We start from the raw sequence: 72,089 nt of genomic DNA, 5'->3' as shown, positions 1-72,089 counted from the left end.
TTTTGTATGAAGGTTCATCAAGAAGCGTTTTTTGGCTCAAAAATAGGTACTACGGATCGATGAATAAGGTTAGATTTTTTGCCCTGGGTTATACCAAACAATGCCTTAGGTCATCCTTGTGTATCTCAATATTTACAAATTTAAGCAATCAAGCAATTGCAATTTTAACCATTTATCATACATACTAGCATGCTCATTTCTTTATATTTTCTATGTCATTTGGTATGTTCAATTACTTAATGTCTTTCTTACAGTGTAATATATACAATCAACCTATATACATGCTCCTAACCAATCACTTGTATTTCTACAAGCTCAAGTAGACTTTTGACAAGAAAAATAAAAGAAAAAACATAAAAAAATTCCCATGTTACCCCTAACACTTTAGATAGAACATTTTCCTTAATGTGGAAATCTAAAGTAAATAAGGAAAGAATGTTACCTGATTGATCATGGCAATGTCGTAGTCTTATGGTGGGTGTGTCCCTCCTTGTTCGTTGAAAGTTCATAAATGTCATGCTTCTTTGATGAGAGATTCCTTCATAGAAAACTGGAAAACAACAAAGATATATATAAATCTACTATTAAACCTACTCCTAAATCAATAAAATAAAAATCATTCTAATTAATTATTTACAACTCAATACTAGTCAATGTGTGGCAACACAAGGAGTTTGATGTCGCAACATAGGAAGCAGAGTACAAGAATTCTGAGACTACCTTCGGTGTTGCAACAAAGCAATAAATGTTATAACACACTCCTGAAACCACCCAAAGCCTGAGTATTCTACCTTCGATGCCAGGAAACGGGCACTAGGGTGTCATGATCAATAACTTGATCAATGACTGCCTCAAGACGTACTAACGTCTAAAGTGTGAATGCTGCAACAAAAGATATATTAGTGAGGTGATATACACAAGTATATGTGTGTAGTTATAATATAGTTACAATGGAATAGGTGAATACTCCAAGGATCGTACCCAAGAGAAGCGTGTGCTAGATCAATTTTAACCTAAACACTAAAAGATCTAATTAGTACTTGAAACCAATTATAATACAAAAGTAAAAATAAAAGGAGTTTTTAAGATTTTTGTTAATAATAAAATAAAATAACATAAAGAAATAAAATTCAAGAGGTCAAAGAATAGAATAAGTCAAATCTAATTATGGGTGATTAGCTTGCTTTGGTAATCCCCATCAACTATCGCTTCAGGTTCCTTATCAATGAACTAGCCGTTATCCTAGTAGGATCTTCCGATCTTACACTCAAATAACAATTTGACAAGGACTACTTATCTTTTGACCTCACAGTCCAACCGATCTGGGGTAGAGGTGTTCACAGATAGGCCATACCAATTTTGAGTTAATTTCCACCTTGATGACTTCCTAGAGTTGTCAGGCCTAGGTTTTTAAGCTCTTCCTTTCCCGAACAATTGAGCTGTTAAGTATCCCTACGAAACAGTTAATAGATTATACCTTCACTAACTAATCCCCCATAAGAGGATTAGTTCCTCATGGCTTTCATAAACAATATGGAAGTGATGTAAAGAGAGAGCATGAAAAATGAATTGAAGTTTAGAGTTTAAGAAAACATGATTTGTATTAAAGATGAAAATGGAATCCACGAAGTTTGACTGTCTCTACAAATAAGATCTCTTGAGATCAAACAAAGAACAAACTAAAAATAAACCTAAAACCTAAAAGGAAAGAAAAGCTAAATTGATATTAAGAGAAAAATTCTAGGCTAAGTAAATGGTGTCCATAACATGTGACAAAAGAGCCTATTTATAGATTTCAAGTTGTCGTCGTCCTTAACACTAGGTTAGTTGATGTTCTCAAGCTTTAAGTTTAATTGTGTAGACCAAAATGCCTCTTAGCTCGTGTTTAATCCCGTCCAAAGTCGATGTTGAGACACACCAGGATCTGTGCCGCGACATAGGAGTCAGTATACTCCTTTTAGGATATCTTTAGGGGTATGTTGTAACACGCTTAGTCTGTGTCACGACATCGAAGGCAGTTTTGTGATTTCTATATCTTGCTCCCTATGTTGCAACATCGAACATTCCATGTTGTGACATAGTGACTAGTATTGATTTAGTACACCATCTAATGGTGTCCTGTACACTTATAAATTTCATTAGCTCACTTTTAGGCCTCATTCAACCCTTAAGATCAAAAAAGACTCAATATGCACATTTTATTATCTTAAAGGAAACTGAAAAAAACATAATTAAACATTAATGAAAATGCCTGCTTTCAAGCTCCTAAAGTGTGTAAATTAGTTTAATCTGCTACACCAAATTACGGAAGATCAATCAAATCATTGTGAATCATGAATTTCATTCAATACGATTTAGGATTCTCTTAAACCTTTTCTCTTGATTTATTATTCATGTTTATCTTTCACATCAAGTTTGTTGTGTTTATGAAATCTATAAGGAACTAATCCTCTTATGGGAGATTACTGTTTGGAGGTATGACTAATAAATTGTTGTGTAAGGATTTCTTAGTATAGCAGCTGTTTGGAAGAAGAAGCACTTAAACCTTAAGCTTGACAACCTAGGAATTCATTTATGTGAGAATTAATGCAAAATTAGTATGGCCTATCCATGTATACCTTAGCCCTGAACTGGTTTGGACTGTGAGGTTAAGAGATAAGTAGTTCTTTCCAACTCATCAGTTTAGTGGAAGATCGAGAGAGCCTACTAGGGTGACGACTAGCTGATTGAATAGAAACCCGAAGTGACAGTTGGTTGTGATTACAAAAGCAAGCTAATCGCCCCTGCTTAGATCTAATTCAGGTTACATCTTTTTTTTCCCAAAGTTTTTTATTTATTTTGTTTTCTTTATTATTATTAAAACACTAAAAATCTCTCTTTAGATTAGGATTAATTTAGTACTTGCCTCCCTTGGGAACGGTCCTCAGAGTATTCACTTACTTCATTGTAACTATATTACAACCTAACCTGTATACTTGCAGATACTGCTTATTTCATATCTTTTGTACAGGTTTCTTACTTTGGACATTAGTACGTCCGAAGGTGGTCAAGTTGTTGGTGCTGTTGCCGGGGAGGAAATGTCATTAAATTAATTTTAATTTTTGCATTTAATATACTAATTAGGAAAATTTTGAATTATAGATATGATTTTATTTTTTTTGGTAATATCTCATATTTTCTTTTTAGGTGCAGTCTATAACTCATAGTAGAGGAACACCTATAGTGCCAACCGTAGATCCAGAAAGAACAATCTGAAGGAATCGTCGACAACAACAAAAACAATAGTAGATGCAAAACCCATCACCTACTGCAAGCAATTTACCGCTGCAAGGCAACCCACTGTTCCACTATATTAAGAACAATAACCAACAAGACTTACCACCACCACCACAACTACCCGTAAATATCCCTATGGCACACAATGAAAGAACTTTAAGGGACTGTGCTACCAAGTCTAGAGATGGTTCGAGGAAGTATAACAAAGCCAACCATCACGACTAACTATTTTGAGATTAAACCAACAATGATCTAGATTATCCATAATTTTTTTCAGTTTAGAGGCACAGTGACAGAGGACAAAAATTAGCATTTAAAACTATTCGTTCAACTTTTTGATACTTTTAAATATAACGAGGTCACTGAAGACGCTATTCGTCTCCGGTTGTTCCCCTTCTCCTTAATAGATAATGCTTTCTCTGGGTTAGATTCGTATGCATCAAAATCTATTACGACATGGTACGAACTCGCAGGAAAATTCTTACAAAAGTTTTTCCCTATAGCAAAACTGTCGAACTGAGGAGAGAGATTGCAATGTTTAAACAACTAGAAAGAGAAAATTTTCATGAAGATCGGGAATGCTTTATAATGTTGATTTAGAGATGCCCATACCATGGATTACCCAAGTGGCTAAGACTGCAAATGTTCTACAATGGGCTAGATGCACACACACGATCGAGACTAGATAGAGCCACAGGAGGAGTCTTAATGAATAAAACATATGATGATGCATATGAATTAATAGAGTATGGCAATGAATTCTTGTCAGTCGCCAACTAATAGCTACACATACGATCAGAAGCCATCTACGGTCAAAGTTTTCCAAGAGGATGATAGATATCAACAGATAGTGGTTAAGTTAAATCGTATGAAATCCTCATCTAGTGTTTCATCAATATATGGAGGAGATAAATCGCTCTCCTATTATATCAATAATCCTACTAAGGATGTGAACTATGTCAGGAATAGGGGTGGAAACCCGTATTCCAACACTTATAATCCCGGATAGAGGGACTACCAAAACTTGAGATGTGGTGGACACCAAGGAGCTGGTAATAACTCTAACCAAGTTAGAAACACTAACTATCATCCTCCTTATTTGCAAAAGCCTCAGAGAATGGTCAACCTAAATGACCGTACTAAATGTGGTCAATGCTGGATTGAATTGAGGGTGAGATGCCATCAATGAAGACAAAAGTGAAATAGGTACTGTCTTAATGTACCAGTACAACGAAAATATTGACTAAACCAGAAGATCAGACGAGCCAATTAATGAGCATGATGGGAGACATTAAAAGAAAAATTGGCACAAGAATCCCGAGTAATACAGAAAAAATCCTCGGAAAGAGAGGAAGGAGCACGTAAATGAAATAGCGCTCCATTCGTGTGAAGTATTAAGTAGCCTGAAAAAACTCTCTCAAGAAGAAAAAAAAGAGGATTTCGAAGATCTTCTAGAAAACTCTCAAAGAGCTGATGTTGAACCTTTAATAGCCCGGTTTTAGCTAAGTCAGAATAGTGGTTTCGGAACCACAAGTCCGATGTCAAAAAATTTATTTTATTATTATTTTAATATTTATAGCATGATATTAGAGTTGTGTGAAAATTTCGTGAAGAAATTTTACCGTTTAAATGCTTAATTTGGTAAAAAGAACTAAATCGCTTAAGTCATAAAATATGAGTCCTATTAGTTAAATGAACCAAATAGTTATATAACTTTAATTTGGAAGTCCTTATTTGGTAAATGGCCCACTAAGGAGATAGTGGATTTTGATGGCTTGACATTAGTATAATTATTAAATGTTTTAAAGGTTATTTTGGTATATAAGTGATAAAAGATAAAATAAATAAAACTAAAGTAATTTCTCATCATTATTTCTCCCTCCACTGAAATTTAAAACAAAAAGGGCAGCCATGGATGAAGCTTCATCCGGCCATGGTCTTTTTGTATGCATGTAGGTATTTTCTACTTGGTTTTTAATAATTTTTATGTTTTCGGTATCGTTGTTGCTTAATCTATCTAATGAGGGGACTAATTTGCAAAACTATTGAATAGTTTGAGATTTTCCATTGAAGACAATGCTAGGGTTTTAAAGTTTTATGGAATAAAATAAATCATTGTTCTTAAATAAACAACTTTTGTTAAAGGATTTTTAATGAGATTGTCAAATAGGGGCTAAATTGATAAATGTGAAAAAAGTGTGTTAAATATGTGAAATTATGAATTTTATGGGATGATATGAGCATGTATGATTTTTAGCTAGGCTTGGGTGTGATGAAATTTCATGAATTTTAAGTTTACGAGCTTAGGGACTAAATTGTAAAAAGGTCAAAAGTATAGGGGAAAAATGGTAATTTTTATAAGATGAAATTTGATTGAATTGAGTAGAATAATGATTAAATGAGTTGAAAATTATTATTTAGATCAAGTTAAGCCTCGTGCCGGTCTAGATTGAAGGAAAAGCAAAGATTAGGACTAGTCGATCCATTTCATCGTTTTAACGATTGAGGTAAGTTCGTATGCAATAAGCATTTTTATATTTATGCTTTTAATGCTTTGATATCATAAAATTGTATATACATGACTACTGTTATGTTTAACGACTTATCAGCTAAGAATGACACTTAGTGTGCGGTTTGAAACAGCTTGGGCTAAATGTGACACTCGGTGTGCGATTTGCGACTATATATATATGTGGCACTTAGTGTGCGAAATATTTAGAATGGCACTTGGTGTGCGAGATATTGAGTATGACACTTAGTGTTCGAGACATCGAAGATGCAACGGCATTACGTGCATGTATAAAATGGTAAGGATTGGTACAGGTATGTATGCAAAACTCATAAGAAATGATTTCGGTTTATGATGCATCTTTCTAACAAAGTAAATAAGTAAGTCATGCTTATGAGAATGATTTTGTGATCACCTTGTGATTATGGGTCCATACTTATATTGTATAAATATTTTTTTATACCATGATGGTTGAAATGATTTGTAAAGGTGTTATTAACTTAGTTATCATTATTTACACTAAAATAGTTTTGGACAGCAGCAGCAGTCTGAATTTGAAAATTCACCAAACATGGTGGAAACTTAATTAGTGGTTGAATAAGATATGAAATTAAATCTTATTGAGTTTAGTTTCTTATAAAAGAAACAGTTTAAGCAAAAGAATTTTATATTATGAGATATTTGAATTTTTGTGAGACAGAGTCAGAATGATTTCGGAATCCCCTGTTCTAATTTTTGAAAATCATTAAAAATTTTTAAAAAATAATTTTGGGTTATAATTTATATTTTTAAAATCCTAAATGAGTCTATTTTCATAAAAAAAACAAATGGGAACATCATATGAATCCCGTATGAGGAGATAATAATTTTTTAGTAAAGAAAGATCGAAGCTGTCAAACAGCAGAATAGGGGTAACTTTGAAGAATAAACTGTACTTTTTGGCTAATATATAAATTCTACAAATTTTATGGTAGAAAGATATATAATTCTAGTTTCAAGGAAAATTAACAGATCATAATTTAGAAATCTGTAGCTCAAGTTATAAATAATTTAGTGACTATTACTCGAGTAGATAGCTTGACTGAATTATGTGCAATTATGATTGTGCTACCTTGAAAACATGTTGTTAGAATTTGGCAAAAGCATGTTAATAAGTTGCTTATTATTGTCATACAGACTTAATAAGCTATATAGCTTACTCCCTGTCCTTTCCCATCTCTTATAGGTTTATTCAACTAGCTCAGGTTGGAGATTGCCGAAGATTCAATCACACTATCAAGCTACCATTTGGGGTATAAGTATTCAAGCAATTGAGTTTATGGCATGTATAGGGGCTTAGTCAATTGTGTATGTGTCATTTTATTTGGCCAAATGTATTGGCTTATGATGATATATTGATTCATTTTGTACATATAGCCATGAGATGTGGCTTATATTGACTATTTGAGTTGTAATGCCTAATTACATGTACTTGCAAGTGCAAAAGGTCATGTGGTGTGATAATGTCGTTTAATATGGATAAGTGTGTAGATATGGTTTAGGTGCTTGATAATTGGTTGATGACATAATTTGCATAAGTATGAAATAAGAGAATGGGTTAATGATAGTCATGGCGTGAAAGTTTGATAAGTTTAAACTAGGCAAAGTATGCTACCTTATGCATGAATAAGTTCATATGAAATCACCATGATCATGACTTGTTTGATGATGTTTAAATCCTCAATCATGCCACGAAAAGCTCCATTAAAATTATATTTAAGTATGTGCAAATGAGGGTGCCAAATAGCTTGGTAAATAGCCACTTTCTCGCCCACACAGGCAAAGACACGATCGTGTGTCTCAGCCGTATGGAGGGAACGGCCTAGCACCTAGGCGTGTGAGTTGGCCGTGTGACTCTATTTTGTTGCTGACATCATAAATAGAGAGTTACAAAGACTGAGGACACGGGCGTGTCCCGAGCCATACGGGCGTGTGTGACCAAACGGCCTACCCACACGGGCGTGTGACCCTATATCATGATGAAATTTTTTAAGTTTTCCCAAAAGTTTTCCAAGTTTTCCCAAAAGTTTTCCAAGTTTTGGATTTAATCCCTAATCATCTCCAATGCTTGTTTAAGGCCTCGTAAGCCCGTTTAAGGGACGTTATACATATGTATGAATGATTTTGATTGGAAAGAAATTTTATGGCTCGATTTTATGTGATTGTGTATGTTTAAGTCCGGTAATGCCTCATATCCTGTCCTGGCCTTGGGCACGGGTAAGGGGTGTTACATTTAATGGTATTGGAGCTATGGTTTAGTCGATTCTCGGACTAACCTAGCGTATGTGAGTCTAGGTATCATGCCATATTATTACTCGTGATAGTGTGATATCTCCCGACTCTAATGAAATTGTTTTGTTAAGACAGAGATGACTTCCAATCGAGCTATTTTTCGATAATGCTGAAAATGGTATTGAGTTGATTAAAATGTGTCTATGATGTGTCGAAATTTGGAAAGGTATGAATAGAAGTACATGATATGTATGTGTTATATATGAAATGAGATAACTATAAGTTGAGAAATGTGGAAATGTGGAATGAAATGAAAGTTTATGTTGTGATAAGCTTATCCATGTGTGTTGGTATTTGTATGATGTTATGTGCCCAACCTATCTGATTAAGTGAATATGATAAGCTAATTTACTCAAGTTAACAGAATGTGTGTTTATGTTCACTTATCGAGTAATGTATAATCAGTATGTTCATATGGTTGTCTCTTATGTTTAAATTGCTAAATTAAAGGTATTATAATGTTATGTTTTATGGTTTTGATATGGAATCATAAATAATATGATAATATGAATTTGAGTTGGAAAATTTAATTGAATAGAATGTAGGAAATGAGTACGAACGTTCGATGATGAATTGACGGATAAGACCATGGTTGGACCATGGCAATACATGTGAGTACGTGTAAGACCATAGCTGGGCTATGGCATCGTAATAGCGTGTAAGACCATAGCTGGGCCATGGCATCGTGATGACATGTAAGACCATAGCTGGGCTATGGCATTGTGATAGGTGTAAGACCATGTCTGGGACATGGCATCGATATGAGATCCCATGAAAGACCATATCTGGGATATAGTATTGGCATCGATATGAGATTACGTGTAAGACCATCTCTGGGATATGGCTTCGGTATGAGATTTCGTGTAAGACCGTGTCTGGGATGCAGCATCGATAAGTGATTTCGTATAAGACCATTTCTAGGAGATGGCATAGATGTGAGACTTTGTGTAAGACCATAGTTGGATTGTGGCATCAAGTAAACGACGTACTCAGACCCTTAAGACGCTTCTAATTTGAAAATTGTTAGTAAGTAAGATTAAAGTTAAATGTTGAAATTTAGTTAGATACTGACATTGAGTTCGATTAAGTAAATTCACTATTTGAAATTATGGATGGCAGAAAACACTTGTAAAACAAATAAGTAAATGAATTTGCTTGGAGCGAATTATGTGATTATGAAGATATTATGTTAATGATGAAATGCTAAGTCATACGTGTGTATCTATGAGAGTCAAGTGAGAGGCTTCACAACTCCCCATTACCAGTATTGCTTTATGATGAAAATTTACGAGAATTATGTTGAATAAGTTCACAAGTATGAGACTAAAGAGTTCAATGGTGGAATAATTAATAATGCAGACAGAGTTGAGTACAGTTTAACAAATGAACTCAGTTTTAGAAGAAATATCAGACTCTTTTAAAGATTGTGCAGATTATGTAATGTCATGGTTAAAGAATAAAATTAGTCTCGGTTATTCGACTTAATTGGGTATGAAGTCTAGAGATATGCTTACTGAAATTTCTTCCAAAACGGTTTTCGTTAATGATTGGAATACTATGGTGTTCATGATAATAGAATTAGTCAAAAAATGATGTTTGAGTTGTAAAGATGTCTGTGTATAACAATTATGATTGAATACATTATTATGACTTCTTCTGGGTGTTCCATATATTCAATTGTTCCTAGGGGTTTATATGATCGTTCTCATTCTGATGAAATTCTTATCGTGTGAGAACATTAGCTAACTATGATATTAGATGAAAGCACTGTTGGACTAGTTGGTTTATGATTGACATTTCTTTATTCTCTTTGGAATTCTATTCTATTAAGTTGGAATAAGGACGATGGTAAAAATTTATGTGAGGCTATTCTTCTGTTTCTACTGAACAATGTTTGTCTTATGTGTATATTCGGAAAATATGATATTTCTATTACAATGGAATTCCAGAATAAATAAGTATTGTTTTTCTTCTGGTTTCTCTGAGAAAATCATCCGAATCTTTATTATTATTTTCTTATGAGTTATGTTCTCGGACTTCCGGTATGGTATTGTAACTTGGGTTTCTTTACCTCGGTTTTCTTAACACTCTTATTTCATGAATTATCAATCATGGCTCATCTTTAAAGTATATTTCTTAGTCTATGATGGCTATATTTATCATGATTATATTTCTGGAATCGATATTAGAAATGTGGTGAGTCGGGTATCTGGGTTTATTTGATTTTCATGTAAGGAATTGTCATTGGCAAAGATATAAAGGTTAGAAACTCAATCTTAAATTGTTTAGTGGATCCTTTCCCTCGGGTAAGTTTGATTAAAGTTAATGAGTTAAATCGGATATTTGGTTTCCTTGAGTGAATATGGTTGTGAGATATTTGATTAGCATGTTAAAAGAATTTTGAAAGATTATGTGTTTGAGTTGTTTACTCAGCATGAAGAAAGAGTATTTTGATGTGGCATTATTCTATAGTTGAAATCAACTCAGTTGTTTTATTAGAGTAAACCGATTTGTTAAGATGTGATTTGAGGTATATGTATTTAAACATGTCTTCGATTAAGGGAATAAATTTGGTACATTCATGAGTATATATTTAGACGGATATTCTAAATGAAGAAATGATATTCTATAAATTATGATACAAAGATATGCCTATTAGATTATTGTAACCGAATGATGTTATTACGAGTTAAAGCGTTCTGATTGATAAAGTTATCATATTTGTGAAAGTTTGAATGGTTTGTTGCATATTAATAAAGTGGGAAACAGTGTTAATGATTTAAGATATTGAAAGATTCCGAGTAGTTATCGATTAATCTTTATTGTTAGCTAAATAAAAAGCTAAAGTGATGCTTTCTTTGCGAATTTGAAAAGCTCGGAAATGTGTTAGCGAATTGCAAGTAAACGAGTACAGTGTGAAATGACTTTCGATTCCGAATCTCAGAAGTTTTTTGTATGAGGCTCAGTAGTAGCTTGTTTGTTCATCTGAGAGTAATAAAATGTACAGTTATATGAAATAAATGTTTTGGTGTACGGGTATGAAACCCGATAATTTTGATTCTGTGTTCAGATGTTGATTTGTCAACAGGTTAAAAATCGAAAATCAAGTGTATTCATGTCTAATATAGTCAGTGATGGTACGACAGTGATAATGAGATAGAGTCATTACAGATTTTGAATTGAGATTTTCATTACCTCCAAAAAGGAAGATGTTAATTGTATTGCAGTTAATTGTTGGGAAAAAATCCGCATGATTGTTTCAGTACGTACAGCCTTCTTATTTGATAGATCCACTGAGCTAAGTGTTCCTGAGTGAGTAATTCAGAATTTTGACAGAATGCTCCAGCACCGTGTGTTAAAGTTCAAAGGTTATTGGAAAAAGATATATGAGGCTAATATCGATTGGTGATTCTGAGCAATTAGGGAAAGTGGTTCATAAGAGTTGGAAGCAACTTCTTCTGGTAAGATTTTCGGGGACGAAAATCCGTAACAGGGGGGTTGTAACAGCTTGGTTTTAGCTAAGTCGGAATAGTAGTTTTGAAACCACAAATCTGATGTAAAAAAATTTATTTTATTATTATTTTAATATTTATAGCATGCTATTAGAGTTGTGTGAAAATTTCGTGAAGAAATTTTATCGTTTAAATGCTTAATTCGGTAAAAAGGACTAAATCGCGTAAGGTGTAAAATATGAGTCCTATTAGTTAAATGAACCAAATAGTTATAGAAATTTAATGTGGAAGTCCTTATTTGGTAAATGGCCCATTAAAGAGATAGTGGATTTTGATGGCTTGGCATTAGTGTAATTATTAAATGTTTTAAAGGTTATTTTGGTAAATATGCGATAAAAGACAAAATAAATAAAACTAAAGTAATTTCTCATCTTTATTTCTCTCCTCCTCCGAAATTTCAAACAAAAAGGGCAGCCATGGATGACGCTTCATTCGGCCATGGTGTTTTTGTATGCATGTAGGTATTTTCTACTCGGTTTTTAATAATTTTTATGTTTTCGGAATCGTTGTTGCTTAATCTATCTAATGAGGGGACTAATTTGCAAAACTATTGAATAGTTTGAGATTTTCCATTGAAGATAATGCTAGGGTTTTAAAGTTTTATGGAAGAAAATAAATCCTTATTGTTAAATAAACAACTTTTGTTAAAGGATTTTTAATGAAATTGTCAATTAGGGGCTAAATTGATAAATGTGAAAATAGTGTGTTAAATATGTGAAATTATGAATTGTATGGGATGATATGAGCATGTATGATTTTCAGCTAGGCTTGGGTGTGATGAAATTTCATGAATTTTAAATTTACGAGCCTAGGGACTAAATTGTAAAAAGATCAAAAGTATAGGGGCAAAATGATAATTTTTCCATAAGATGAAATTTGATTGAATTTAGTATAATAATGATTAAATGAGTTGAATTTGATTAATTAGATCAAGTTAAGCCTCGTGCAGGTCTAGATCGAAGGAAAAGAAAAGATTTGGACTAGTCGGTCCGTTCCGTCGTTTTAATGATCGAGGTTAGTTCGTATGTAATAAGCATTGTTATATTTATGATTTTAATGCTTTGATATCATATAAATTGTATATATGTGACTATTGTTATGTTTAACGACATATCGGCAGTTTGAAATAGCTTCGGCTAAATGTGGCACTTGGTATGTGATTTGAGATAGTTTCGGCAATGTATATATGTGGCACTCAGTGTGTGAAATATTAAGAATGCCACTTGGTGTGCGAGATATTTGGTATGGAACTTAGTGTGCGAGACATCGAAGATGCAACGGCATTACGTGTATGTATGAAATGGTAAGGATCGGTACACGTGTATATGCAAAACTCATGAGAAATGATTTTTGTTTATAATGCATATTTGTAACGAAGTAAATAAGTAGGTCATGCCTATGAGAATGATTTTGTTATGACCTTGTGATTATGGGTCCATGCTTATGTTGAATAAATATGTATTTATACCATGATGGTTGAAATGATTTGTAAAGGTGCTATTAACTTAGTTATCATTATTTACACTAAAACAGTTTCGGACAGCAGCAGCAGTCCGACTTTGAAAATTCACTTGGCAGAATAAGATATGATATTAAATCTTATTGAGTCTATTTTCTTATAAAGGAAATGGTGTAAGCAAAAGAATTTTATATTATGAAATATTTTAATTTTTGTGAGACAGAGTAAAAATGATTTTGAAATCCCCTGTTCTAATTTTGGAAAATCATTAAACATTGTACAAAACTAATTGTGGGTTATAATTTATATTCTTAAAATCCTAAATGAGTCTATTTTCATAAAAAAACAAATGGGAACATCATATCAATCCCGTATGAGGAGATAATAATTTTTTAGTAAAGAAAGGTTGAAGCTGTCAAATAGCAGAATAGGGGTAACTTTGAAGAGTAAACTATACTTATTGGCTAATCCATAAATTCTAAAAATTTTATGGTAGAAAGTTATATGAGTCTAGTTTCAAGAAACATTAACGGATCATAATTTAGAAATCTTTATCTCAAGTTATAAATAATTTAGTGATCGTTAATCGAGTAGACAGCTTGACTGAATTATGTGCAATTATGATTGTGCTACCTTGAAAACATGTTGTTAGAATTTGAAAAAACCATGTTAATAATTTGCTTATTATTTTCATACAAACTTAATAATCTATATAACTTACTCCCCTTCCTTTCCCATCTCTTATAGGTTTATTCAGCTTGCTCGGGTTGGAGATCGTCGGAGATTCAATCACACTATCAAGCTACAATTTGGGGCATGTATAGGGGCTTAGTCAATTGTGTATGTGTCATTTGATTTGGCCAAATGTATTGGATTATGATGATATATTGATTCATTTTGTATACATAGCCATGAGATGTGGCTTATATTGACTATTTGGGTTGTAATGCCTAATTATATGTACTTGCATGTGCCAAAGGTCATGTGGTGTGATAATGTTGTTTAATACGGATGGGTGTGTGGAGGGCACGGCCTAGCACCTGGGCATGTGACTTGGCCATGTGACTCTATTTTTTTGCTGACATCATAAATAGAGAGTCACACGGGCTGAAGACACGGGCGTGTCCCGAGCCATACGGGCGTGTGTGACCATACGGCCTACCCACACGAGCATGTGACCCTATTTCATGATGAAATTTTCTAGGTTTTCCCAAAAGTTTTCAAAGTTTTCGGTTTAATCTCGAATCATCTCTGATGCGTGTTTAGGGCCTCGTAAGCCCGTTTAAGGGACGTTATACATATGTATGAGTGTTTTTTATTTGAATGAAATTTTATGGCTCGATTTTATGTGATTGTATATGTTTAAGTCCGGTAATGCCTCGTATCCTATCCCGGCCTTGGACACGGGTAAGGGGTGTTACAGAACCAGGACCTGAAGAAATAGTCAAATCGGTAATTGAGCTGAAAGCTAAGTCTATGGAAGAACCTGCAATGATGATAATACCATTCCCTTCACGGTTGATAGAAAAAAAAAGGGGATAAGGGTGAATTTGTAAGTTTTCTCAACTTATTTAAATCCCTTAATGTTAACTTGCCTTTAATTGATTTGATTAAAAAGGTTTCTAAGTATGCCAAGTATTTAAAAGAAATCATATCTAAGCGTAGGAAAGTAAAAATGGGAGAGCAAGTTAATATAAGCGCCTCATGTAATGTGATTATTTCAAAACACATTCCTACAAAACTAAAAGACCCTTCGAGTTTTACGATACCTATAGAAATAGGGGACATCCATTTTAGTAAAGCTCTATGTGATTTAGGATCCAACATTAATTTAATGCCCATATCTATTTATGAAAGGCTAAGATTAGGGGATCTTGAAAATACACAAATCACACTACAATTAGTCGATAGATCTTTAGTACAACCTAAGGGAGGACTTGAAAATGTATTAGTTCAAGTAAGGAGCTTTTTCCTCCCTTTATATTTTTTAATTTCAGTCTTTGAGGAAGATTGTCAAAAAACTATTTTGCTGGGTAGACCATTCTTAACTACATCAAGATCCGCCATTGATCTAGAAAATAATCAATTAACAATGAAGATCAGTGGTGGGACAGAAACTTTTAAATGTGGCCACCAGCAGAATGAGGAAAATAGGGGAAAGTTAGGAAACCCTATTACAAAATAAATATTCAAAAACCTAATACCTTGAACTAGGAAAAGTGTCGCAACATCGGTATCTTGCCAGGGATGTCGCGACATGGAACCATTGTGTCATGACATCGCTGCACTATTCTTCAGGGTTGACCCAACTTGATTGTGCAACCCAACGGCATAAACCATGTTTTAACTCATTTTTAACATTAATATGACCCTTATTTCAACCCTAAACATATTATCAACCTAATTTAAACTCTAAAACCCTTTCTAAACCTTTCGAAAAATTTAAATTTCTAAGCCCTAAAACCCCATTTCTCAAATTAAAACATAATCCTTCTTGATAGTGTAGGAACCAAGACAAAGCATTCACATGATAGCCATTCTACAATGGATCCAATGCATCTACACTCAAGGTTAAGGGTTCCTAATCTAATTTTTACTATTCCATTAGAAATATTGTTTGATATTTCACTGGTTTCTAGCATAAACTGGTATTGAATATGCCGCCAAGAAAAGTTAGAAAATTCAGTAAACTGGAGTCATCAACTGTTCCAAATCCCTCTAATTTTCCAAATGCAAATGTAGAAAAATATGTTTTAGAGATTCAGGGAGACATTTATTCAAGAACGGGAATTTGAACCGTCGACGACATTGTGTCAGGAAATTTGGCCCTTGGTTCGATACCACAGATGGGAACTCTTTTGTATGATCCCGAAAGACTATTGTTGTGGTCCTCGTAGTTCAGGAATTCTATCCATCTCTTCAAGGGACAAGAGTCTAAAATGGCTGAAGGTTCCACATAGGAAGCAGTACCGGTAAAAGGGAAAGTAGTGAGAATTACCCCTCGAGTTATTTCTGAATTTTATAACAAAATCTTGGTATCCCCACATAGTGATGGCCTTATGCAACAGAGCAAGGGTTCTGGTGGTGTCCACTAAGAAGTTCATAACAAAATCTTGGTATCCCCACATAGTGGTGGCCTTATGCAATAGAGCAAGGGTTCTGGTGGTGCCCACTAAGTAGTTCATAAAACAATCCTGAAGTATAATTGGAGATACATTATATAAACAATACACAAAACTCCAGGCAAAACAAATAAATGAGTGGAACAAATGCCAACAACAGAAGATGGCTACTAACCGCCTCTGGACGTACCAACGTCTAAAGTCTGAATACTACAACTAAAGATATAGATTCGAGGTATTACCGATAAATTACATCATACAACATATATTTCTCATACATGAATCCATTATCACTTAAACATTATTCAAACATAATCAAAATGTCCCTTATAAGGTTCTATGAGACCTAAAAACATGCTTGGAAGAGGTTCAAGACTAAACAAGTAACATTTAAAAACTTTGGGACACTTAGAAAATTTTCATGCATAAGGGATCACACGCCTGTATGAATAAGCCATGTGCCTCACACGGCCACTAGACACACCCGTGCCACAGGCCGTGTGAAAATAAGGCATACATACTGACTTGTACCATACGACCAGAGACACGCCCATGGCTGTGGGAAAACTGGAGGGTATACTGACTTGGGTCACACAGCCGACCATACGCCCGTGTGCCAGCCTGTATGCCACACACGGCCAGTAGACACGCCCGTGTGTCTAAGCTGTGTAACTCTCTGACTTGTTTTAACTAGGATTTAGGGGTCACATGGTCGATTCACACGCACGTGTGTGGCACGAAAATAGGCTTGTTTAAGCCATTATTCCCACCTATCATTCATGTACCTATAAGTATTCATTTGGCGTAATTTTCACATACAATAAGCAACAAAAAATGACCATTTAATACACATTTCATGCCATTTAAGTCCATCCATTACATTACTCAAATCCATAACCAAAATTATCCCAAAACAATATGCCATAAACTTAACTTCTATATGTATTTTCTCACCATCTTATCAACTAAATCATGCCACAAAATATACCAATTATCTTAAAACTAAGCCACGACATGCCATTTCTCAAGCATTATACACCATTGATAATTTGCTATTTGAGCGACCATATAACCATCACAACAATCATACCAAACATGCCAAAACACAAGGCAGTATATATACATCATATATCACTTATCAAACTTATGATTTAAGCCAACTTAAATGGTCAAATACACACCAACATTTACATCATAAACAAGCCAAATCTCATGGCTATATCATAACCCAAAATATATCATCATATCACTAGCCTGTACATTCCATATACCATAATTACAAAGAATTAAAAAATACCAACAAGTAGCCAATAGTGTGATGACGGTCCCTAATGATCCCCAATGTCCGGGCTAGGTTCGATAATCTATAAAATAGGGAAAGAATACACAAAGTAAGCTTTAAAAGCTTAGTAAGCCATATACAAATAAAACTACCACATAAGTTAACATCATGTCCATTATTAGGCAAACTATAAGTAAGCACATATAAGTTCACAAACCTTTCTCATTGTACACATATTCAATATCATGAGTGAATTTACCAAATACTTCCCTTTTCATTACTTTTATGAATCTCGTACGTACTCGAGTTACTTAACTCATTCACACATTCTTTCTCAACTTGACTTTCAGGTTGAACCGTTCGAAATCGTTAAGGATACTCGAAAATCATATATAGCTCATACAATGCCATATCCCAGATATGGTCTTACATGTTACAATGTTATATCCCAGATATGGTCTTACATGTTATCACATATCGATGCCACTGTCCCAGATAGGGTCTTATACGAAATCATATAACAATGCCAATGTCCCAGACATGGACTTAATCACAATACAATGCCAATGTCCCAGACATGGTCTTACATGTAATCACATCTCGGTAATCCTAGTGTCATGACATTTGTATCCTATACTATTCCTAAGGTTCGTACGGGACTTTCGGATATTGTAACTTCATTGATTTTTGCTCGTATTTGCTCATTCAACATTCATAGCAATTCAGTGACAAATAAACATTTATAAATCAATTTAAAAGTATTTATTTGCATATGAACTTACCCCCTATTAGGGATTGACGTATCCGGTTGACTATTCAATAACCTTCGATTTCCCCCGATCTAATTCTGATTTCTTTCTTTCAGGATCTATATGAATCCAAAATTAACTCATTTATTCATTGATTCATTCAATTCAGTCTAAAAACACATATTTGGGCATTTTTTACACTTTAGCCCATAAAGTTCCATATTTTTACAATTTAGTCCCTATTTCATAAAAACACAAAATTCACACAATTTAATCCAATTTGACCATATCCAAATTTCACATAGGCCCCTAGCGGCCCAAAACTTTCATTTATTTCACATTTCAGCCCCTCAATTTACAATTTTCACAAATTAATCCCTAATAGGCATTTTTACTCAAAATCACTTAACAAAACATGAAAATCTATCAACAAATATTCATATTTCATCATCAACTATCACAAAATTCATGGATTCGTCAATGGAATTTTACAAAATCACTAAAAAATTCAAAAATTAAGGCACGGGGTAGCTAGTACTCAAAGCAACGATCACAAAACCGTAAAAATCATCCAAAAATCGAGCTCAAAACACTTACTAATTAAGCTCCCAATTGACTGAACCCTAAAATGAACAAAATTTTTTCTTCTTCCACCATACTTGTCCAAAGAAAGATGAAATGAAGCTTAATTTTGGTTTTGTTTTAATTAATATACATTGTTTTATTTAATTACCAAATTAACCTTAGTTAAAAACCATTAAAAACATCTATTTAATGCCCATTTATGTCAAATTCCACTATCAATGGTCTAGTAACATCATAAGGACCTTTCATTTAATAAATCATAGGAATTAAGCACTTTAAACAAGTAGAATGCAACTTTTGCATTTTACGCGATTTAATACTTTTTCTCAAATTGAACTATTAAACGATAAAATTAGCTCATGAAATTTTCACACATATATAATCACATGTTTTGAACACATAAAATAATATTAAAATAATATTTTGACCTCAGATTTGTGGTTCCAAAACCACTGTTCTGATTTAGCTAAAATCAGGCTGTTACAACTCTCCCCCCTTACAGATTTTCGTCCCAAAAAATCTTACCAGTGAATGGGTTTGGATATTGCTTTCTCATAGCATCCTTGGGTTCCCACGTAGCTTCTTCAACCCCGTGTCGATGCCATAATACTTTCACTAATGCAGTTTTTTATTTCTCAACTCTTTGATCTCACGAGCCAAAATTCAGATCGGTTCTTCATTGTACGATAAATCTGGCTGAATTTCAACTTCAGTCGGAAAAATGACATGTGAAGGATCAAATATGTATCATCGTAGCATTGATACATGAAATACATTATGGATCTTTTCTAACTCAGACGGCAATGACAGCCGATAAGCCACTGGCCTAATTCGCTCAATAATTTCATACGGTCCAATGAATCTCGGACACAACTTTCCTTTTCTACCAAATCTGAGTATTTTCTTCCACGGTGAAACTTTCAGAAACACTCTGTCTCCAATCTGAAACTCAATATCTTTCTGTTTCAAATATGGGTTAGATTTCTGTCTATCCGAAGCTGCTTTCAAACTATCACGAATTGCTTTCACTTTCTCTTTTGTCTCTCTGATCAGATCAATTCCGTGAATCTTATTCTCACTTAGCTCAACCCAATACAATAGTGTTCTACATTTACGACCGTATAGAGCTTCGTAAGGTGTCATCTTTATACTTGATTGGAAGCTATTATTGTAAGTAAATTCAATCAGCAGTAGCTATTTTTCCCACGTACCTTCGAACTCAAGAATGCAACATTGTAACATATCCTTGATTATCTGAATAACTCGCTCGGATTGACCATCTGTCTGCGGGTGAAATGCGGTACTGAAATGTAGCTTTGTACCCAGTGTGCCTTGCAGTTTCTTCCAAACCCGCGATGTAAACCTCAAATCTCGGTTCGAAATAATGGAAATAGGTACCCCGTGCAATCTCACAACCTCAGAGATATATAACTCAACTAACTTATCAAGCGAGAAATCCGTACGTACCAGAATGAAATGAGCTAATTTCGTCAATCTATCTACAACGAATCAAATCAAATCTTTCTTTCTCGGAGATAAGGGTAAACCCGATATGAAATCCATAGTCACTCTATCCCATTCCTAATCAGAAATCATGATTGGCTGCAATAAACCTGAGGGCACTTGATTCTCAGCTTTGACTTGTTGACAAATCAAACATTCCGAAACAAATTCTAAGATATCCCGTTTCATGCCATGCCACCAATAAAACTGTTTCAAATCATTATACATTTTCGTGCTTCTCGGATGCACTGATAAACAACTACTATGTGCATCGTTCAAAATCATTTGAATAAACTCTAAATTTCTCGGAACACATATTCGATTCTTGAATCTCAAACAATCATCGAAATCAACTCGAAATTCTGAATTAGGATTTGACTCACACTGAACCCGTTTTGCTTGCAGTTCATTATCAAACTTTTGAGCCTCACTACTCTGCTGTATCAACAACAGTCTCGGTTTCAACTTGGCTACTAACGAACCATCATCAAACAAAGCCAAATGTGTATTCAAAGCACGTAAATCAAATAAGGACTTTTAGCTTAGAGCATTAGCAACTACGTTTGCTTTCCCCGGATGATAATCAATTATCAAGTCATAGTCCTTTAGCAATTCCAACCATCTCCGTTGTCGCAAATTCAAGTCTTTCTGAGTCATCAGATATTTCAAGCTTTTATGGTCAATGTAAATATGACATTTCTCACCAAACAAATAGTGATGCCAAATTTTCAATGCAAACATTATTGCAACCAATTCAAGATCGTGTGTCGGATAATTTTGTTCGTGCAGCTTCAATTGTCTCGAGGCATAAGCTACAACTTTGACTTCCTGCATCAAAACACAACCCAGACCATTCAATGATGCATCACTGAAAACTACGAATTCTTTACCTGATTCAAGCTGAACTAACACTAGAGCTTCAGTCAATAAAGCTTTTAACTACTCGAAACTTTTTTGACATTTATTTGACCATTCGAATTTGACATCTTTTTGAAGCAATCGTGTCATCGGAGTCGTAATCATCGAGAAATCTTTCACAAACTGTCTATAATATCCCGCTAGTCCTAAAAAACTACGGACATTAGAAATATTTCTCAAATGCTTCCAATCTATAATCGCAAATATCTTACTCGGATCAACCCGTATACTCGCGGCTGAAACTATATGTCCCAGAAAATAAACCTCTTGTAGCCAAAATTCACATTTGATGAATTTTGCATACAATTGTTTATCTCTCAAAGTTTGTAGCACAATTCTCAAATGTTCTTCATGCTTAGGTTCATCACGAGAGTAAATTAAGATATCATCAATAAACACAACTAAGAATTGATCTAAATACGGTCTGAAAATTCGGTTCATCAGATCTATAAAAATAGTAGGTGCATTCATTAGTCTGAAAGGCATAACCAAAAATTCGTAGTGCTCGTACCTTGTTCTAAATGCAGTCTTTGGCACATCAGAGTCTTTAACTCGCAACTGGTAATAGCCCGATCTCAAATCTATTTTCAAAAACATTGTAGCCACTTTCAATTGATCAAACAAATTATCAATCCATGGTAGAGGGTATTTATTCTTGATTCTCACTTTGTTCAGCTATCTGTTGTCAATACACATTCTCATCGTGCCATCTTTATTTTTCACAAACAATACTAGAGCACCCCAGGGTGAAAAACTCAGTTGTGAAAAACCTTTATCTGTTAACTCTTGCAATTGGGCTTTCAATTCTTTTAACTCTGTCCGAGCCATTCTGTACGGAGCTGTCAATATCGGCGTAGTTCCCGGCACTAACTCAATGCCAAACTCAACCTCTCAGATCGTTGGTAAACCCGGTAACTCTTCAGGAAACACATCCGGATATTCACACACAACCGGCACTGATTCAATCTTTTTTTCAATCGCTTTTGTATCAAGCACATAAGTAAAATATGCTTCGCAACCCTTTCTCACATATTTCTGAGCTAACATCGAAGAAATTACTGCTGGTAAACCATTCAAATCATCTAACTCAATCCCAATAATCTTATTTATAACACCCCAAACCCAGCCTAGATGTTATGGACGAATCTGGCGATGCCACATTGAACTGTTTTTCGCAAAATATGATATCATTGAAAAACCCTTTCCATATTTATTTACATTGTGTGATTTTAATGATGATTTTAGAAAACATGCTGTTCATTTTAAACTTGCGTCCTAATCAAAAGGTATTTACTTTAAAGACTTTTTGAATGTCAAAATATTATTTTACAGCGAAATTTTTTTAAAACAATTGTGTTCTTGCGTTTATTTTGTAAAAACGTTGTTTCTTTTTAAAACTTGAATTCCTAAGACTAGCAGTTATAACCAAAGCAAATTAAATCCCAAATTAAGAATAAAATCCAAAGAGGCCTTATTACAAATAAAATACCCAAAATAAAATTACTCATAATTTAAAAATCAAATACGGAAGCACCTACGATTATGTGGCCAACTTTGAGTTCCTCGCAGCATCGATCCACCTACGACTGGGGATTACCTATACAGATAAACAGATGGGTGAGTTATGAAAACTCAGTGTGTAACCCCATAACAATTAACCAAATAGTGAGCATATGCAGTCTGGGCCTAAGCCCCAATTTAGTGATGGTTTAGTATCAGTTTGGGCCTTAGCCCAATGCAGTATCAGTATCAGATGGGCCAGAGCCCATCTCAGTGATAGAACAGTACAAATATGAAATCAAGAGATCTTACCCAGCCAGCCTCTACACTCTATCTTTGTCCAACCTTGCACTCCAAGTGGGGATATAATCAACTCACCCATCCCTACACTCCAAGTAGTACCGGTTACGACACTAAACAGTATTTGCAGCTGAGCTGCCAGTACAGTACACTTCCTCCATTCATAATAAACCCATCCCCATGCGACATATCATGCATCATGTCATGCCGTGTCATAATATGATACGTGTATACAATATGTTTAAAGTGGCATGCTCATGTATAATCATACATCTCATAGGGGCATAATAGTCATTTCATCGATTAAGGGTCCAGTTACACTTACAGACCCAACAGTAGGTCTACAGTCGTCTCGGACGACTTGTACAACCTTAACAGTCAAACAGTGAAAATTGGCCCAAGGCCCATAATGCAGACCCATGTGGGCCCACATGCCCGTGTGGCCCATATAGCCCATAAATGGCATTGGCTGTGTGGATTACACAACCTGGCCGAATATTCTCCACACGTCCGTGTGTGGCTCATATGTCCGTGGGGCCCACACGGCTCAGTTTGGCCCAAAACAACCTATGCCTATGAAATCACTCATGGCCAGCCTCAATGATCATACGCCTATGTTTAGGCATACTGAATACCACACGAGTGAGCGCACGCCAGTGTAGCGTTGACAGTCGCTTATTTTGGCTTTTGCCGATCTACGATTAGGGGCAGTGTTTTTACACACCTGATCTGATCTTTGATATGTAACGCTCCTGAGATAAACCACACCTAAAACAAATGGCAATTCCATGCCTAACATTAGTCACACTTAGGACCTATACCAAAAACAACAAAAACAATTGAACTTCAGTTATGTTGCTTACCCCTATGGCTCCAAAAGATATAGCCTACGATTCCGCTAGCAAACCGAGTCTGATGCGATTTGATGCTGTCAAATCAAAATTCGACATAATAGAGGATTAGGAACCTTAACATAATTAATGAAAGACATATTCCAAAACAAAAGTAGGAGAGGGGAAAGGAAAAGTATTCGGTAACAGTACAAAGGGAGAGGAACTACTAAGATTTGATTGGGAGAGGGAAAAAGAATAAGAAGCAATTGACCAAGGGAAACCTATTGAGAAAGAGGGAAGAACACGAACTCAAAAAAGGAGAGAAAAGGTAACCCAATGTTGAGAGAACAAGAGCAAAAATCTAAAAATGTTGAGAGGGAGAGAAGATGAAGTAATCGGCCAAAGAGGAAAAACCGATTGGAAAAGGGGAATAATAGATATTCGGCCAAGAAATAAAAGTAAAGAAAGGAAAGAGGATGACTAATGGAAATGCACACTTAAAAAACAACAAAGAAAAGAATAAGAAAATACCCGAAAAGGTCTATAGCATATTCGGCCTCCAAGAACCACCGAAATAGAGAGCAATTGACAACCCAAAGCCAAATTCTGATTGTTGGGAGTCCAAAGTCGACACCAACACTCCCACCCCTTCAAAATCCCTTAATTTCATCCCTAAATCTCTCCTCAAATCACTGAAACTGATCACTCCACCCTCAACTGCTCAATTCAAATTCTACTTAAACACTTTAGTGTTTCGGTCAAACCATAATACCCCCACAGCACCAATAGCAAAATAAAACGCCTTCATGCGTCTACCAGCACTCGAACCTCAGACCTCATGGAACAACAACACGCCACCTATCCCCTAGACCAACAGGCCTTTTCTAACATAAAATACCCACATTTGTTTAAGAGCCTACTGCGTAGAGATAGTGTTTATTCACATAAAAACAAAACTTTTACATAAGCCAAGGCTTGAACCCAAGACTTCTCAGACACTTCCCAGGACACTTAACCACTGAAACAAATACACAATTGTGTAACACAAATGATTTTGGGGTGTTACACCATTATTCTGACATCTCAAATCAATCGTCTTTCGTTTATAGTTTACTATAGCATCATGTAGCATTAGCCAATCCATACCCAGAATTATAACAAATTCATCAAATGTTAACAACATCAGATCAACCGGAAAATAGAATTCCCGAATCATCAATGGACAGTTTTTATACACTTTATCAGCCAAGACACACTTGCCTAAGAGATTCGATACTCTAATCACAAATTCAGTAGACTCTATAGGCAAAGTCTTACTAGATAACTAAATTCACACATATAAACCAATGAGTTGATCTTGGATCTATCAATGCAATCACATTAGTATTATAGAGAGTGAAAGTACCGGTAATAACATCTAGAGATGATGCTTCTTCGCGAGTACGAATAGCATAGGCTCGTGTAGGTGCTCTGGCCCCTGACCTCATAGTAGAATCTTTAGTCACTTTCTAGCTACCACTCACATTTCCCGCGTTTCTAGATGGTCTACCTCTAACTGTAGTGTTACTCGACCTTGTGTTTTGTACTCTATCTTGCTCAGCCAACTTAGGACAATTACGAATGAAATGATCTAATGATTCACATTTAAAACAGACCTGATCATTCAACCTACAATCACCGATATGCCATTTTCCACACTGTCTATATTTAGGTCGATTTGGTTTCACACTCCCGACACTAACTATAGAAATAGCTGAAGCTTTATAGCTCAAATATTGTCTTTCACAATCTCTATTTGAATGTCCCACAGATGCATTAGAATGATTAAACAAGTCTCGAAATTTCTTCAATATAGACTGATAAGATTTACTAATTGTTCTCTTTCTCGAATCTCTTGCTTCAAAATTAATTTTTCTCTTTTCTTTGCTAAGATCTTCAGCTACTCGTTCAACTAAAATGACAAATTCTTTCAATTCAAGAATCCCAACTAATAGTTTTATATCTTCATTCAATTCATCAACGAACCGTTTACACATGATCTCCTCAATACACACATATTCTCGAGCATACTTGCTTAAATGTACGAATTCTCTTTCGTGCTCAGTGATAGTCATTCAGCCTTGTTTCAATTCTAGAAACTCTTTATGCTTCTGATCGAGAAATCATTGACTTATGTACTTCTTTCGAAACTCAGATTGAAAGAACTCCTAGGTAACCCGTTCTCTAGGAACCACAGATATCAATGTTTTCCACCAATGGTACGCATTATCTCTAAGTAAAGATACCACACATTTGATACACTCATCAAGAGTACAAGAAAATTCATCAAATACTCGGATCGTGTTCTTGAGCCAGCACTCAGCTCTCTTAGCATCATCATCAACGGTAGCCCGAAACTCCTCAGCCTTGTGTTTTCGAATCTTATCCACTAGCGGCTTGTTCAACCGTGTCAAAACTATAACTTGAGGAATAGTAGGGTTTTGTAGAGGAACAGGTGGGGGTGAAGGTTGTTAAGTAGCCGAATTCGTTCAAACGAACTCCGTAAACCACTCACTCATCATATGGAAAAAAGCTTGTTTAGCCTCTCCCTCTTGGCTACTCGAAATCGGCCTAGAATTAGTTGGCTCTGCCCATTGAGCGGGAGCGGGCACATTACTTTCCACATCATCAGCTAAAACCCGTTAAGGATCCATTTACTATATGAAAACACACTTTAAACTGTTAGAAATCATCACACTATTATAGTTTATTTATATGGCATGTATAGCTAGACTCTCACATGCTACGTTAGTCCTAGAATCGACTAAACCGTAGCTCTGATACCAAAGAAATGTAACAGTCGAATTAGGGCTACGAGGTATTATCAATCAATTACATCATACAAAATACATTTCTCATACATGAATCCACTATCACGTAAACATTAATCAAACATAATTAAAATGTCCCTTATAAGGTTCTATGTAACCTTAAAACATGCTTGGAAGAAGTTCAAGACTAAACCGATAACATTGGAAAACTTAAGGAAACTTAGAAAATTTTCATGCATAAGGGATCACACGCCTGTGTGAACAGGCCGTGTGCCTCACACGGCCACCAGACACACCCGTGTCACAGGCCATGTGAAAATAGGGCATACATACTGACTTGCACCACACGGCCAGAGACACGCCCGTATGCCATAGCCGTGGGAAAACTGGAGGGTATACTGACTTGGGTCACACGGCCGACCACAGGCCCATGTGCCAGCCTGTGTGCCACACACGGCCAGTAGACACGCCCATGTGTCTAAGCTGTGTAACTCTCTGACTTGTTTTAACTAGGATCCAGGGGTCACACGGTCAATTCACATGCCTATGTTGACAACCGTGTGGCACGTAAATAGGCTTGATTTAAGCCATTATTCCCACCTATCATTCATGTACATATAAGCTTTCATTTAGCATCATTTTCATATACAATAAGCAACCAAAAATGACCATTTCATACACATTTCATGCCATTTAAATCCATTCATTACTTTACTCAAATCCATATCCAAAATCATGCCAAAACAATATGCCATAAACTTAACTTCTATATGCATTTTCTCACCATCTTATCAACTAAATCATGCCACAAAATATACCGATTCACCATCTTAAAACTAAGCCACAACATGCCAATTCTCAACCATTATACACCATTAATAACTTGCTAATTGAGTTACCATATAACCATCACAACAATCATAGCAAACATGACAAAACACAAGGCAATATATATACATCATATATCACTTATCAAACTTATGATTTAAGCCAAATTAAATGGCCAAATACATGCCAACATTTACATCATAAACAAGCCAAATCTCATGGTTGCATTTTCATGATTTCCTCCTTCTTCTCAAATTGAGCAATTAAACGATAAAATTAGCTCACGAATTTTGCACACATATATAATCACATGCTGTAAATACATAAAATAATATTAAAATAATTTTTCGACATCGAATTTTTGGTTCCAAAACCACTGTTCTGATTTAGCTAAATTCAGGCTGTTACACGGTGTCCACAAGTATACGAGTTAGGTTGTAATATAGTTTGTTTACAACAAAACACTTGGTAAGTATTCCGAGGATCATACCCAAGGGATTGTAGTTTGGGGAAAAATATTATCAAGCTAATTACGAGAAATAATTGCTAATCTACCCGAGTCACGAATTAGTAGTGTTAATCAATAATGTCACACCCCTAACCTGTATCCGTCGTCAAAATAGGGTTACAGAGCATTACCAGAGTTTACATTTTAGAACTATCAAAAATTTTAAAACATTTAATTCATATCATCAATCAAAGCAAAACTAATCAATAGCATACATATTGTCCTTTATACGAGCCCTTGAGGCCCTAAAAACACATTAAAAGAAAATCGGGACTAAATCAGACACATATAGAAATTTTAGGGAAAAGATGAAAATTTACCAACTGCAGGGGTCACACGGTCATGTCCCAGCCCTTGTCCGTACCATTGTAACTCACTGACTTGGGTTACACGGCCAAACTGCACGCTCGTGTGCCAGGTCGTGTAAAACTTTACTTGCAACCCTTTAAAAACTATAGGGGACACACGGCCGTGCTACCTAGCTGTGTGTCACACATAGCTGAGACACATGCTCGTGTCTTTACCCGTGTGGACGTAAATAGGCTATTTTACAAGCCATTTTTCTCACCCTTTTTAACATGTACCTATAATACCTTTTGCACACATACATAAGCCCTCAAAAAGCACCAAAATCATGCGTAATCAAACCAAACACATATGGTATAATAACATCCAACCAATATGGGCAAAGGCACCTCAAATGACAACATTAAAACATGTATAACCATGTACTCAATTTGGCCAAAATAATAGATTAACTTTTAACTATGTTTGCATCAATACACAACATGTAAATCATTTACCAAAACATACCATTTGGTACCAACTGAACCAAATAATCATTAGCATCAAATACATATATGCTTTCTATGGAAAAACACCAATTCACAACCAGTTCTATGTCATATCTATTATACACATTCAACTACTTTTTTATCAATCATCATTCAACCATAACAAGTCATATATCAACCATTACAAGGCTACTTATATACACCTTATAATATATATCATTTTACCAACACAAGACTAAAATGCTAACTAACCAAATGGTCATTTCTACAACTAAAACACATACGTTAACATTAGCCAAAATACCTCTACATGTCATTATAACCTTAACCAAGACATCAACATCTACTGATATAATCGCTGGATAGTGTGATAAATCTCCGACGAGCTTCCAACCGATTGAGCTTTCGATAGTTTGAAAAGTAAAGAAAAAGAACTACGTAAGCAATGAATGCTTATAAGCTCGTATAAACTTTAATCATATCTAACCATATCAAATATGAAATTTATACAATTCAAGAATAATCATATACCGATACCACATGATTCTTGAAACCAAATTCAAAAATTCACAAATTGAATAATTCCACGGCATTACTTATACCTATCATCCCTAACAAAGTAGGATTTATGCAACAATTTCACATTAAATCCTTTTACTTTTATTAATTTAACAAATTAGTCCCTAATCAAAAAATTTATCAAAATCACTTAACAAAATACTTATAAATATAAATTAACATTCCAAATTCATCATATAACATCAAAAATCACAAGATTCATCAATGGTAACATTTAAAATCTTTAACAGTTTCAAAATCGAAGGTACGGGCTAGTTGAACCTAGTTGCAATAATCTTAAAAACATAAAAATTATTAGAAATGATAAAAAAAATAACCTACATGCAACATATGAACGTTGGCCAAATGCTCCTTGCTCCAAAAATGGAGTTCTCACGGTTGAAGAAGAAAGACATGAGCAAAATAAGGTCTTATTTTAATAATATAATAACATATAAAACTTTAAAATTAAAAGAAATTAAAGCATACACCATCCCACTATTTTAAGGATGGTTTATTTATCCATTAAGGCCATCCAATTATAATTCTTTAACCAATTTACCACCTTTAAACTAATAGCAATTGACTTTTTCAACTTTTACAATTTAGTCCTTTTTAATTAATTAACTATTGAAACAACAAAATTTTTCAACAAAACTTTAATACCACCTTAATTACACTCCGTAAATATTTATAAAAATATTTATGGCTTGGTTTATAGAAAATGAGGTCCCAATACCTCAATTTCTAAAACCACTTGACCTTAGGGTCATACCACTTAAACCTAATAAATCGCTTATAAAACAAAAATCACAATATCAAAAACCTTTTTAAAATTGAAATTAACTCGTAAATATTAAATATAATATTTACAAACTTACTTGTCGAATTTGATGGCCCTAAAACCACTGTTTCCACTGAAGTACAGGCTGTTACAAATAATCAAGATGATGATGATGATGATGATGATAATAATAATAATAATAAACTAAATAAATTTAACTAAACCTAAATCTACTCTTAGGTTCCTGTATCGGCTTTTCCTATTCCTTATTTTGACTACGCGAGTTCCTTTTAGCCCTAGATCAAATTGTTTTACCTAATTAATTATTGAAATAGAGTTCTAATCAATCAACTAGTCGATACCCTAGTAGGATCTTCCAATCTTCTACTAGAATAACGAGTCAGCAAGAACTACTTATCTTCTGACCTCATAGTCCAAACCGGTTCAAGGTTAAGGTGTTCACGGATAGGTCATACCAATTTTGGGTTAATTCCCATCTAAATAACTTCCTAGGGTTCTTAAGCCTAGGGTTTGCTTCACATTCCTTTCCCAAATAGCTGATCCACTAAGAAATTCTCTCATTCAAGCAGTTAATTAAGTTAAAGCAATTAAAACATACAAAATTTGTAGAAATCACAAATTGATTCTAATATTTACCCAAACATTCATCTAATAATGTTGAAGAAAGAAATATAAAGAAAAGAATAAGGAAAAGAGATGCTCATGGATTTATCTATGAAAGCGTGGTTTCAAAACAATCTCCCCTCAAGAAAGTCTCACTTCAATATAGGATCTTCCGATTATAAGAACATAAAATAAACTAAAGTAAAAATTAGGAATGAAATCAAAACCTAAGAATCAAAACCCTTAAATTGTGTATTTAAAATGATTACAATGGCCTTTATATAAGAATCAAAACCCTCTAAAATGTAATTAAAACGTAAATGATATTTTGTGTAATAGTCCAGTTTAGACCCTAGTCGGAATAGTAGTTTGGGCCATAAATCTGAGTCAAAAAAATATTTTAATATTATTTTCCATGCTTATTATATGTGAATTAAGATGTGTGAAAGTCTCGTATGAAAATTTGATCATTTGTGTGCCTAATTTGCAAAAATGACCTAATCGCTGAAAATGTAAAAGATGAGTTATATTTGCTAAAGTGCCTATTTGCTATGTCTTTATAATAGAGAGGTCCTTATGTTGTTATTAAACCATTGAAAGCATGAGTGGACAATTATGGCCTTATTATAATGGTTTATTAATGGTTTAATAAAAGGGCAAAATCGGTGTTTAGTATATTATGTTAATTAAATTAAAACAAAACATTAAAATTAGCCATTATGTTCATGAAATTGCAGAAAATTGATGAGCAAAAGAAAAGAAAAAGAACTCTAGGGTTCGGCTAAGGAAATCTATGATTAAGGTATGTCTTTTAATCCGTTTTTGATAATTTCTACATTTTTGTAATCGTTGCTTTGTATAATATCAAGCCCATGTCTCAATTTTTGATTTTGTTGATGATTTTGAGTTGAGCCATTGTAAGATATGTTTTGGGTTAACATATTTTGTATTTGAATTTTTGATGAATTTGAGTAATTTGGACTAAATTGTGAAATTTATAAATTGAGGGACTAAAATGTGAAATAAATGAAACATATGGGATTATATGAATACTATGAGAATTCGGCTTAACATGAATATATGGAAATTTTGTATATTTTGTGATTTTTGTGATTAGGGACTAAAGTGAAAAAATATGAAAATGTGAGGGTTAATTTGTAAAATTCCCTAAATATGTGTTTTTGGATTGATTTGAATGATTTTGTGAATAAAATAATTAAATTTTAATTTATATAGATCAAGAATTAAAGAAAACGAAATTAGATCGGGGAAAATTGAAAGTCATCGAGTAGTCGATTTCGTCTATCTGAATCCGTATGAGGTAAGTCTATATACAAATAATGTGTTTGTAATGGTTTATTTATGCTTATATGCTATTGGAAAATGATGAATAGCTCATTGAATTGAGTATGAGTTATCCGAGAAAGTATCGACAAAGTTTCGATGTCCAAAAATCCCCGTACAGACCATAGGAATAGCTAGGATACATATGTCATGACGTAGGATCCGATATGTGTTATCATGTAAGACCACGTCTGGGATGTTGGCATTGACTTATGATTTACATGTGAGACGATATCTGGGACATAGACATCGTATTTGATTTCGTGTAAAACCCTATCTGGGATAGTGGCATCGATATTTAATTACATGTAAGACCACGTCTAGGACGGTGGCATTGTACAAACTTTCTGAGATATCCGCGTATCTGTATGATTCTAAATGGTTCAACGAGCATTCTAAGAGAATGAATGACTATGTGATTGTGCATCCGATTCAGGTACGTTTGAATTGTATACCGTGTTTGAGAATGAAATGTAAGTACATGTACCTTGGTGAATATATGATATAAGTTACTATGAGAATGAGATATGAAATATATATGTGAATTATGATCAAATGAACTAATGGAGATATATGGCTATGAGAATGTATTTTGCCTTAAATTGTGTGAATAAATTGGTTTAAATTGATATTATAAGTTAAGTTTATTGTATATGGCTTACTAAGCTTTTGAAAGCTTACTTTATGTGTGTTTGCATTGTTTTATAGATATCAAATCTACCGAAAGCTTAGGGATCATCGAGGACCATCACCACACTAACGAACTCTATTTTGGTACATTTTGAAAATGTAAATATTGGAATATGACATGTATAGGCTAGAGGTTGTTGAATATGTTTTGTGAAGTGTATATTTAGCTATGTGAAATGGCTTAATTATGGTTGAATTTATGGTTTGATTTTGGTATATGTTATGTGATCCAAATTATGCTTATGTGATGTGATTATGAATGACCAAATGAAATGGTCAATTTTGGTAAGTTTTGGCATGTGCAAATTTGTGAAATTGGTAAGTTTATAGCATGTGATTGAATGAAATAAAATGAGGTTATGAAAAATGTTTAGATATGATTTTGTCTTATGTTTTGGCATAATTTGGTATGATTATTAAGCTGAATTGGTTGATAATGTTATGGTATGATTGGTGTATGTATTAGTTGTGAAATGGATGAACATTTGGTACGCAATTGATGCTTATTTGTTGCTTGTAGGGAGGACCCTTAATGGGTGGCATTTTGGCCTTGTAAATGACCTATTTTTGCTCACATGGGCAGGGACATGGGTGTGTGTCTCAGTCGTGTTGCTCGAGGGCCATTTAGACATGATCGCACACACTAGTGTGTGCTAGGCCGTATGGACAAGTCAATTTCGACCACGAGTTAGACATACAGGTGTGTGACTCAAGTCAGTAGCCTCTCTAATTTTCACACAGCCTAGCACACAGGTGTGTCTTGTGGCTGTGTGGACAAGTCAGTATGTATGCCCTGTTTTGACATGGCCTAGACACAAGGGCGTGTGACTTGTACAACTTTGAAAAAATGTTTAAGTTTTGAAAAATTTTGTATGAGCTTGGTTTAGTCCCGACCCCTTTATAATGCATGCTTAAGGTCTCAATGACCTATAAAAAGACTCTATGGTAATGTTTGATTATGATTGTGGATGATGTATATAAAATGTTCGTATAATGTTTGATTTGTCTGGTAACACCTTTAACCCTAGTCCGACGATGGATACGGGTTAAGGGTGTTACATTTGGTTGGTATCAGAGCTACGGTATAGTCAATTCTAGGACTAACGTAGCGTATATGAGTCTAGCTATACATGTCATATTTATGAACTGCGATAGTATGATGAATCCTGACAATGAAAATGCTTTTTTATATAGTAAATGGATTCCGAACGAGCCGTAACTGATGATGTCGAGAGCAATGCACCTGCTCCCGCGCAAAGGATAATGTCATCCGATTCTAGACCGGCTACGCGTAGCCATGATGGAGAGGCTAGACAAGCCTTCTATCAAATGATGAATGTTTGGTTCACCCAATACATTAGAACTAATCCAGCTGTTCAACAACCCCCAACCTCGGTCAAACCTTCGCAAGTTCTTGTTATGACACAAGTTAATTTTAATCAGTTGAATAAGCCACCAGTCGATAAAATTAGAAAATTTAGGGTCGAAGAGTTCTGAGCTACCACTAGTGATGATGCTGAGAGAGCCGAGTTCTGGTTAGAGAATACGATAAGAGTATTTGATGAATTGTCTTTGAATCTAGATGAATGCATAAAATGTGTTGTTTCACTTTTAAGAGATACGACGTATCACTGGTGGAAGACCTAGATATCAGTGGTTCCGAAAGAGAGCGAGTCACTTGGGATTTTTTTCAAGCTGATTCCGCAAGAAATACATCAGTTAGAGATTTATTGATTAGAAACGTAAAGAGTTTCGTGAGCTTAAACAAGGCCATAGTCTGTTACAGAATACGAGTGAGAATTTGTAAGACTGAGTCAGTATGCTCGAGATTGTGTATCTACTAAGGAAATAATGTGCAAAAGATTTGAAGATGGTCTGAATGAAGATATTCATTTATTAGTCGGGGTTCTAGAGATAAAAGAGTTTGCAGTACTTGTTTAACGAGCATGTAAAGATGAAGAGCTTGGGAAAGAGAAAAGAAAAGCTAATTCAGAAGCTAGAGATGTAAAACCTTGAATTTGGGCCTAGAAGTTTTGGGCGTTGAGCATGGGAGCTGTTGAAGGCAGCTTATAATATTCTGTTGTGCTTGAAAATTTCGTAGTTGAAGGCTTGTTTTAGTGGTTAAGTGTGCTGAGAAGTGTTGGAGAAGTCCTAGGTTCAAACCTAGACTCTAGAAAAAAATTTGGTTTAAGGTGAAGTAGTAGGTAGGCATTAAGAATATTGTTGGAGAAATTGTGACACAAAAAGCCTTGTGGCTTAGTGGCAAGTAGCGTGTGGAGCATTTAAGGGGAGGCATGGTTCGAATCCCATGGCAAGCAAGGAGCATTTATTTTGCTAACAGGGGGCGGCAAGAGTTGGTGTTGAATTTAAACTCTGATGTTGGAGGGATCCCACATCGGGAAGCTAACATAAGAGTGGATGCGAAGCTAGCTTTAAATAGAGAGAACCATGAGGAGAGTAAAGGTATATTTCTTGGCTGATCCCTTTCGCTTTATGGCGTGCTCGTTTGGGTTGGGCGTCGGCTAAGAGTGCTCGGAGCGCAGATTAACTCTAGTCTCCTATCAGGTGTTATTTCTCACTACTCTAACTGTAGGATGGCTACTTCGGGCCGCGATGGGCCGAAAGGGGCCATGTGGGCCCAATGGGCCTAGGGGCCCAATTGGATAAGTTGTTTGATTGTGTAGTAAATATTGGACTAGGCTAGGTGAATCTCATATCTGTGGCTAGATTTGGGCTAAAAGGGTCACACGAGCGTGTGGGCCCATTTGGGCCGAGAAGGGCTTTAGGCCCATTCGTATTGTTATCCCTGTTTAGAATACTTTAGTTTACCAAATTATTAAAATACCCTTGGTTTACAAAATTACCAAAATACCCCTGTTTTATAAAATTACCAAAATACCCTTGGTTTACAAAATTACCAAAATACCCTGGTTTGTAAAATTACTAAAATACCCATTGTTTATAAAATTATCAAAATACCTCCGATTTACAAAATTACTAAAATACCCTTATAGGGTAGAATTACCGAAATACCCTTGTAGGGTAAAAATACCGAAATACCCTTGTAGGGTAGAATTACTAGAATACCCCTATAGGGTAGAATTACCGAAATACCCCTATAGGGTAGAATTACCGAAATACCCCTGTAGGGTAGAATTACCGAAATACCCCTGTAGGGTAGAATTGCTGAAATACTCCTGTAGGGTAGAATTACTGAAATACCCCTATAGGGTAGAATTATTTATATACCCTTGTAGGGTAGAAATACCGAAATACCCTTGTAGGGTAGAATTACTGGAATACCCCAGTAGGATAGAATTACAGAAATACCCCTGTAGGGTAGAATTACCGAAATACACTTGTAGGGTAGAATTACTGAAAAACCCCTGTAGGGTAGAATTACCGAGATACCCTTGTGGGGTAAAATTACCATTTTACCCCTAGGGTGTTAAATGACTGTTTTGCCCTTGTGGGCAAGTGACTGACTTGGACTGTGTGGTTGACAGATTTGATTGTGAATATATGTTGGTGATATGAATGACTTGACTGTGATTGTTTGATTCAAATATGGACATGATATTCTGATTCTGTATGTTGTATGCCATGACATGTATATCTGTTGCATGGGATATGGGTTATATTGATGGAGGAAGCATTCTGGCAGCCTCGCTATAATCTGGTGGCCTCGCCACATATATCTATTCTGGTGACTTCGTCACAATATCTGGCAGCCTCGCTGCAATCTGGTGGCTTCGCCACATATATATCTGTTCTGGTGGCTTAGCCACAATATCTGTATTTGGTGACTTCGTTAAAATATCTGGCAGCCTCGCTGCAATTTCTGTGGTATGTAGCGGTTGGGTGGGTCAAGTAGTCTCCCCACATGGTGTAAGGTTGGTACGGGGGTGTATACAGCTGGATTGGGTTGGGATTGCATTCACATTCTGATTTTGATTCTGTTACCTGATACTGATTCTAATTCTGTTACTTGATTCTGATTCTGATTCTGATTCTAGTTCTGATAATGTTTCTTATTCTGCAACGGGCTAAGACTCATCTGGTACTGTCTGTTATAGTGGGCTAAAGCCCAATTGATACTGAAACTGTAAGTAAGGCTGGGGCCAGACTTTTAATTCTTTTATATGACTGATTGTTCCTTTTATAGTAGGGGATTTCATATTGAGTTTTCGTAAACTCACCCCGTTTATTAACCTTTCAGGTAATTTCCAGCCTTAGACGGATCGGAGCTGCGAGGGGCTCGGGGGAAGCCACACACACTGTTTATTTTATAGTTTTGATTATCACTTTTAAATGTTTTATGTGGGTTGTAGTAAAGCCGTTGTAATTTTCTGGATTTCAAATTTGAAATTTTACTTTTTGTTCTTATAATTGCTAGTATTAGAACACGATTTTCCAAAGCAACTACTGTTGTTCAAAACATCACGTAACCGCAATTGTTTTTAAATTAAGCTTCCGTAACTGCTAGGATTTTTACAAAATTGTTAAGAATGTTATTCAGCTGAGGTTTTCTAACAAGGTTTAAAAAGGGTATAAGTTTTTAATTATTAAGAAGGGTTTTTAATGGAAACATGGTTTTCGAAAAACACTTCAATGTGACACACCAGATTCGAGCCAAACTTCTAGGTCGGGTTTGGGGTGTTACAAGAGAAGTGAAAAAGAGATCATTGAGCAAGTCATTTCAATCTACAACAAATAAGTTTCGAGATGATTACAGTCGTTCAAAGACTAATGCGGGACATACGAGTAGAGATCATACGAGATTGCATTCGAGTTTCAGAGCTCCGCTACATCTGTTGCCAGTGCTGGAAATGTTCAATCTGATTGCCCTGAGTGCAAACACTATGGTAAAAGACATCCCGACAATTGTAGATTGTATGATTGGGCTTGTTTCAAAAGTGGATCATTAGACCATTTTATCCGTGATTGCCCCAAATCTGTCGAGCAAGAAATTGTACAAAATCCAAGACCTAGTAACACTTCAGCTCGAGGTAGACCTCCCAGAAATTCGAGAAATATGAGTGGTAGTCAAAGAGTGACTAAAGATACTGTTGTTCGATCTGAGGCTAGAGCACCTACCAGAGCCTATGTTATTCGAGCTCGTGAGCAAGCTTCATCTCTAGATGTTATAACTGGTATTTTCACACTTTAAGATACTTCTGTGATTGCTTTGATAGATCCTGGATTAACACATTCGTATATATGCATGAATTTAGTATCCAATAAGACTTTGTCTATAGAGTCTACTGAATGTGTGATTAGAGTATCGAACCCCTTAGGCAGATGTGTTTTGGTTGATAAAGCCTGTAAGAAATGTCCGTTAATGTTTTGAGTCATTTGTTTTCCGACCGATCTGGTGTTATTACCTTCTGATGAGTTTGATATAATCCTGGGTATGGATTGGTTAACTTTTCATGATGACATTGTGAATTGCAAATGGAAAACTATTGATTTGAGATGCAACAATGATGAAATAATTCGATTTGAATCCAGTGATTTAAATGGGTTATCAGCTGTGATTTCATCAATGAAAGCTTTAAGTATTGTGAGAAAAGGTTGTGAAGCTTACTTTTCCTATGTGATTGATTCGAAAGTGTCAGAAAAGAGAGTTGAATCAATGCCTATTGTCTATGAATTCCCTGATGTGTTTCCTGAAAAACTTCTGGGATTACATACGATACGAGAAGTGGAATTTGGCATTGAATTAGTACCGAGAACTACTCCGATTTCAATAGCTCTGTATCAAATGGCTCCGACCGAACTAAAAGAATTAAAGTCTCAATTACAAGAGTTGACCGATAGAGGATTTGGAAGACTGATTTTTTCACCTTGGGGTGCTCCTGTTCTATTTGTGAAAAGAAAGACGGTACGATAAGAGTGTGTATTGATTTTCCTCAATTGAGTAAAGTGACTATCAAGAATAAATATCCTCTGCCTCGAATTGATGATTTATTTGATTAGTTGAAAAGAGCTACTATGTTTTCAAAGATAGATTTGAGATCAGGCTATTATCAATTGCGAGTAAAAGACTCAGACATTCCGAAAACTGCATTCAGAACGAGTTATGGCGACTATGAGTTTTTAGTTATGCCTTTCAGATTAACTAATGCACCTACTATCTTTATGAATTTGATGAACAAAATTTTCAGACAGTATTTAGATCGATTTGTTGTCATATTTATTGATGACATATTGATTTATTCGCGTGATGAATCTGAGCATGCCGAGCATCTAAGAATAGTGCGACAGATTTTGCATGATAAGCAATTGTATGCGAAGTTTAGCAAATGTGAATTCTAGTTACAAGAAGTTGGTTTTCTAGGCCATATTGTATCAACATCAGGTATCCGAGTCGATCCGAGCAAAATTTCAGCTATTTTGGATTGGAAGTCTCAGAGAAATGTCTCCGCAGTTCACAGTTTCCTGGGACTTGCTGGTTATTATAGACAGTTCGTAAAAGGCTTTTCTATGATTGCAACTCTGTTAACGAAACTGATTCAGAAAGATGTGAAGTTTGACTGGTCCGAAAAGTGTCAGAAAAGCTTTAATCAATTGAAAGCCCTATTGACTGAAGCTCCAGTGTTAGTACAACCCGAATCAGGTAAAGAATATGTGATTTATAGTGATGCTTCGTTGAATGGTCTGGGATGTGTTTTGGTGCAGGAAGGCAAAGTCATTGCTTATTCTTCGAGACAGTTAAAGCCGCACAAAAAGAACTATCCAACGCACGATCTGAAATTAGCTGCGATTGTGTTTGCTTTGAAAATTTGGCGCCACTATCTATTTGGTGAGAAATGTCACGTATATTCTGATCATAAGAGTTTGAAATATCTAATGACTCAGACAGATCTGAATCTACTACAAAGAAGGTGGTTAGAATTGCTAAAAGACTATGAGCTTGTGATTAATTATCATCCGAGAAAAGCAAATGTTGTTGCTAATGCTTTGAGCAGAAAATCACTGTTTGCTCTGCGTCTAATGAATGCTCATTTGGTTGTGTTTGATGATGGTTCAGTTTTAGCCGAATTAAGAAGAAGATCGTTATTCATTGAATAGATTATTGAAGCTCAGAAGATTGATAATGAGATTTTAGCAAAATGAGCTTAGAGTAATTTAGATTCTGATTTAGAATTCAGGGTTGATAAAGATAATTGTCTGAGATTCTGAGATCGATTTTTTGTTCCAAGAAATCTAGAATTGATTCAAATGATTTTGGATGAAGCTTACAACAATTGTTTATCTGTAAATCCGAGTAGTACGAAAATGCATAATGATCTGAAACTGCATTACTAGTGGTCGGGAATGAAAAGAGATATCTCTGACTTTGTTTATAAATGTTTAATCTATCAGCAAGTTAAAGCTAAACATCAAGTGCCCTCTGGTTTGTTACAGCCGATTATGGTTCCGGAATGGAAATGTGATAGAGTGACAATGGACTTTGTTTCGAATCTACCCCTATCTCCGAGAAAGAAAGATGCAATCTAGGTTGTAGTTGATCGATTGACGAAATCAGCCCATTTTATTCCAGTATGATCCGATTACTCACTTGATAAGTTAGCTAAGTTATACATTTTCAATATTGTGAGATTGCATGGTGTGCCATTATCTATTGTGTCAGACAGAGATCCGAGATTCACATCGCAATTTTGGAAGAAATTGCAAGATGCTTTGGGTATGAAATTGCATTACAGTACTGCTTTTAACCCACAAACGGGTGGTCAACCCGAGCGGATTATTCAAATACTCGAGGATATGTTGATATGTTGCATTCTTAAGTTTGAAGGTACGTGGGAACAGTATTTACCTTTGATTGAATTCGCTTATAATAACGGTTTTCAATCGAGCATCAAAATGGCACCATACGAAGCCTTATATGGTCGCAAATGTCGTATGATAAATCATTATTTATACATATTTTTACCTCATGCTTAGCATATTTTGGGGATGAATTATCCTTAGATTGGTGAATTCGATGCTCCTAATCTTTTAATTTCATGTTTTATACTTAGGTGAGCATAGGAGAGTAAAAAGAGCGAGAAATGGGCCGAAAATGGAGAAAATGGACCAACATGGGAAATCAACACGGCCTGGACTTCCTCACAAGGGTAAGCCACACGGCCATGTCCATTTGGCATAATCGAAGCACGACTTACACATTAGACCACACGCCCGTGCCTATGTAACAACCTTGAACACAGATTGAAGAAATCGTACACAGGCGTGTCCCTTTGAGCCCAAGTTTAGTTCTATTCGAAAAAGGCCACTCTTGAGGGCTTTTCGGCATTCTAAAGCCTATTTAAACACCTAAGGAGGCACTTATAAGGAACACATAGAGTAGGAGGCAAGGAATTACTCAAGGAAAGCTGATTGATCCATCTCAGAAGTCGGATTCATCGTCAAGACTGAAGATCTCCCTTCAATTTCTTTCACGAGTTTTGGGTTTTGTTTATGTTTTGTTATCTTTATTCTTTTGAGATGTTTTCTTTCATAATTATGAACTAAACCCCATAAATACCTAAGGGGAATGAAATCTAAGACGGATCTTGTTATTATTATCTGAATTGCATGATAAATATTTGACTTGTTCTTAATTATGTGTTCTTAATTCTTGTTTTAATATTCCAGGATATTGATTCAAGTTAATGTGCTTATTCAGAGAAGTCCCTGTCTAATAGTAAATTTGTCGTAATTAAGCGGTGTTGATTGCACGCCTAGAGATAGGGTGACAAGATTTTGCCGGCTTAGGGTGAAACCTAATAAAGGAGTCCATAAATCGAGTTAATGCAAGACTAGGGAGTTAATTAGAAAGGGATTTCAATTAATCAACCTAGGTTTGGACGTTATTAGTCTCGAGAGAGATAATAATTGATACGTGATATTTGTGACAGGTTTGAAATATTTATAATGAATCGTTCTTGAAACTAACTATTATCATGATGAAGGCAAGTGTACCTATCGAACAGTAGTATAGCTTTAGCAAGACCGAATTATATAACCCAAAGGAACTAAAAGTACTAGTATCAACTTTCTTTTTATTATCTAGCCTAAAAAATAAAAGGGTTTTGTTTATCTAACTAATTAATTAAACTAAGAAATCACAGAAAAGAAATTTAGGGAAAATACTTTTCGGAAAACTCAATTGATTAAGACAATACCTAAGGAAAAATCCACCTAGACTTCACTTGTTATTTGACTCTGAATCGGAAGATTTATTCATTCAACTTGTTCCGTAGAGATTCTTAAGTTATATTATTATCTCTCTCGAGACTAACAACGTCTAACCCTAGATTGAATAATTAAAATCTCTTTCTAATTAATGCCATAGGGTTTCATTAACTCAATCTATGGATCCCCTTATTAGGTTTCACCCTAATCTGGCAAAATCTTGTCACCCTATCTCTAGGCGCGCAACCAACTCCGCTTAATTATGACAAATTTACTCTTAGGAAGGTTCTATTCCTCCTATGAATAAGAGCTTTAACTTGACTCAATATCCTGGAATATCAAAACAAGAATTAAGAACACATAACTAAGAACAAGTCAAATATTTATCATACAATTCAGATAATAATAACAAGATTCATCTTAGGTTTCATTCCCCTTAGGTATTTAGGGGTTTTAGTTCATACTAATGAAAGAACACATCTCAAAAGAATAAAAATAACAAAACATAAGAAAACCCAAAACTCCTGAGGGAATTTGAAGAGAGATCTTTAGTCTTGATGTTGAATCCGGCTTTTGAGATGGATCAATCGGCTTTCCTTGAGCAATTCCTTGCTTCCTTCTCTCCGTCCCCTGTCTAAGTGCCTTATCAGGTGTTTAAATAGGCTTTGGAATGCCTAAGAGCCCTCAAAATTGTCCGTTTCCGAATTGGACTAAACTTGGGCTTGGCAGGGACACGCCCGTGTGACACGGCCATGTACGATTGCTTAAGGCTGTGGTCAAGGCTGTTAAATGGGCACGGGCGTGTGATCTACCCGTGAAAATCGTGCTTTGACCTTGCCAAAGGGACACGGCCGTATAGTCTGCCCGTGTGAGGATGTCCAGGCCGTGTCCATTTCGTACGTTGGCCCACTTTCTCTGTTGTTGGCCCGTTTCTCGTTCCATTCACTCTCATATGCTCACCTAAGTATAAAACATGAAATTAAGGCATTAGGAGCGTCGAATTCACCAATTTTAAGGAAAAATCATCCATAAAATGTGCTAAGCATGGGATAGAAATATGTATAAATTATGGTTTATCAAATACCCCCACCCTTAAGCATTTGCTTGTCCTCAAGAAAAATCCTCAACTCATAATCAAAATAAATTCTTCTCAACTTATAATTTCTATCGATAATATGTCAAAATAATCCATAGGTAATCATACATTGAAAATTCAACTGAAAGAACATCAAAGTTTCAAACATTCTAAGTTGAGCATTTTATTATGAAAACATAGGTGTCTCCCCTTATCTAAGTAATTACCTTTTATTCAAAATATCATAGAGTTTCACGTCCTCACTAAAGATTCACTCAAATCACTCAAGGTGTTTAAGTACAATAAATGAAGCACTCAATAGTCAATAATGAAAAGTCATTACCATAGGCTTGCATGAAAATCAAATCTCCACCACTATAAATTGAGATGAAAAATCAATCAAAAGGTCTTTAGAGGGTTGTAACGTGGCTTTAGTTAGAAGGTGTGGTCACAAGCTGAAAGAAAGGGTTAGAATCGAGATTGAATTGAAAATTTGCCTAACTAGAAAAATGACTAGTCATCAATTGCGTACAACAGAGCTTTTTCTCAGAATATGGAATTTAAATTCTTTAGCTCAGAAGATCACTAATACTAATATGTATACATGTATTTTTTTTTAAGAACAACCCAATACAAAATAGAATAAAACATAGCTAAGCAACTATTCCAACTCAAATCTCGACAAAAATAGGGATCAAATTAATTTAGAGGACTTCAACAATAATGAGTTATGGGTTAATGTTGAGGGTAAATTAATGAATGAGTTGTTAAGCTCAAGGGGGTTCACAAAGGGTTAATTGTGAAGGTAGGCTTTTCTGGAGTGAGTGGGTTAAACCTAAGTGCCTTTATCATTTTGACATATCAAATCAAATGGTGTGGTCTTGACATGCATAATCAAGCAAGTTCTAGAATAACAATTCAATACTGATACACTCATAACGAAAGTGAGCATGAAAGAAATAATAGATGTTCTAAAAGCTCAAGATCTCACAAAAATTATGGCTTTTTGATGTTTAAACTTGTAAATTCCAACTCAAGATAATACCTAAACTTGGGGAAACAACCTAAAAGTCTTTAATTCTTCAAAAATCAACTTATCATGCTTGATTCCCTAATGTCTTAATGTTTAAACAATCAATGCATAAATGCCTATGTTTTAATTCAAGTTATATCAATTGTAACACCCCAAACCTGGCCCAGACGTTATGGCCGGATCCGACATGCCACATCAGAGCGTTCAAAACATTTCATGTTGTTGTTCTAGAAAAACTTACTTAGTGTTTTAAAAGATAATTTCATTGCAGGTTAAAGTGAATGGAAGCTGTGCACCAGGTAGGAAACCGGGAAAGAGGAGGTGAGTCCATCGGACTGCTTAAGTACCAAGCTCCCTTCGGATCCAATCCTAGACATGCACACCACCATTGCCACACCTTATCATCATGTATATTTCCAGGAAACCAATTTGATTAAGTCCTTTTTAGGAAAAGTGATTAATTTTGGAAAATATTTTCATTGCGGAAGTTTTGCTTGTTGTCGTGTTATTTTGAAATCAATTACTGTTTTTGGAAAACACGCCCTAAAGTTATCCAATTCCAACAGTTAAATATAAGTAATACCTACCTTAATAAAACATATTAAAACCATAAAAAAATAATTAAGCGGCCTTAGTACATTTCAAAAAAAAAAACCAAAACCTTAAACGTAAATAAGAGGATGTCCAGTTCACCAGAAGTAAATCAACTTGCAGAACGTGTGGCCACTCCGAATCCCTCACAGCTCCAAGCCCACTATGGTTGGGGATTACCTGCGTGGATGAAAATAAAAGGGTGAGTTTAGGGAAACTCAGTGTGCAAATTAACCCAACCATAGCCTATATCGGTTCAAACCACAGAGAACAGAATAAGTTGGCCTTAGCCCAGAACAGAATTCAAAATAAAGCCCATAGGGCCATAACAGAACAGAACAAATATTACATGTTTATGCAAAACCCAACCCATATCCAACCACATGCACCCCCATACCAACCTTTCACCATGTGGGGAGACTACTTGACCCACCCAACCGCTACACGCCACGGAAATATGCAGCATGGCTGCCAGAACAGATAATGTGACAGAGTCACCAGATACAGATAATCGTGGCAGAGCCACCAGAACAGATAATTGTAGCATAACCACCAGGACGCTTCCTCCATAATATAACCCATGTCCCCATGCAACAGATATACAATCATGGCATACATCATACAGAATTAATTCATCATGCTTTTCAGTCAAAAGTAACCCTAGGGGTATAATGGTAATTTTGCACCTAGGGGTATATCAGTAATTTTCATACATAGGGGTATTCAAGTAATTTCACTATTCTTAAGGTTTTCAAGCATAACATAGCCATCTACGTACGACCAGAAACACTTACCGCATTTTCTTACCGAATTAGGCCCATTGGCCCACTATCCCGATTTTAGCCCACTAAGCCCAAAAACATCGAAATGCACAGAATCGTGCACTTTGCAATCTTATCACTTTAATTTACCACATACATCAACTATTAATCTCACGAGCGTTCGCACACTCGCAAGTTCTCAAAATACCGGCTTTTTGGCATTTCGGCTTTTCAGCTTTTGCCGATCTAGTCTATAAGAGGGTGCCAGTTACACACCTGTTTACGATGATATGCTGACGAGATCCACACACGAACTGCCTACAATTCGATTACTAACACGTTAATCTAACTATCAAAAATGAACTACGTATTAACCCCTTACCACATTCGGCCAAAAGCACCTTAGGCACTAGCGATCCTACCTTTGCCGAAGTTAGCGATTATGTCTAGATCCAGTCGTTCCACTTGTCCAAGCCTTAGATCAGTAGCCTCTAGATCCCACTATTATCAAAATAAAATAGTTATAACAACCCTTAGAGCTACAAGCCCAAATCGACAGCCTCTCTAACCTTTAGGGGTTTTGGCTTTTCTAAACCCCGAAATAAAGATTAAGTTCAAAAACTTACCACCGGTTCCTTCAGTCAATGATTCCAATTAAATCCTACTCAATTCTGATGTAGATCTAACCCCTCAAATGATAACAAAAGTTGAGCCTTTAGTGATCTTAAAATTCGGCTATGTCCCTATGGCTATGCGTTTTCTGCTTTTTGTAACAGTGAAGAAAAGATGAGGGTTTTGTAGTGGCTTTGTCGACAGAAACTTGGGGTTCAGAGGACTAGAGAATCGGTCAAGAAGATGAAGGAAAATAAGAGGGTTTTTACTAGAAGAAAATGGCACAAAAGAATTCAGGCTTTCGGGATTTCGGCTTTTTGAGGTAATCGACTATAGGCTTAAAAACAACTGATAAAAATGGATATGAGCAGAATTGTAGAGAGATTCGGTAGACAAGAAGAAGAAAAGAAGTTGATGACGAGAGAAAAGAAAGAAAAGAAAAAAGAAAGAGGAAGAATGGTCAGGAAACAGCACAACTTACCCCTAATGCCGAACTTATACTTGGCATTTGACCTAGCCGAAACTTGCCCCCTAAAGAAAACCCTTGACCGGCCAACTCTTGCTCCTCAAGAGTCCACCATTCGGCCAACAATGCTCTCCCTAATCAGCTCCTAAATCCACTCTCTTATCCCCTCCTTACTCAATCCCCTGAGCAACTCAAACTCCTCCTGACAGTCTTTTACTTGAGTTCCATTACTTACCCTTTCTAAACATAAAAATAATTCCCTTAATATGCTCCCATTGTGACTTGAACCTTGGTTCTCCCTAGCATCCACATGCCACTTTTATAGCCTTCCCAGTGCCATCACATGCCACTTTGCCACCTACTTCCCTGTGTTTTATTTTACCCAATTAATACTTAAAAGCCCAGTTACCCAGAACCCCTTTTTCTTTCGGAACAAAAATTAACTAAAATTAACGAGTTTTAACTTAAGCTTGGGCCTTCTAGAGGCCCACTAACATAATTAAACCTACGCCAAACAGACAGAACATAGAAATTTAAATCTTTGCCAACATACACACAATTCCCAAAAATTGGGGCGTTACAACTCTACCCTCCTTAAAGAAATTTCATCCTCGAAATTTACCTGACCCAAACAGATGAGGGTATTGCTGTTGCATCGCCTCTTCTGACTCCCAAGTGGCTTCCTCTCTTCCATGATTACGCCAAAGCACTTCCACTAATGGGACAAATTTCCTTCTGAGAACCTTAACATCTCGAGCCAATATCTGCACAGGCTCCTCCTTAAAGGTCAAATCAGTCTGAACTTGAATTTCTGCAACTGGCACGACATGAACAGGGTCAGAATGATAACGCCTTAACATGGAGACATGAAATACATCATGAATCCTGTCTAACTCTGGAGGCAATTCCAATTGATAAGCTACTGGGCCTACTCGCTTCAAAACCCGATAAGGCCCAATGAACCGCGGACTCAACTTTCCCTTCACTACAGGAAAATAGGGCTTTAGCGGCGTTTTTAGCGGCGTTTTATCAAAAAATGCCACAAAAATTTTAAAATACAGAGCAATAGCGGCGTTTTACAAAAAACGCCGCTAAAAACAGAGCAACAGCGTCGTTTTAGTAAAAAACGCCGCTAAAGACCAGAGCATTAGCGGCGCCATTGGTAAAATGCCGCTAAAGACAAGAGCATTAGAGGCGCCTTTGGTAAAACGCCGCTAAAGACCAGAGCATTAGCGGCGCTTTAGGTAAAACGCCGCTAAAGACCAGAGCATTAGCGGCGCTTTTGGTAAAACGCCGCTAAAGACCAGAGCATTAGCGGTGCTTTTAGTAAAACGCCGCTAAAAGTTATATAACCCCTAAACCCCAAAAAAATCATAAACACTAATCTATAACCCCTAAAATAATAATTATTAAAATTTATAGTTATACAATATATTAAATATTTTCTTATATAATCGTAAAAGATATAGTATTGAATTTAAAATATTGAATTAATTATCATTATAGTTTAAGGTTTATGGTTTAAGATATATGGTTTAGAGTTTAAACAGGTTTATGAGTTAACTATGGTTTAAGATATACGGTTTAGGGTTTAAGGTTTAGGAGTTAGCTAGTATTTGAAGGTTTATGATGAATTATGGGTTTAGGGATTATGATTTAGGGTTTAAATTAAGGTTAGGGTTAAAGTTTACAATGAGACAATTATTAACTTCTTAAGAGATAATTTCCTTTCCAGATTCTTACCTGGGATGCTATTAAGAAAGGGTGATTTTGATTGTGGCAAGCTTAAATATTAATCAGCATTTGTTGAACTATGTATAATTTCCAAGTTTATATAACATAGAAATATCTTACAGAGTGGACATTATAACTAGAGTGTTCCAATAGAGAAATTGTTTTATTAAAGTTATGTAACTTTGTATAAATAATAGAGTGTATTTTATCTGTTTTTTTGTTTAAATATATTTAGATTAAATAGAATGTCTCAAATAAAATATGTTAAAAAGGCGATATAGTTATTTGTGTTTGCAATATATAAATATAAAATGATGCTATATCAGTAATTATATTAATAATATTAATATTAATTTTAAAATATTGAATTAATTATCATTATAGTTTAGGGTTTATAGTTTAGGGTGTATGGTTTAGGGTTTAATTTTTAGTGTTTAGGGATAAATATAGGGATCAGGGTGCAATTGTATATATGAATTTTAATTTGATCTAGTTCTTGTAAATTATTAACACAATTATTGATATAACACTACTTTATATTTATATTGCATACATAAATATTTATATTTATTAAATATAAAAATATATTGATGTATTTATTTTTTAAAATGTCTATGATTAAATCAAAAATAAAAACTTAAAAATTTAATATTTAAAGTTTTAGTCTATATTTCAATTAAAAAATTTAATATTCAAAATGAAAAAAATTCAAAAAAATGATAATCTCAACATAAAAATTTTGAAAGAAAAAAATAGAAAAAAATATGTTAAAAATAAAAAAAAATTAAATTAAAAAATAATAAAATTCATGAATTACCGGCATTTTTTTAAAAAACGCCGCAAAAGGCCATTATTTTTTTTATAAAAAAACGCAAAACACCACTGACTCCCAAAAGTTATTTTTTGGTTACCCGCTCGTTATCCAAATCCCCCAAATTTCTTTTTCCCTTCTACTCTCAAAATTTGCCCCCAAATTTCCTTTTTCTTTTTCATTTCACTGCACTAAATTCACCCACCATAGCTACTCCTTTTCTTCTTCTTTTTCTTTCTTAGTATTATTTCTTACATACTTTCTATGCATACTTCCATACTAAATCGATATTTATGTATACTTGGTATCTCGCTTACTACAAATCGATATTTCGGATCTCATGAAAATCGAGGTTTCTGAAATGGAAGAAAGAAAAGGAAAGGGAAAGATCATGTGCGGCACTCTCGACCTGAGTGCTCACCCACTAGATTGTATCACCCTCATTATTTCCTTTACCTCCCCTCGAGATGCCTGTAGATTGTCGCTTGTTTCAACTGCTTTTAATTCGGCTACTGAATCCGATGCTGTTTGGGAAAGCTTCTTGCCATCCCAATACCAGGCATTAATTCCCTCATCGCTCTCTTTCTCGTCCAAGAAACAACTTTATCTTAGCCTCTGTGAAAATCCCCTTCTCATTGAAGCTGGACGAAAGGTAATTTCATCCTTTCTCTTTCAAGTTGTAATAAAAATTTCCCTAGCATTGTTATATAATTTAATGTCCATTTAGGGTTTACAGGTTAAAAATCTGAAAATCTAATAGTCATATTTAGCTTTTGGATGCTTCATTTTCTGAAAGCAAAATCATTATAATCCTATTAATATCACCTGTTGTTTTGTCCAATCATATTATTATTGTGAATTTTAAGTTCTTGAAATATTATTTTCCTTTGATCTGAATATGGCTTGTTTCCCTTACATGGGAAAAAACAGCAAGGAAATTTATCTGGTTTTTCTTTTTCTTTTGATTTTTGAAGGCAAAAACTGTATTGGGATAAAACAAGGATAAATTTAAATAATTGAATTATTAAGATATATTATTTTAATTTATATGGAAATTTTGTCTAATATTTCCCTTATATGTTTGATTTTATCTAATGGTGTTTGTTGTTGGGGATTTACTTCGATTCACCAAAAAGAGAGAGAAAAAAAGGGCAACTAAGAGAAGTAAGAAGCTTAGAAAGTACTTTGGAGAAGCTTTTGACATATTAATTACGAACTATGTCATTGTTGCCTGAATCTTTTTCTTAACAATTCCTATGTTGTTTATATCTATTTTTAGTTCTTTTGTTCTTTACATATAATTTAGTTGATATTGATGAAACAGAGTTTTTGGCTGGAAAGAGGGAGTGGGAAGAAATGTTACATGCTGTCACCTAGGGACCTTACCATTATATGAGTGTCGACACCCCATGGTATTGGAGATGGGTGTCTATACCCGAGGCCAGGTTATTCTCTCCTCCTTGCCATGCTGGCTGGGTCTAAATCCATCTTTTAAATTCAAAATAATTGAAAATCTTTTAAGAGAAAATACTTGCATATTCATCTTTGATGGATACCTCTGTTTGAATAAGAGAACTTCTCTTTTAACTTCTAAGGTTGATAGGTTCATGTTGAGTTACTGGAGTTTTCATTTTATTTTTGTATATAGTTGTAGCCTTTTCTCATTAATGTTTAAGCTAAAAGAAACATAGCATTAAAGTATTCTTTTATTGGCCTTATGAATCAAAAATTTATACTATTATTTATATATGAAGTGATTTTCATTGGAAATGTATTTTATTGTAGATCTTACTAGTCGAAGTTGATCTTTCCTTTCTTAGAAGAATGTTTTTGTAAATTGTTTTTACTTTTTTGTCTCATAACGTATCTCATTAACTTAATGATTGTGACAGCCCTAATGTGACCCTAGTCGGAAAGTGGTTTCGGGACCACAAAACCGAGTCATAAAAATAATTAACCGTCATATTTGATACTTATTATATGTATATATGCATGTGTGAAAATTTCATGTTTGAATTTTGTTAATTGTAAGTGAATTTTATTAAATAGGACTTGTGTAAGAAAATTTAGAAATGTGCTAGGCAAATGTTAAAGTGGCCTATTAATGCATGTTATAAAAATTATGGGTTTGCATGTCAAATTAACCAAAAAATCAAGATGGTGGCCGGCCATGCTATGGGTTAAAGCATATTATAAACATTTTGTGTTAATGTTTTATGTTAGAAATAATAAAATAAAAGGTTAGTAATAAAGTAATGAAAAGGGAGGGGTGATGAAAACAAAGTTGTCTCATCCATGCTCCCCCATTGCCGTGACTTGAGGAAGGAAGAAGAAGAGGATTCTCTTGCTTCATGTTCGGTTGGTTGATGTTTAGGAAGAGCTCAAGAGCCTAGAGGATCAAAGTTGGATAAGGGGAAAAAAAAAGTGATCGAATAGCCGTCGAAATCGTTCGACAACATCCGAGGTAAGTCTTCGAGTAATGAAACTTAGTTTATGATTTGATTAAGTCATGACATATAAGCATAACAAATAAACGGTGATATTATGATTCTACTTGAATTATATATTGAGGTGATTAGTTTATACCTATGACGGGTAGCCGAATGTGTATAGAGATCATGTTATAAAGCCAATCAAAATCATTCTCTTTGTATGTGGCTATTGAGCCGAAATTGGTAAGGTGTGATAAGTGTCTTGTGTTTGAGCTTTAGTAATGAAAATGAAATATGGATGTGTCATGATTTATTGATATTTGTGCATGATTATCTGAATGATATCCGGGCTAAGTCCCGAAGGCATTTGTGCTAGTGACTATATCCGGGCTAAGTCCCGAAGGCATTTGTGCTAGTGACTATATCCGGGCTAAGTCCCGAAGGCATTCATGCTAGTGACTATATCGGGGCTAAGACCCGAAGGCATTTGTGCGAGTTGCTTTATCCGGCTAAATCCCGAAGATACTTGGGCTTGGAAGCGAGCGATCTTGCTGTAATAATTTCGATTAATACGCTCATAAAATACAAACGATAAGGTATGTTTCGTATATGCATCGGAAAGGTTGATTCCTTTCAAATAGTACTCGCTCAATTGATTAACGAGCTTCCGGCCTCTAGTTAGGTTTGATACCCTGTGTATGAATATATTGGTTGAAGCGTGAAGAAATTATGATTTTGAGAATGTGCATATATGAAACTATTCATTTAGTCATATGAACACTATACTTTAGTCGTAAATAATTTCGTTACTCAAAACTTACTAAGCATTAAATGCTTATTCCGTTTCTTTAATTCTCTGTTTTATAGATTTTTGTTCGTCAGCTATCGGACTCGGGATTGTCGAAGTCAAAGTCGTCCACACTATCTAAGCCCTTTTGGTACTCTTTTAGTTAAACGTTGATAATGGCATGTATAGGACTAACCTTTGTTGTTAATCAAGTACCTTTGGTAATGTGTATATATTCGGATAGCCATGCGAAAATGGCTTAAATATTTTGAGCATAGTATTAAAATCATTTTGTATATATATGGTTATTGAGAGGTGTGGAAATGCTTGGCAATGATTAGCCATTGGAATGGTTAATCACGATCATATTTGGTGCTATGTATGTCCAATGGCTAGTTGAGTCATGGAAACTATGAAATAGGTGAAATTTACCTTAAAATAGATGGTGACAGCAGTAGTAATGTGAGTTTGAAAATTTACTAAAAATAGTATGAATGTAATTAAATAATGAATAAATTATGTAATCGAACCTTGATGAGTCTATTTTCATATGGAAGAAGAAAAACAACCATATGAGCCGTATTTTATGAGATGTTTAAGTTTTCGTGAAACAGGACAAGAGCGATTACTGGATCCCCTATTCTGACTTTGAAAATTTACCATAAATTAACCAGAGACAGTTAGAATTCATGCTTTATATTTATAGATTCCGTTTTGAGTCTAGTTTCATTATAAAGAAACGGCATAATTATTAAAGCTCTGTAGAGGGAGATATCTAAGTCGTAATGCATGAAGGTCAGAGTAGTCAAACCCTGAAACAGGATAGACTTTAACTAATAAACTGTACTAATTGGCTTGACCAAAAATTCTAGAAAAAACTTTGTAGATGGAAATATGAGTCTAGTTTCAGGAAAAATTTACGGAATCGGTTTTCGAGTTTTGGAACTCGAGATATGATTTTTAAGGTGACAGTGACGCAGTTAGCCAGCTTATCTGGAAATTTTAAAATGAACTGTGTAAATGAATGAATTAAGTCTGTTAACACCTCGTGTTCGACTCCGGCAACGGTCTCGAGTACGGGGCGTTACAATTTTATTGGTATCAGAGCTACGGTTTAGTCGATTCTAGGACTACCGTAATACGTTCGGGTCTAGCTATACATGCCATTGTGTGTCTATTTGATAGTGTGGTGATTTCTGACAGTTAAAAATGTATTTGTTTATAGTAATGGATCCCGATCCCAACCGACCGGTAGCTGATGATCTTGAGAGTGTAGCGCCTACTCCCGCACAAGGGACAGTGCCGGTGGACTCTCAACCTATTGCTAGTAATCAGAATGACGAAGCTAGACAGGCTTTTTATAGCGTAATGAATGATTGGTTCAACCAATACATTCGAACTAATACGACTGTTCCACAACCCCCATTTCCGACTAATACAACCCCTGCACCTGCGATACCTCCGGTAACTGACCAGATAAGGTTAAATAAGCCCCAGTTGATAGAATCCGAAAACATGGGGCTACTGAATTTAAAGTTACAGACAGCGACGATGCCGAGCAAGCTGAATTTTGGTTGGACAACACTATTCGGGTACTTGATGAACTATCTTGCACACCCGATGAATGCCTAAAGTGTACGATCTCCTTGCTACGTGATTCTGCCTACTATTGGTGGAATACGTTGATTTCTGTTGTGCCCAGAGAGCAAGTAACTTGGGAGTTTTTCCAAACCGAGTTTCGAAAAAAGTATATCAGCCAGAGATTCATTGATCAAAAATGAAAAGAATTTCTTGAACTTAAACAAGGTTCCATGTCGGTTACTGATTATGAACGAAAGTTTGTAAGGCTTAGCCGGTACGCTCGAGAATGCATTTCTTCAGAAGCTGTGATGTGTAAACGTTTTGAAGATGGACTGAACGATGATATAAAGCTGTATGTTGGCATTTTAGAAATCAGAGAATTTGTGGTACTTGTCGAGCGAGCTTGCAAAGCCGAAGAGCTCAGTAAGGAGAAAAGAAAAGCTGATATGGGAGCAAAGGAGTTTCGTAAGAGATCTTCGGAAAAGCCCTTTCAACAGTCATCGAAGAAATTTAGAGATGATTTAGGCCGACCTAGAGACACGTCGGGCTTTTCTAGACGAGACCGAGATCGACCCCCTGTGAGGACACGAGTTACTTCGGTCGCCAGTGTTGGAAATGATCGTCGAGGCAGAACAGTTGACCACTTTATTAAAGATTGCCCGAGATTGTCTGAACATAATGTAAATCAGAGTGGGAAACCGGGTGCTACTACTGCTCGAGGTAGACCATTTAAAAATGCGGGGAATGCTAGTGGCGGTCAGAGAGGATCTAGAGATGTTACCACCAGATCTGAGGCTCGTGCTCCTGCCAGAGCTTATGCTATACGTGCACGCGAGGATGCTTCTTCGCCTGATGTTATTACCGGTACATTCACTCTCTTTGATACTAATGTGATTGCATTGATTGACCCGTGTTCTACTCATTCTTATATATGTGAGACTTTAGCATCCAGTAAGACTTTACCTATTGAGTCTACTGAGTTCGTTATTAGAGTGTCGAATCCCTTGGGTCATTGTGTGCTTGTTGATAAGGTGTGTAAGAAATGTCCCCTAGTAATTCGAGGTTCCTGTTTTCCGGCGGACTTGATGCTTTTACCGTTTGATGAATTTGATGTTATTCTCGGTTTGGATTGGTTGACCGTGCATGATGCGGTTGTGAATTGTAAAAGCAAGACTATTGATTTGAGGTGTGCAAATAATGAGATAATCCGAGTTGAGTCTACTGTCTTGAATGGATTGCCAACAATAATATCCTCGATGTTAGCTCAAAAATATGTGAGAAAGGGGTGTGAAGTGTATCTTGCATACGTGCTTGATAATGAAAAATCAGGAAAGAAACTTGAATCGGTACCAGTGGTTTGTGAATATCCGGATGTTTTTCCCGAAGAATTACCGGGGTTACCACCTGTTCGGGAAGTAGAGTTTGGCATCGAACTTGTACCTGGGACTACATCGATTTCGATAGCTCCGTATCATATGGCACCAACGGAATTGAAAGAATTAAAAACTCAGTTGCAAGAGTTGATGGATAGAGGTTTTGCTCGACCGAGTTTCTCGCCTTGGGGTGCATCAGTATTGTTTGTGAAAAAGAAGGACGGAACCATGAGGTTGTGCATCGACTATCGTCAGCTAAATAAAGTGACAATAAAGAATAAATATCCGTTACCGCGTATTGATGATTTGTTTGATCAACTAAAGGGAGCCTCAGTGTTTTCAAAGATAGATTTGAGATCGGGTTATTATCAGTTGCGAATTCGAGGTTCGGATATACCCAAAACTGCTTTCAGAACGAGATACGGTCACTACGAGTTTTTAGTGATGCCGTTTGGGCTCACTAAAACCCCGGCGGTATTTATGGATTTGATGAATCGAATCTTCAGACCGTATTTGGATCGGTTTGTAGTTGTGTTTATCGATGATATTTTGGTCTATTCAGAAAATGAAACCAAACATGCTGAACACTTGAGATTAGTGTTGCAGATTTTACGGGATAAGCAGTTATATGCTAAGTTCGGTAAATGTGAGTTCTGGTCTAGAGAAGTTAGCTTTTTGGGACATGTGGTATCTGCATCGGGTATTCGAGTTGATCTGAGCAAAATTTCAGCCATACTTAACTGGAAGCCTCCGAGAAACATTACTGAGGTTCGGAGCTTTTTGGGACTTGCCGGTTACTACAGACGCTTTGTAAAGGGTTTCTCGATGATAGCCACACCAATAACGAAACTACTTCAGAAAGATGTTAAGTTTGAATGGACAGAAAAATGTCAGAAAAGTTTCGATCAATTGAAAACTTATTTGACTGAAGCTCCAGTACTAGTGCAGCCCGAATCAGGCAAGGAGTTTGTCATCTACAGTGATGCATCCTTACTTGGGCTGGGTTGTGTATTGATGCAAGAAGGTCGAGTTGTAGCTTATGCATCGAGACAATTGAAGTCACATGAGAAAAATTATCCAACCCATGATCTCGAATTAGCTGCCATCGTATTCGCTTTGAAAATATGGCGACATTACTTATTTGGTGAGAAGTGCCATGTATATTCGGATCACAAAAGTCTCAAATATTTGATGACTCAAAGAGACTTGAATCTGCGACAAAGGCGTTGGCTTGAGTTGTTGAAAGATTATGAACTTGTCATTGATTATCACCCGGGAAAGGCTAATGTGGTTGCGGATGCCTTAAGTCGTAAATCACTGTTTTCTTTACGAGCGATGAATGTACACTTGTCTGTTCTATCCGACAATGTGTTAGTAGCAGACTTAAAGGCCAAACCATTGTTGATTCATCAAATTCGTGAAGCTCAGAAAGTCGATGATGAATTGGTTGCAAAACGGGCTGAATGTGTTTCGGATAGGGAATTAGAGTTTCAAATTGGCGATGACGATTGTTTGAGGTTCAGAAGTCGTTGGTGTGTTCCAAGAAATTCAGAACTTATTTCGATGATTCTGAACGAAGCTCATTGTAGCCGAATATCAATTCACCCCGGGAGTACGAAAATGTACAACGATCTGAGACGTCAGTTTTGGTGGCATGGTATGAAACGAGACATTTCCTATTTTGTTTCGAAGTGTTTAATATGTCAACAAGTGAAAGCAGAACATCAAGTGCCTACAGGTTTACTTCAGCCGATCATGATACCTGAATGGAAATGGGATCGAGTCACCATGGATTTTGTATCTGGGTTGCCATTGTCGGCAACTAAGAAAGATGCGATTTGGGTTGTTGTTGATAGACTGACTAAGTCGGCTCATTTTATTCCCGTACGTACGGATTACTCATTGGATAAACTAGCTGAATTGTATGTTTCTCAGATTGTAAAATTACACGGGGTACCTATTTCTATTGTGTCAGATAGAGATCCGAGATTCACATCTCGATTTTGGAAGAAATTGCAAGAAGCTTTGGGTACCAAGTTGCATTTTAGCACCGCTTTTCATCCCCAGACCGATGGTCAATCCGAGCGGATAATTCAGATACTCGAGGATATGTTGAGATGTTGCATCCTTGAGTTTAGTGGTTCATGGGAGCGGTATTTACCTTTGATTGAATTCGCTTACAACAATAATTTTCAATCAAGTATTAAGATGGCGCCTTACGAGGCTTTGTACGGTCGTAAATGCCGTACACCATTGTTTTGGACCGAGCTCAGTGAAAGTAAAATTTTCGGAGTTGATTTGATTAAAGATGCTGAGCAGAAAGTAAAAATAATTCGTGAAAGTCTGAAGGCAGCATCAGATCGTCAGAAGTCGTACGCGGATTTCAAACGAAGAGATATTGAGTATCAGGTGGGAGACAAAGTGTTTCTTAAAGTTTCACCTTGGAAAAAGATACTCAGATTTGGCCGTAAGGGCAAACTGAGTCCGAGGTTCATAGGGCCGTATGAAATATCCGAACGAGTTGGCCCAGTGGCATATAGATTGATTTTACCCCCTGACCTCGAGAAGATTCACAACGTTTTTCATGTCTCAATGCTTCGACGTTACAGATCTGATCCTTCGCACATAATAAATCCCTCCGAGGTTGAAATTCAAGCCGATATGAGTTATGAAGAAGAACCGATTCGCATCCTAGCTCGTGAAGTGAAAGAGTTGCGAAACAAGAGGGTTCCGTTAGTAAAGGTGTTATGGCTCAAACACGGGATCGAAGAAGCTACTTGGGAAACCGAGAACTCTATGAAAGAACGATACCCAAACCTATTTCCCGGTAAGATTTTCGGGGACGAAAATTTCTTAAGTGGGGGAGAGTTGTGACAGCCCTAATGTGACCTTAGTCGGAAAGTGGTTTAGGGACCACAAAACCGAGTCATAAAAATAATTACCCGTCATATTTGATGCTTATTATATGTATATATGCATGTGTGAAAATTTCATGTTTGAATTTTGTTAATTGTAAGTGAATTTTATTAAATAGGACTTGTGTAAGAAAATTTAGAAATGTGCTAGGCAAATGTTAAAGTGGCCTATTGATGCATGTTATAAAAATGATGGGTTTGCATGTCAAATTAACCAAAAAATCAAGATGGTGGCCGGCCATGCTATGGGTTAAAGCATATTATAAACATTTTGTGTTAATGTTTTATGTTAGAAATAATAAAATAAAAGGTTAGTAATAAAGTAATGAAAAGGGAGGGGTGATGAAAACAAAGTTGTCTCATCCATACTCCCCCATTGCCGTGACTTGAGGAAGGAAGAAGAAGAGGATTCTCTTGCTTCATGTTCGGTTGGTTGATGTTTAGGAAGAGCTCAAGAGCCTAGAGGATCAAAGTTGGATAAGGGAAAGGAAAAAGTGATCGAATAGCCGTCGAAATCGTTCGACAACATCCGAGGTAAGTCTTCGAGTAATGAAACTTAGTTTATGATTTGATTAAGTCATGACATATAAGCATAACAAATAAATGGTGATATTATGATTCTACTTGAATTATATATTGAGGTGATTGGTTTATACCTATGACGGGTAGCCGAATGTGTATAGAGATCATGTTATAAAGCCAATCAAAATCATGCTCTTTGTATGTGGCTATTGAGCCGAAATTGGTAAGGTTTGATAAGTGTCTTGTGTTTGAGCTTTAGTAATAAAAATGAAATATGGATGTGTCATGATTTATTGATATTTGTGCATGATTATTCGAATGATATCCGGGCTAAGTCCCGAAGACATTTGTGCTAGTGACTATATCCGGGCTAAGTCCCGATGGCATTTGTGCTAGTGACTATATCCGGGCTAAGTCCCGAAGGCATTCATGCTAGTGACTATATCCGGGCTAAGACCCGAAGGCATTTGTGCGAGTTGCTATATCCGGCTAAATCCCGAAGATACTTGGGTTTGGAAGCGAGCGATCTTGCTGTAATAATTTCGATTAATACGCTCATAAAATACAAACGATAAGGTATGTTTCGTATATGCATCGGAAAGGTTGATTCCTTTCAAATAGTACTCGCTCAATTGATTAACGAGCTTCCGGCCTCTAGTTAGGTTTGATACCCTGTGTATGAATATATTGGTTGAAGCGTGAATAAATTATGATTTTGAGAATGTGCATATATGAAATTATTCATTTAGTCATATGAACGCTATACTTTAGTAGTAAATAATTTCGTTACTCAAAACTTACTAAGCATTAAATGCTTATTCTGTTTCTTTAATTCTCTGTTTTATAGATTTTTGTTCGTCAGCTATCGGACTCGGGATTGTCGAAGTCGAAGTCGTCCACACTATCTAAGCCCTTTTGGTACTCTTTTAGTTAAACGTTGATAATGGCATGTATAGGACTAACCTTTGTTGTTAATCAAGTACCTTTGGTAATGTGTATATATTTGGATAGCCATGCGAAAATGGCTTAAATATTTTGAGCATAGTATTAAAATAATTTTGTATATATATGGTTGTTGAGAGGTGTGGAAATGCTTGGCAATGATTAGCCATTGGAATGGTTAATCACAATCATATTTGGTGCTATGTATGTCCAATGGCTAGTTGAATCATGGAAACTATGAAATAGGTGAAATTTACCTTAAAATAGATGCTGACAGCAGCAGTGATGTGAGTTTGAAAATTCACTAAAAATAGTAGGAATGTAATTAAATAATGAATAAATTATGTAATCGAACCTTGATGAGTCTATTTTCATATGGAAGAAGCGAAACGATCATATGAGCCGTATTTTATGAGATGTTTAAGTTTTCGTGAAACAAGACCAGAGCGATTACTGGATCCCCTGTTCTTACTTTGAAAATTTACCATAAATTAACCAGAGACAATTAGAAGTCATGCTTTATATGTATAGATTCATTTTTGAGTCTAGTTTCATTAGAAATAAACGGCGTAAGTATTGAAGCTCTGTACAGGGAGATATCTAAGTTGTAATGCATGAAGGTCAGAGTAGTCGAACCCTGAATCAGGGGAGACTTTAACTAATAAACTGTACTAACTGGCTTGACCAAAAATTCTAGAAAAAAATTTGTATATGGAAATATGAGTCTAGTTTCAGGAAAAATTTACAGAATCGGTTTTCGAGTTTTGGAACTTGAGATATGATTTTTAAGGTGACAGTGACGCAGTTAGCCAGCTTATCTGGAAATTTTAAAATGAACTGTGTAAATGAATGAATTAAGTCCGTTAACACCTCGTGTTCGACTCCGGAAACGGTCTCGAGTACGGGGCGTTACAATGATTATGTTAAAAATTATGCACCTTTAGTTTACTCGTATAACTGCTCATAGGTGCGGTGTGCTTTGTAGAAAAGGTGAAAATTTTGATGTAGAAGACAAGCTTCCAGCTTTTATGTTGATTTCATATGCTTTGGGCTTGCTATTTCTGAAATAGTAATAGGATTAATAAGCAATGGCTGGTTCAATTGGAGGTTATTTTTTGTCTAAGCCTAAGATATTGTTTGATATTTGTGAAGTTGGAATTTAAGAGTTGAGACATAAGGAAGAGTAAAATAAATGTTGTCAGCATGTTAGCACCACAGTTCAATGGTTATATACTTAAAAAGAAGATTCATAATAATTAATTAATTTACATCATCAAGTGGATTTTTGTTTTTAAGTTTTTTATTACAATAACTATTAATGTCTTGGTGTTATCTAAACCATTAGGGTTGCTCTCAAAGAATCTTCTTACATTCACACTTTGAATTTTTATGATATTTATCTTCAAAAGTTGGCAAATTACATCATTTGCTATTTTTTAATTAATGGAAGTTTCAAAATTCGAATGAGTTTTGAGCCATTTTTCGAGTTTGGTTACTTTTTTTAATTTCTAATCTAAATTGATTTCAAATTAAATTTGGATGGTTAATTATGTATTATTTGTACTGCAATTTATAGTTGTAATATATATATTTTTTAATTTGAAAAACATTTTGTCCTGATTAATAGTCAGAATTTGTCTCCTCAAATAATAGCACCGTATATCATTTTAAATTAGTTTTCATTCTTGCAGATTTTAAAATGGAGTAACCTATAACATTTTGTCCTGAGTAACTATGGTGGATACGTTTATTGGTTTTTTTTTCTTTGCTAAACTAAGTCATGAAGGTTCTTCTTGGATAGCAATTTATTGAGGGGGTGGAATATTTTTCTTAAACTAACAAAATGGGTGCAAAGTAGTATTTAAGCATTTCAAGCTGGCAAGGTGTTTATTTATCATCATTATTGTTGTGCTTGTGCAGTTCTCCTAACTGTTAAGTTTGATATGCCTTTGATGCACCAACTACTTTAGACTATGATTTTCCCAACCCTTGATGGAATAGATGATAATCTGCATAATTTAATTGTTTCTAATATTAACCTTCTGGTTCTAAGTGCTGATATTCACTCATTTACACAGGCTTCAAATGCTCCGGGTGTGCAGGAATAGGTAAACATCCCAACTTTTACAGCTATGGATTTTCTTGAAATCACTATGGATGTTGATTATCTTCTACTCATCAGGTCCTTATAAGGAAAATAATCAAGCTGCACGACAAGTATATGGCATATGTGACCGACTGTTTTCAAAACCATACTCTCTTCCACAAGGTTTGTGTTCTAATATCTAAAATTTTAATAAGGATCGTGTTCAATGATTTCATCTAAAACATCCTGGTGATTTGACAGTGACTGTTCTAATATCTAAACTCAGCTGCACATCCTGGGATTGATTTGACAGTGACTGTTCTCACAACAGGATTCTGGCCAAGTTATAAATCATTTGACCTCAATCTCCCTGCCAAGATGGTAATAATTGAAGATGATATTCCTTGATGACGGGACTTACTTTATTTCTCCACTGTGTGTTTAGAACTGTTATTTATATTTAACATCATTGTTTCAGGTCAAGTGTGTAGAAGTTTTCAAAGGGTTCTATGAAACAAAAACAAAACACAGAAAGCTTACATGCATATACTCACAGCGGTATCGTTTTGTATTTTTGCATTCTCATAATTTAACTGTATATTGTTTTTCTGGATATTGTTTTTATGATTACTTTTGTGTGGCAATAGCTCTTTTATGTTTTGACTGGTGGCAAATGGAATAGGAAAAACCAACTACACTTTGCGGTCCAAGAACAATTTGCAGGAGGCACATAATGACTAGCTCCTACCTCTACGAATGCTTGTGGGAGGCATTGCAGCAGCGAATAAGGATGATAACATGCAGTTGACACCGTATGTGCTATGAATCCGAATTCAGGTGTGACTTTTAGATATTTTATTTGTAAAAAAGTATTAGAGTGTCTTATGTTTGTATGTTAGTTAAGCAGATTATAGATAGAACCTGCAGGAGGATCAACTAATTAGTTGATCAAAAGCTACACCCTATTTTGTAATCATCTACTTGCATATTTGCATATACTTAATAATAATCTCGTGTCAACTAATTATTCTAATTTTTTATTTAATTGTTTTGTTTCAACATTTTATTTTTATTTGAGTTGAAAGAAGAAAATTTATTATTAATTAATTTTATTTTGCATATACTTTTGGATTTCAATTGTGTTATTAATTTATTATTTTAAATTCTAAATTTAAATTCATTAATTTTTGTATTTAGTTTTAAAGTTAAAATTTTAATAGAAAATTTAATTTGATAATGAATTTTAAATTTTTTATATTTTTCATGACTTTTATAATATTTTGTAATATATTTTTTTTGAATTTCATGACTTTTAGCGGCGTTTTTGAGAAAAGCGCCGCTAAAGGTCGTGATCTTTAGCGGCGTTTGTGGGAAAAGCGCCGCTAAAGGTCGTGATCTTTAACGGCGTTTGTGGGAAAGCGCCACTAAAGGTCGTGATCTTTAGCGGTGTTTGTGGGAAAGCGCCGCTAAAGACCTTAAAAAACTCCACTAAAAGTCAATTTTGCTGCAGTGCTTCTTACCAAACCTTAATATCTTCTTCCAAGGAGAAACCTTTAAGAAAACCATATCACCTACTGAGTACTCAATCTCCTTACGCTTTAAATCTACATACGACTTTTGCCTATCAGATGCTTCTTTTAACCGATCCCTGATTATTCTGACCTTATTCTCAATATCAGCTGCCAAATCTAGTCCAAGAACTTGTCGCTCTCCTAGCTCCGTCCAACAACTAGGTGTATGACACCTTCGTCCATACAGTGCTTCATACGGTGCCATTCGAATACTCGCCTGGTAACTGTTATTGTACGCAAATTCTGACAACAGCAAGTACTCCTCCCAACTACCTCGAAAGTCCATTACGCATCCCCTCAACATGTCCTCCAGAATCTGAATAACCCTTTCCGACTGACCATCAGTTTAGGGATGGAAAGCTGTATTAAAGTTCAATCGCGTCCCCAACGCCTCATGCAACTTTTGCCAAAACCGAGATGTGAATCTGGGATCCCTGTCAGAGATAATCGAAACTGGGACTCCATGAAGTCGGACAATCTCCGCCACATACAACTTGGCTAACTTTTGAAGTGAAAAGTCAGTACGTACAGGTATGAAATGGGCTGATTTGGTCAACCTATCCATAATCACCCACACCGAGTCTTTCTTCGATGGTGTTAAGGGTAGCCCACTCACAAAGTCCATGGTTACCCTCTCCCACTTCCAAAGTGGTATCTTCACTGGCTGCAACAGACCAGAAGGTAATTGATGCTCAGCTTTCACTTGCTGGCATGTCAGACATTTCCCTACAAACTCCGTTACTTCTCGTTTAAGTCCAGGCTACCAGAACAATTCTTGTAAGTCGTGATACAACTTGTTCCCTCCAGGATGCATGGCACAAAGTCCCCAATAAGCTTCCTTCAAAATTGTCTGCCTTAAATCAGAGTCCTTCGAAACACAAATTCTTCCTCGGAAGCACAGAACTCCATCGTCATTTAACCCAAACTCAAAAGTTTCCCTTTCCTTAACTTGTTGAAAACGAGCGACCAAAGACTCATCGTTCAACTGCTTTTCCTTAATCTAATCCACCCAGGTTGGTCTCACTTGCAACTCAGCCAACAAACTTCCATCATCATATCGACTCAGACGAGCAAACATTGCTCTCAAATCAGATACAGTTCTACGACTTAGAGCATCGGCTACCACATTAGCCTTGCCCGGGTGATACTCGATCAAACAGTCATAATCCTTAAGCAACTCAATCCATCTCCTTTGCCTAAGGTTCATCTCCTTCTGAGTCAACAAATACTTAAGACTCTTATGGTCTGTGAATATAATACACCTTTCTCCGTACAAGTAATGTCTCCAAATCTTAAGTGCAAATATCACTGCTGCCAACTCCAAATCATGAGTAGGATAGTTCTCCTCGTGAGGCTTAAGCTGTCGTGATGCATATGCGACCACCTTACCCTCTTGCATTAACACGCAGCCCAAACCTACATGTGATGCGTCACTGTACATAGTAAAATCCTTCCTAGACTCCGGCTAAATTAACACATGTGCTTCAGTCAGAACTTTCTTCAACTTCTCAAAAGCTTCCTGCTGCTTCTCAGTCCATACAAACGGTACTCATTTCCTTATGAGTTTTGTTAGAGGTGCTGCCATCACAGAAAAACCTTCCACAAACCTTCTGTAGTATCCTGCCAATCCTAGAAAACTCTGTATTTCCGACACTAACCTAGGTAGTTTCCACTCAAAAATTGCTTCAATTTTTCGAGGGTTCACCCTAATCCCCTCAGCAGAGACCACATGGCCTAAGAAGGTTACTTCCCTCAACCAAAATTCACACTTGCTGAACTTCGCATAAAGTTCATTCTCCTTTAACACTTGCAACACTATACGAAGATGCTCATCATGCTTCGCTTCCGTTTCAGAATATACCAGGATATCGTCAATAAAGACGACTACAAACAGATCCAAAAATGGTTGGAACACACGATTCATCAGATCCATAAACGCTGCAGGAGCGTTCGTCAGTCCAAACGACATAACCAGAAACTCGTAATGACCATACCGAGTCCTGAATGTCGTCTTATGTATATCTACCTATTTGACCCTTAACTGATGATATCCAGATCGAAGGTCGATCTTGGAAAATACAGAAGCTCCTCTAAGCTGGTCGAACAGATCGTCAGTTTGTTCAACTGGCGATAATCAATGCACATCCGCATCGTACCATCTTTCTTTTTCACGAATTGCACCGATACTCCCCATGGAGACACGCTTGGCCTAATAAAGCCTCTATCCAACAACTCTTGAATTTGTGCCTTTAACTCCACTAACTCCTTCGGTGCCATCCTATATGGTGCGATGGACACGGGCGCCATTCCAGGCAACAAGTCGATTCCAAACTCAACTTCTCAATTCGGAGGCAATCCCAGAAGTTCCTCCGGAAAAACATGTTGGAACTCCTTTACGGTCTTAACCTTATCCACTGTCAGACCCTCCTCTTCCGACTGACTTACAAATGCCAAGTAGGCCTCACAACCTTTCCGAATCCACTTTTCGGCTCTTAATGCCGACACCACATTGGACAAATAATCCCTTCGCTCACCTATCACCATAACCTCCTCATCCTCTGTGGTCCTTAACACCATTCGTTTAGCGGCATATCCAAAGTCGCTTTATGCTTAACAAGCTAGTCCATTCCCAGAATGAAATCAAACTCTCTGAACGGTAACTCTATCAGATCTCCAGGGAAAATCCTACCTTGAGTTTCTAAGGGTACATCCCTATACAGTTTGTCTACCCTAACCGAGTGACCCAAAGGACTTAGCACAGATACCCCACTCACAATCTTCTCAGAGTGCACACCCAATGACCCAGATATGGCACATGCAACATAGGAATGAGTAGATCCAATATCCACCAAAGCAGTATACGGCATGCTAGAAACCAAAAACGTACCAATTATGACGTCAGGTGCGTCACCCTCCTCTCAGCGACAAGCTGCATACACCAACGCTAGCTGTCGACCTTCAGCATTTCCGACAGTCTTGCCAGGTGCCCCTCGACCTCGACCATTTCTATTTCCGCCCCTACCTTGTCCACGTCCTCTCGGTGGTTGTGGTCCACCTCCATGGGTTGAGCAACCCTCTGCATAGCAACCTGAGCCTGATCAGCTCTCTAAGGACAGTCCTTAACTCTATACTCCATAGATCCGCATCGGAAATAAGCACCGGAATGTTTCCTACACTCGCCCAAATGTACCTTACCACAGTCTCCACAGATTGGTGGTCTAACCATATTCATCGGCACTACTCGAACTGGTTCCTCCACTCTTGCTCTCTTAACATTTCTATTAGCACCACCCGAGGGTCCTGAATCCCTCCACAAATGGTTCCGATCGTTCTCTCAATTCTTCTTTTCAGCACGTTTAACCTCCTCAGCTCTCTTTGCCTTCTTCACCAAGACCGCAAAGTCACGCTCCCTCTGTGGAGCAATGAACATCGTAAGGTCATCTCTAAGACCATACTCGAAGCGCACACTTCGTTCATATTCCGTAGCGACTATGCCCACTGCATACCGGCTCAGCCTTAGAAACTCGGCCTCGTACTCAGCAACTATTTTACCTCCTTGCACCAGATTCAAGAATTCCTTTCTGCGGGCGTCCACATAACTCGCCCCAACATACTTCCCTTTAAAGGCCGTCTTAAATAGTTCCCAAGTTACCCTATCAACTGGGGTCCCTTCTCTCACAGTGAGCCACCACTGATAGGCCTCATCCCGTAGCAACGATACGGCTCCCTTCAACTTCTGCTCCACAGAGCAGTCCAAGTCGTCCATAATCCGTTCTGTGGCCTCCAACCAATATTTCGCCACATTCGGGGCTACACCAGACACACCCTTAAAGATCTCCGTTCCATTAGCCCGAAGTCGTTCAGAAATAGATCTCCGAATTTCGTTGCCAGTACTTGCCCCAGTAACCCTTTCCAGAACACGAAGCATTGCCTGTGGCAGGGCATCATCCCCGACACTGCGGTCATGAGACTCCACCTCCGTTGCTGGTGGTACCGGTGTATCCGCCGCTGGCATAAGTCCCGAAGACGAAGATCTCGCTCGAGCACTTCCTCGGCCCTGTCCACGGCCTCTTCCACGAGTGGCTCTTGTACTCATATCGTATTATCTGATTACGAAATTTTATGCATTAATTCAATATCCCAGTGTTTATTACAGATGTTTTATGAATTAGACAGTAATTCAAAGTTTGTTTTCGCAGAATCGAAGTCTAGCTACAGTTTCAGTCTCTTATCAAATTTTCCTATGGTTTCAGTATTATCCTATCTAGTGTATCCTAAAAGGGTTTCAGTACAGACAGATAATTCTAGAAAATATTCAGAGAAGTTCAGAGTAATACTTACAGGCTTGGGCCGGAGATTCAGAATGCCACCTTTTAAATATCTAAATTTTGAAAATCGAGTTTTTTTCAATCTTTATAAAATTTTTATTTTCGAAAATCTTTGTTTTTGTAAACCCATTCCACAGCCAAGTTATTGCAACTTGGCTCTGATACCACTAAATGTAACACCCCAAACTCGGCCCAGACGTTATAGCTGGATCCGACATGCCACATCGAAGCATTCAAAACATTTCATGTTGTTGTAAGTTTAAAAACTTACCATCGGTTCCTTCAGTCAATGATTCCAATTAACTTCTACTCGATTCTGATACAGATCTAACCCCTCAAACGATAACAAAAGTCGAGCCTTTAGTGATCTTAAAATTCGGCTATGTCCCTATGGCTATGCGTTTTCGGCTTTTGTAACAGTGAAGAAAAGATGAGGGTTTTGTAGAGGCTTTGTCGATAGAAACTTGGGGTTCAGAGGACTAGAGAATCGGTCAAGAAGATGAGGGAAAATAAGAGGGTTTTGACTAGAAGAAAATGGCACAAAAGAAATCAGGCTTTCGGGATTTCAACTTTTTGAGGTAATCGACTATAGGCTTAAAAACAACTGATAAAAATGGAGATAAGCAAAATGGTAGAGGGATTCTGCAAACAAGAAGAAGAAAAGAATTTGATGAAGAGAGAAAAATAAGAAAAGAAAAAAGAAAGAGGAAGAATGGTCAGGAAACGGCACAACTTACCCCTAATGCCGAACTTATACTTGGCATTTGACCTATCCGAAACTTACCCCCTAAAGAAAAACCTTGACCGGCCAACTCTTGCTCCTCAAGAGTCCACCATTTGCCCAACGCTGCTCTCCTTAATCAGCTCCTAAATCCTCTCCCTTATCCCCTCCTTACTCAATCACCTGAGCAACTCAAACTCCTCCTGACAGTCTTTTACTTGAGTTCCATTACTTACCCTTTCTAAACATAAAAATAATTCCCTTAATATGCACCCATTGTGACCTGAACCTTGGTTCTCCCTAGCATCCACACGCCACTTTTTTAGCCTTCCCAGTGGCGTCACATGCCGCATTGCCACCTGCTTCCCTGTGTTTTATTTTGCCCATTAATACTTAAAAGCCCAGTTACCCAGAACTTCTTTCTCTTTCGGAACAAAAATTAACTAAAATTACCGAGTTTTAACTTAAGCTTGGGCCTTCTAGAGGCCCACTAACATAATCAAACCTACGCCAAACAGACAACACAAAAATTAAAAAATATTTGCCAACATACACAGAATTCCCGAAAATTAGGGCTTTACATCAATAAACATTATAAACTAATTGAAATTCATTCTAATAATGATATAAGAAGGTCGCATGAGAATAAAACAAAATTCGGGGTTTTTCTGATTTAAAAGACCCCCTACACTTAAGATCTACATTGTCCTCAATGTACAAAGGTAGATATATTGAAAAAGATAAATTTATAATCATAAGATAGGGAGAGAAGTGAAAGTTCCTGAATGATGAATGAATTCCTTGAACTAGAGTTTTGGATAATAATCGGTATGAGAGTGGAGGAGGATACTCCGATGGTGTTAGAGGTTCATTAGTCGATAAGTCCTATGCCAAAAGAATAGTATATCTGGTGGTAGCTATGGTCGTGGTCGAGCAGGACATGGCAGTCGTAGAGAACCTTTCCCGGTGGAGTTTTTAGTTCCTATATGATGATGAGCTGAGGAGCTCTTTATAACTATGACAGAATCAGGAGCTTTTTAGGAAATATAAGGAAGCATAATTACTTGTAATGGAATAGCCGAAATTGATAATTGTAAAATAAAAATTATAAAATCTAATAGAAATATGCTTAAAGAAAAAATAAAAAGTAGTCTTAAAATAGAATAAAAATAAAAACATAAAATAATAAATAAAAGTTTTTAAACATCTTCATCACTAAGTGGTTCGCGAGGTGGGGGAGGCGTTGAGATGTAGAATTGCTGACAAATCTGCTGTAAAGTAGCATCAATGTTATCGAAGCACTGAAAACACTGTTGCTTGAATCGGGTAAGGCACTCAGAGATGTCAGCGTATGAAGCCACCGCATGAATTGGACGAGAGGGTGGTGGTGGCTGAGACGGTGTGTCCTCATGACATGGAGGGACATCATCAGTAATGTCCTCAGGGGCTCCCTTCTCAGCTGACTGGGCGAGGCGATACTAAGGAGGGTGGGTTCCTCGGTGCTTTCCGATCATCCTCATACTAAGCATGCTCGAGATGCCTTGTGGGGACATCTGGCCAATAAGAGTAAGGGAGGATGATTGGGCTGTTGTGTTTAGGAGCCTGAAGTGCTGTGCCAGTCGAGTCACGTTGGGGCCAATGGAGATGACCCCCCTCCGATGCCGCTCCGTCTGGTGGCAAATGGCGAGGCCAATAAAGTAGGTAAGATCGAGTACATGCCCATTCGCCATGCTCCATAAAAATTAGGTATCGTGAGTGTTGACGACGTCGGTGCTCTCTCGACGTCTCATCAAAGTGTGTGCCAAGATAGCGTGTAGATACCTGAAGGAGGGAGAGAGAGTCGATGCCTTGGAATAGTTCAGGTCGTTGGTGGCTGAATCGGGGACCAAAGCATACCAGCACTTCGAGGGAGAGTAGTGGATATGGCGACGAAGAGTGTCGAGGTTGTTCTCATCAATGAAATCCTCTGTGTACAAGTCCAAAGCTATACCGAACTTGGGCACAGTGAACTGGCGGACTAAACCGCTTAGACGGAACTAGACTGTTCCAAGATCATAAAAGTTGGTCATGACGCCTTGAACATGGAATGTCGAGCAAACTTCAAGTGTGAGCTCAAGGTATGTCGGCTCGATGATCACAAAGAAGAGGTCCCATGGATCAGTTGTCAGGAGTGCTCGTACATCGTCAGCCAACTGGACTTGTTCAGCACTGTCCAGTCAATGCAATGGCCCACACCTAAAGGTTGGGCCCGTAGGATTTGGAATAGTTCCTCCTTATTTTCGGGTGGAAATTGGAGGTATGGGTGGCAAATTTTCGCGGTAGGGCCAAAGAAGGCGCCCCTTTTCGCCTTTTCAAAGCGAGAACGGCAGTTTTCTTGCCGCGTGAACTTGACATGGTATACCTGGAAGAAGAACAAAGAATATAACATAACTAACTAACTCAAGAAGTAATCATGAATATAATAATGAATATAGTTAAACTAACCAGTCCAACCAACAATACTCAGCAGTTTAATCTAAATGATAGAAGTATATATAGCAATTGACATAACAAAAGCATGATTATTTTCAACATAAAATGACTGAACTAGACTCTTATGGGAACACAGGAAAAGAATGTATGTATCATAAAGCATTGACTAAAATGGCAAAGAATAAACGTATAAGCATGATTATAGTGAGAACTATGAATATAAATCAAAAATCTGCCAAATAAAACCATAAGAATCATAAAATTAGTAAAAGTGATGAAGAAAATAGAGAGAAAGGAGTAAACAAAAACTAAAAAGATGAGAATGGGTGTTGAAAATAGAGTTGGAGGTGGCGCACGGGAGTGGAAGAGAGACCGTGTGGACTTGCAGCAGCTAGGGTTAGGGATTTTGGGTGAAGAAGATGATGAATAGTGAAGGGTATTTATAGATTTTGGGACACACGGCCAGGGGACTCGCCCGTGTTCCCAAATTTTTTACCTGTGTGATTCGCGAATTTTGAATTTGGGCACGTCTAACATTTGGCCCACGCCCGTGTTCTTTGGGCGTATGGATGCCCACAGCCGTGTCGCAGGTCGTGTCTGTCTTCATTCGCTTCTCCCAAGCCCGTGCATGTGGGCCCATGCCCGTGTTAATCTGACAGGTTTGACCACGAGTTCTAGACATTGGCGTGGTGAATGCCCGTGCTATTTTCTCAGGTTCAACCACAGTTCTACGACACGGGCGTCTCGCACGCCCGTGTTGTTTTGGCAGATTCGCCCACGGTCCTAACACACAGCTGTGGCGACTTATCGCATCCCGTGTTGGGGAAAATTTTGCCCTATTTTTATACGGCCTAAAGCACGCCCGTGTGCCTGGCCATGTGTGCTTTAGAAAGCTTGCATTTCATGAGTCGGTTAGTATGTTAGATGTTAAAACTAAAATTTAAAGAAATTAATATTGTTAATGCTCAGGTTACCTCCCGAGAAGCACTTATTTATAGTCTAAGCTCGACTTACCTCTCTGGTATGTGATCATGGTGGATTGAGGAGTTTACACTCCTCATCCCTGCTATAAATTTTATCAACATAAGGTTTAAGACGAGTACTATTTACCTTGAACATGCCGAATTTGGGGTGATTTACCTCAACCGTACCGTATGGAAAAATGCTAGTTACCATAAGAGGGGTTTCTTCATTCGGTTCAGAAGTGGTGATTCAAGGATCTGCTGCATCTAGTAGTACTTTGTCTCCAGCTTGAAGTTGATTTGGTGAGGCAT

At 36.4% G+C, this 72,089-nt stretch overlaps 2 protein-coding genes across 3 annotated transcripts; both read left to right on the top strand.

Annotated features, from left to right (window-relative positions):
* The first annotated feature begins 49,139 nt into the window (after positions 1-49,139).
* LOC107948883 (putative F-box protein PP2-B2) lies at positions 49,140-50,989 on the top strand. The gene is made up of 2 exons (XM_016883540.2): positions 49,140-49,737; positions 50,410-50,989. The coding sequence occupies exons 1-2, from the start codon at positions 49,426-49,428 to the stop codon at positions 50,479-50,481; spliced, it is 384 nt and encodes a 127-aa protein (XP_016739029.2). The 5' UTR covers positions 49,140-49,425; the 3' UTR covers positions 50,482-50,989.
* Positions 50,990-61,160: 10,171 nt separating this feature from the next.
* LOC107948882 (cullin-1-like) lies at positions 61,161-62,747 on the top strand. Of its 2 annotated transcripts, none has more exons than XR_001697581.2 (4): positions 61,161-61,906; positions 61,985-62,104; positions 62,202-62,281; positions 62,406-62,747. XR_001697581.2 is itself a non-coding variant. In XM_016883538.2 (4 exons), the coding sequence occupies exons 1-4, from the start codon at positions 61,795-61,797 to the stop codon at positions 62,455-62,457; spliced, it is 339 nt and encodes a 112-aa protein (XP_016739027.1). In that variant the 5' UTR covers positions 61,161-61,794; the 3' UTR covers positions 62,458-62,747. The 2 variants fall into 2 exon arrangements, 1 of the variants encoding a protein (XP_016739027.1); XM_016883538.2 differs by having other exon boundaries at positions 62,010-62,104.
* The last annotated feature ends 9,342 nt before the right edge of the window (positions 62,748-72,089 follow it).

This window comes from Gossypium hirsutum, chromosome A04 (genome assembly GCF_007990345.1).
Source record: "Gossypium hirsutum isolate 1008001.06 chromosome A04, Gossypium_hirsutum_v2.1, whole genome shotgun sequence".
Classification (NCBI taxonomy): domain Eukaryota; kingdom Viridiplantae; phylum Streptophyta; class Magnoliopsida; order Malvales; family Malvaceae; genus Gossypium; species Gossypium hirsutum.
The sequence above is the reverse complement of the archived record's forward strand: the minus strand, read 5'-3'. Positions and strand labels throughout refer to the sequence as shown.

What these genes read in the sequence shown, in the direction of transcription:
- LOC107948883 (XM_016883540.2), top strand. Translation starts at nt 49,426, where the DNA reads ATGAAAATCGAGGTTTCTGAAATGGAAGAAAGAAAAGGAAAGGGAAAG. An exon ending in TCATTGAAGCTGGACGAAAG is followed by an intron (nt 49,738 to 50,409) that starts GTAATTTCATCC and finishes TTGATGAAACAG; the next exon opens with AGTTTTTGGCTGGAAAGAGG.
- LOC107948882 (XM_016883538.2), top strand. Translation starts at nt 61,795, where the DNA reads ATGTTGATTATCTTCTACTCATCAGGTCCTTATAAGGAAAATAATCAA. An exon ending in ACCATACTCTCTTCCACAAG is followed by an intron (nt 61,907 to 62,009) that starts GTTTGTGTTCTA and finishes ATCTAAACTCAG; the next exon opens with CTGCACATCCTGGGATTGAT. An exon ending in TCAATCTCCCTGCCAAGATG is followed by an intron (nt 62,105 to 62,201) that starts GTAATAATTGAA and finishes TCATTGTTTCAG; the next exon opens with GTCAAGTGTGTAGAAGTTTT.